The sequence below is a fragment of the Dreissena polymorpha genome, chromosome 1 (assembly GCF_020536995.1).
Source record: "Dreissena polymorpha isolate Duluth1 chromosome 1, UMN_Dpol_1.0, whole genome shotgun sequence".
In the NCBI taxonomy this organism is placed as follows: Eukaryota; Metazoa; Mollusca; class Bivalvia; order Myida; family Dreissenidae; genus Dreissena; species Dreissena polymorpha.
This window is the reverse complement of record NC_068355.1, coordinates 23,389,005-23,461,093: the sequence shown is the minus strand read 5'-3', so window position 1 is coordinate 23,461,093 and position 72,089 is coordinate 23,389,005. Positions and strand designations below refer to the sequence as shown.

The window sequence follows — 72,089 nt, the reverse complement described above, 5'->3', positions numbered from 1 at the left end:
ACTGTATATATAGTGCAATTCTTGTCCGGGCTATTTCTCAGCAACTAATAACCGGAATTCAATGAAACTTTATGGGAAGCTTCACAACCAAGAGAAGATGTGCATATTATCAGCGGGTTCTGGTCCGATGATTTTTCGCAGAGTTATGGCCCTTTGAAATTTTCCATTAACTTTACATATAATGCAATTTTTTTCCGGGCTATTTTTCAGCAACTAATGACCGGAATTCAATGAAACTTTATGGGAAGCTTCACTACCAAGAAGAGATGTGCTTATTATTAGCGGGTTCTGGTCGGATGATTTTTCACATAGTTATGGCCCTTTGAAATTTTTTATAAAACAATTATTGTCCCCCCAACTGCTGTGCCCTCAAGTCATTTCCTTTTATCTGAATATATAGTGCAATATTGTGACAAAAAAACCTTTGGGGAGCATTGATCACCGGTCTTCGATGGTTTCTTGTTTTATTATGTTTCCTTTAAGCTGAATAATGTTCAATATGATATTTAAGCAAATTAGCCAATGGTTTATTTAACCCATTCCAAGAATTGGAAACTTATCAACATTTTATTTGTATAACTTTATGTGCAATTTGCATGTCAGATTTGTGTGAAATAGTAGCTTTGATATTGCAATTGTTTAATTACTGTAATTTAAATCACTTACAAAACCTTTAAAATCAATACTCTTAAGTTTCTATATATGAAGAAGACGACGCAGAAGAAGAGGAGAAGGATGCATTCTACGACGCCCTTCAAAGAGTTTTAGAGGACATCCCCCAACAGGAAGTGCTGATGTTGCTCGGCGACTTCAATGCTAAGGTTTGCTGCGACAACAAAGACAAAAAGAGGACCATGGGAAGACATGGAGTGGATGTGATCACCAACAACGGGGAGACACTAGTCAACTTCTGCCAACAAAACAACTTGGTCATAGGAGGGACCCTGTTCGCGCACAAGGAGATCCACAAACTTACATGGACATCACCAGACGGCAGGACCCAGAACCAGATCGACCACATCATCAACACCTACACAAGGTCGATATATCGTATTAAATATATCATGCGTTGCCGCGACTGTCAAGAAAAATATTGTGCGTCGCCCCCACTTATAAGAAAAAAATCAAGTATCACTTTGTGTGTCTAGTTTTGCGCTTGATGAAAGAAGTGCAAGATTATATATGGCACTATCAGGATTCCTTATGTTTTAGTATTTGCTCCTCGTTGTCCTGGGTATTGTACCCTTAGGGCAGGCAAGTCCACATGGCGTATAGTGGTTATGTTTTAGTATTTGCTTCTTTTTGTCCTGGGTTTTGAACCCCCAGTGCAGGCAAGCCTTCATGTAGCATAATGGTAATGTTTTACTTTACCTGTCACTTTCCTAATGATTTTAGTAATTTGGTAATAATTCATCAAAAGTGATGTACATAATACAGTTAGTATGACTTACTATTTTTATTAAAGATCTTTGCTAAAAGAATATGAAAACAACACTTAATATCTCGATCAATATTACTGATTAATATGGTTATCATGATAGTATACAGATATTACATATGGATATCCAGATACAAATTCTGGCATTCATTTACATTGCAACTAAAAAATATCTTGTATGCTCAATTACTCGATTTCAACAAATTGAGCAACTTTATTCATTGAAATTTTGTATTATGATCATGCTTATGAATTCATGTTGGGTAGGTGGCTGAATTCATGGTGAATTTAAAGAGTATAACTCAAAGTACACAAATGTTTTGCTTTCTATAAATTAAGATTGATATATGCATGCTATCGTAATGTCACTGTGCATTGAACATTTTGTTTGGGTCTGGCCAAAGCGCAAGTCAAGTTTACTGATGTAGAAATATTTGTTCACTCAATACCTTAAACATGTGCAATCTGTACGATCCATTTAAGATGGCGTCATAGTGATAATATATAATAGCTTTTGAACATTATAATTTCACATTTGCAGATATATAATTAATTTGTATTACTAATAGATTTTAACTTGCATACAACTGTCGTGTGTTGAAGGGAGCTCCCAAAAGTATGAAAAGTATCAGGATAGTGTTCTCCATTCCTCCATTACATGATGCGAGTAAGAAAAAAGCTGTAAACAAAATCTGGCTAAAAAATAACAACATTTAGGACTTTCTCAACGCTTTTTAAGTTTTTAATACAAGCTGCATTGAATTTATAGACATATGCAGGGCTTTTTTTCCTGATTTTGTGAAGCGGCCCTGGCCGCCTCACTTTGTGAAAAATTGAGTCGCAAACTTTTCAAAATTGTAAAAGAATGAGACGCAAACTTGTGAAAATTGTGAAAAAACAAGTTGTGAACTTGTACACATTGTGAAATTCAGTTAATTAAGAATAAGTATAGTAAAAGCATGTTTAATACATGTACTTGCCTAATATTGAAATGTCTTAAAGTATAAATGCATTAATCATATGTTCATTGTCTTGACACTTTCTTTTAACAAATAACCACTTATAATTAGATCAACAATAGATCTTAAACCAAAGAAAAGCCTGACCCCTGTCAATAACTTGACTTGTACAAACAACTTGTGTAAGAAATGTCAACCATTTATTATATTTTTTTCAGATTTTACAAAGCATAAACACATACACTGTTTGAACATTTCTTCGCACCATGAAAATGCATTAAAATCAATGTTCATATAAATGGACAACATTTATACTTAAGTTTAACCAATATTAACAATTGTAAATGGATAATATACAGAATAACAAGTCTCGCTCTCCGTTATCAATACATAAATCATGTGCTTTCATCAAAATTTCAAATGAATTTTCTTATAATTTAATCCACGTTCGTTTTAAAAGTGCATTGTAAAAAAAAACCTTCTGTAGAAATCGTTTGTTTCTTTAAATCCCAAATTGCAATAAATCGGGAATATTTGATGTTTTTAAAAATCTGTTCAACATAGCATCACGATTATTGTTTAATTGTGAGGTAGTGTGTTGTGTGTCGTGCGGCCTCAACATTTGCATTGTTAACACACTAGAGGCCACATTTATTGCTTGATCTCCATTAAATTTGGTTAGAAGATTTGTCCTAATGGTATCTTGGACGAGTTTGAAAATGGTTCTGGTTGGTTAAAAAACATGGCCGCCATGGGGCAGGGCATTTTACCTTATATGGCTTTATTAAAACCTCGTTAACACTCTAGACGTGACATTAATTGTCTTTAAATCGTGTATAGTATATGTGATATAGTCCTGAAAAGTAACATCAGACATGTACATATGTACTAGTTTTATGTTTCTTGTGCATGGCACTTATTCTCATGGACAATTTATACACCCATGAAATTTCATGTTGAAATCTTGTATTTATAGTTTCTGAGATACAGCCCTGAAAAGTTACATCATACAAAAACAACAAAGGGCAATAACTCTTACTTAAGAAAGTGAAGGGTTATGGTTCTTATGCATGGTTCTATAAATGAGATATAGCCCTGAAAAGTTACATCATAAAATAACAATAACAAAAAAGGGCAATAACCGTTATGTAAGAAAGTATACGGTTATAGTTCTTGTGCATTGATAATTATACACCAATGAAGTTTCATGTTAAAATCTTGTATAGTATCTGAGATATAGCCCTAGTTACATCATACAAAAACAACAAAGAGCAATAACTCTGATTTCAGAAAGCGACGGGTTATGGTTCTTGTGCATGGCACCTCTCCTCAGCTATATTTATACACCCATAAAGTTTCATGTTGAATACTTATATTGAGTTTCTGAGATAAAGCCCTGAAAAGTTTGTGAGTGACTGCACTGACAGACAGACCAATGGTATGTTTAAGTATATTTAGCGTACCCGGGTTACATTAAAGTATACTTAATTAAGAGTACACGGGGTACTTTAAAGCATTACCCGAGCCAAACCGACAATTACCAATCGAGCTTATTGACAGATTAAATAAATGATGATAGTGGTAACTATGATTGTGTGAAATATAATACAATAGTTTTCCTGAATTGAGTGTACATGTGTATTATATATAGCAACATTTCTGGAACTGAATTTGGTTAATAATAAGTTTTAACTTTTTTAAGCTGAAATAATATATATTATATATGTATATTATCTGAAAATATTTTCTTAAATCAATGTTATATCTTTGTATTAAAACACTGCAGCACTCATGACTGTAAATAAGGCATTACCATATTTCTTTACAACGTTATGCATGTACATCATCGATATATATAACATTTAAAACGAAAATCGTTTTAAAATTCAAATGTTTGCATGGTGTTAGAACTACTGTTTTGATATCTTTGTTGCGAACAACGTGTTTAGGTTCAACGTCCTAAAAAAAGATGTCCGAAAATAACTGCAAGCTGTTAAAACGCGAAATTAAGTTGAATTGGAACAACATTGCGTTAAATATTAGTTTTCATTAATTTGACATTTTTCACGGCGACTGATCGGAGCAATCTCACTGGGGTACTGTGAAAATCGTCAAATTTCCGATTTATGTGACAGATCTCACGATCTGACAATATTCACGCTACACCGGTCTATTTCGTTTCGGTAGAGATAGCTTATGTCGTCCGTTTGTAAGCTTAAATTTGATTGGCTGACGGTTCAATGGCTTATTCTAAAAATAATGCTTCTCGAGCAGCATATTGCTGCGCGAGCAGGAATTTTGCTGCTGGAGCAGCATTTAAATGCTGCTCGACCAGTAAATTGCTGCTCGAGCAGCATTTTTTTCTGCTCGAGCAGAAGTTAAAGTTTCCACCCCTTTGGTGCGCCATAAAATAGAGTTTGGTACAGGTTTGTGCGTCTTCAGTGAGCATCATAATTACGCTTGTGTAGTTCGACAAACATAATAACACGGCACGCTACTTGCTTTCTATAGACAAAGAAGGAAATCAAGTGTGGGTTATTCTGCAATAAATTTTGGGCGGAGCTTAATGTTTTGAAAATAGTTCCGAATAAATAAAGAAAATATTGCAGTAAAATTCACGTGCTTTGACCGGCTCTAAAAGAAATGTAGCATGTATATGATTGTTATGAAACAACAAATTGTATATTTGGTGATAAGTGGCATAACCACGCCTGCAAAGAATGTTATTTGTAAAGAAACGTAATTAAGAAAACATTTATAGCACGTCAGCTTTTCAGTAGCATCATGCAATAAACGTGACGTCCTTTAGTTTCTACGATTGTTGTTCTCAATGAAAGTGACATCATTTGAAAAATATTTATGAATGAAAACAACGTCATGAAAAGTTATGTTTGTACAATTTAATGACATCACTAAATAGTGAACTTTGTACTAAGAAGGGCGGAGTATTGAAAAATATAGTTCACGTCCCAGGGTTATAGATAATTTTTTGGGTAATTGGGTTTTTCACCTCCTGTTTTGACAACAATAGGGCTTCTGTAAATTCAATTGTTTTAGCAAAAAAATTTACCCCCTACTTTTGAGCTTAATTGGGTTTTTCACCCCTGTTTTTTTTTTAACTCAATCGGGTAATTTAGGGAATGACATTTTTAACATAATAAAAATCTACTAAGATTACTTTATTATTATGTGCATGTGAAAAATAAATCAACATTTTTAGCAACATTGGTTAGTTTTAATTTACTTTTCATGTTTGTGCATAATGTACATTTCATAACTCCACTTTCCATATCCATCACCTGCCACGGGTGTTTGTTTCGCCACTCTATTCACGGGTGTTTGTTTTCGCCACTCTATTCACGGGTGTTTGTTTCGCCACTCTATTCACGGGTGTTTGTTTCGCCACTCTATTCATGGGTGTTTGTTTCCCCACTCTATTCACGGGTGTTTGTTTCGCCACTCTATTCACGGGTGTTTGTTTCGCCACTCTATTCATGGGTGTTTGTTTCATCACTCTATTCACGGGTGCTTGTTTCGCCACTCTATTCGCGGGTGTTTGTTTCGCCACTCTATTCACGGGTGTTTGTTTCGCCACTCTATTCACGGGTGTTTGTTTCGCCACTCTATTCACGGGTGTTTGTTTCGCCACTCTATTCACGGATGTTTGTTTCGCCACTCTATTCACGGGTGTTTGTTTTGCCACTCTATTCACGGGTGTTTGTTTCGCCACTCTATTCACGGGTGTTTGTTTCGCCACTCTATTCACGGGTGTTTGTTTCGCCACTCTATTCACGGGTGTTTGTTTCGCCACTCTATTCACGGGTGTTTGTTTCGCCACTCTATTAAAGCTTTTTCACTTACACTCCCCATAAGTTCATAACGTGTTTTTTGGGTTTGACAACCTCGTTCAAAATCTCCAATAATAACGGGCAAACTAAATTCTTAGGAGAAATTATCATATATTCCAACAGACATATATTCCAACAGATTGTTCAGCAAAGCAGCACAGAAGCTTTCGGTTTCCCCAATATTCTGGCGTAAATACCTGTCTAAAGTGTTTGTTTGTGCGAGGATTCTCTTTCTACAGCCACGAGTGGCCATTTTGATAGTTTAAGAAAATGAAAGTAGAAATCGGACGGGTCTACGAATAATTATGTAGTAATTTACCCCAAAGATTGATAACCGCTGGAAAGACTGCCTTCTTTTCTTCATAGGACATTATATAAACTATTCGGTACATTTTTGTACGGGAAATAACCAGTCTAAAAAAAATAAGCTCGGTGTTTGTAAGAATTGCGTTTCATGACGAAAGTTTTTTACGGGAATTACGTTATTTAATTTTTACTTGCGTTTTTGTATGCTTGATTTTGAATTTAATTACGTTTTTGGTTATTTTAATTGTGTAAAAACGCACATACGCTTGTTATCCCCCGCCAGAGGCGGAGGGATATTGTTTTGGCGTTGTCCGTCCGTCCGTTCGGCTGTCCGTCCGGCCGGCACTTTTGTGTCTGGAGCCATATCTTGGAAGTGCTTTGGCGGATTTCATTGAAACTTGGTATGAGTATATTTTTGCATTAAAGGATGATGCACGCCAAATGGCATTGTACACCATCTGTAAAAAACAGAGTTATGGCCCTTTGTATCTTGAAAAAATGCTTTTTACTATAAGCACTTTTGTGTCCGGAGCCATATCTTGGAAGTGCTTTGGCGGATTTCATTGAAACTTGGTATGAGTATATATATATGCATAAAAGGATGATGCACGCCAAATGGCATTGTACACCATCTGTTAAAAACAGAGTTATGGTCCTTTGCATCCTGAAAAAATGCTTTTTACTATAGGAACTTTTGTGTCCGAAGCCATATCTTGGAAGCGCTTTTGCGGATTTCATTGAAACTTGGTATGAGTATATATATGCATAAGAGGATGATGCACGCCAAATGGCATTGTACACCATCTGTTAATAACAGAGTTATGGCCCTTTGTATCTTGAACAATTGCTTTTTACTATAAGCACTTTTGAGTCCAGAGCCATATCTTGGAAGTGCTTTGGCGGATTTCATTGAAACTTGGTATGAGTATATATCCCCCGCCAGAGGCGGAGGGATATTGTTTTGGCACTGTCTGTCCGGCTGTCCGGCTGTCACTTTTGTTTTCGGAGCCATATCTTGGAAGTGCTTTGGCGTATTTCATTGAAACTTCTCAGAGTATATATATATATGCATAAGAGGATGATTCATGCCAAATTGCATTGTACACCATCTGTTAAAACCAGAGTTATGGCCCTTTGTATCTTGAAAAAATCCTTTTTCTTATAGGCACTTTTGTGTCCGGAGCCATATCTTGAAAGTGCTTTGGCGGATTTAATTGAAACTTAGTATGAGTATATATCCCCCGCCAGAGGCCAGAGGCGGAGGGATATTGTTTTGGCGTTGTCTGGCTGTCCGTCCGTCCCTTTTTCGTCCGGAGCCATATCTTGGAAGTGCTTTGGCGGATTTCATTGAAACTTGGTATGAGTATATATATGGATAAGAGGATGATGCCCACCAAATGGTATTGTACACCATCTGTGAATAATAGAGTTATGGCCCTTTGTATCTTGAAAAAATGCCTTTTTATATAATACTTTTTATATAATACTTTTGTGTCCAGAAGCATATAGGCGGGGGATATCAATTCAACGAATTTGCTTGTTATCTATAGCCCTGCGTCCAAAAGCTTGAACCAAATCATTCAGAATTGTGTTAGAATCGAAATAATATTTTCTATGATGGTTTGTTGTTGAATAACCCACAGTAAGGAGTATAGATGCATGTTATCAAATCACAGGTGCTTCGCACTCGTGATTTAATTCCTACGCATCTATACTCCTTACTGTGGGTTATTCGACAATAAACCATGATAGAAAAATGTTATTTCTTAAAAAACTCCACTTGCCTGCTTAAAGATTATCAGGTTCATTGCGCCTGTCACCCTTGACACCTGCTATGCCAGCTGTCTATCAAATTGTTCTGGATTATCATATCAGCCAATCATTGCTCAGGCAGCTGGATACACGCTCTCCACACAGAGGTGTATCCAATAAATGTGCATATCACATATCAATACCGACAGTAGGTACTGCTTAAACATTTTTTTTATTTATAGAAAAGGTTTCCACATTTCAAAATAATTCCCCACACATTAACAATAAGGTTTAAAAAAAAACAACATTAAGATTATTTCCCTATGCAGGAAAATTGAAAAAATGTTTTATGAAACTGATAATCCATTTATTTGGCATGGACCATGGTTTTAGACTTGATTCAGATAGAAAGTTGGTAAAAAGCATTATACTCACTTCATACGTTGTGGGGGTAAATTTATACTGTATAGGTTTAGTTATATACATTGAGACTTCACAGGATAAGGCTAGAGTATCATAATATTAACCATGTATTATGCAGTCTTTTAATATGGCATAAAAGTCTTACCGTATTTCTTTTTCTGTATTTCACATATAGAAACATTTGAATGCTTGTCATAAATGTACATCCACCTTTTTACATTCTTTCATATTTTCCAAATATGTGTGCACATGTTGCACATTTACTGCCATTCTGGACCTCTGGGGTAGTGTGGTTTATGTACACTATTTTGATGAAGTTAAAAATAGCCATGCTGAGAGATCATAATGTTTTCTATAAATAAAGAAGCGTCTTGAAGGCTGACATAGTAATAATATTTCAAAACATAAGTTCAGTCAAAACTGGTCAGTCTGGATTTCCCTGACGAAAATTATTCTATTATACACTTGAGAATAAAGGTCAATTGTCCAAAGCGGCCAATGGCTAGTATATTTCAATTCGAAAGTCATGTTTAAACTGAAAACAACATGCGACAGTCGTTTCCAGTCGTGAAAATAAAGAACACAAACGAAACAGGTGCAATAACAATAAAAATGTGTATAAGTAGCAATTATCGGCTGCATTCATAACACCAAAGCATTAGTGGGTGACATAGTCAATAGATCTTAATCGCCGATAAGGTGTTAAAGACAACACTAAGCTGGCGAGTGTTGATATAAGAAGACAATAAAAGGATTAGTGATTATTCAGGAAAATATCTATTAAATTGCAACTTTAATAACAAACTTAATATTTTTTAGTTGCACTGTATTTTTGTTTTATGACAGCAAATCGGCATTTATAATTGTTCGGACGTGACGTCCTGACATGTGTTAATTTTTATTTAAAAATACATCCCAATGAATGTAATTCGAACTGTCGGATTTACTGAATAAACGAGATGCATAAATAAACTACAATTCTATCTTGCATTAAGTCATAGATTTAGTTTAAAAATAGTAATGAAATTTAATAAATTTATAAGACATTATTCTGGATAATTTAATAGAAATTATTCATGTTATTATGCATAGTAATCGGCAATGAGCCTTTGTTTTACACTGTGTGGGAACCACTGGGTGGGGTAACGACGTAGCAATAGTTTTATTACTAACAACTGATCAACCATCTTAAAAGTGGTGATCCAAGAATAGCGATCACTTGTCAACAACGGTCATTTTGGTCATTTCCCTTAACTGACCGCTGTTCTCAGTTTTGACTGTACATTTTAAGAAGAATAAAAAAAAGAAATTAAATTAATTTACTTACAAGAAAATAATCTTGAATAATTGTAATAACTAGAAAAAAGATAAATTACAAAAAGTTGTTTTCAAACCCTATTTTATCAGGATTAAATTGGTTTGGGACTCAAGTTGGACAAAACATTAAAGCCAACGTTTTGATTTTTTTTCAAGCATATCATTTGACCATTTTAGCATCACAAACAAATGTTAATTGAGGAAATGTGCATGAATATCTTGATACTTCATTTAGAATTGCACAAACGCTGTCATATCGATACCTGTAAAAGCAGGTGATGTCAAAAGATGTTTGGTGTAGGATTCTATTAAGGCACAATGAATTGGTAGGATCGCGTGTTTAGATCTCTTTCATGTCAAGCATTTCGTAATCACATTAAAACCTTCCTGTTTTTTTGTAGTTGTTATTGAGGTTAATTTAACTCACCTGAATAGATGTTTACCACAAGTCTTGCAGTATCAGGTAAACGCATTTACCTTGACCATTGTACCATTTAGTTGTCTTTTATGTGAGGTGTAAACCAATCTGTTGATGAATTCCTTGTTTGATTGAAATAACAGATAAAATAAGACTGGCTAGCTTTGTTTAAATAGAGTATTTTGTCAAATTTTGGGCTGAAATTGGACCAAATTTCCTATGTCAAAAAGTATATAATCATCTCTCCTAAATGTTTCAGAACCTAAATTCCCAGATGAAAGTTTCCAAACATTTTTTTTTAATTGTTCATTTTGAAGGCTGACTGGAAAGTATATTAACATAATAATTTATTCACTCCCTGTGTGCTATACTTTACTATATTGTGTATTTTATTTGACTACAATATTGTGTAATTTCAAGAATCAAAAAGTTTATGTACATGGATTTAAAGCTATTTGATTGTATTGGACTATATTATTATGTTGTCCATGCGATTTACAAATCTGTTACCTATAAACATCAATCTTATTGTGTATTTATAAAGAAATGTTTAATTTTGACTAAAGTTCTTTCAATGTAGGCGCTAAATTACATTCGTGTGACATCTACTGTGTACAATCATCTGACGTCACAATATTTTCTAAAATTCAGCCTTTTTTGTTTCTAATTTAAAAAGCAAACATCCTTAGTAAAACATGTGAAAGTTACTTATTTTATCAATAAGCATCTGATGATGACAGCAAATGACTTGTGTAAAGTTTAGCGCTAGTTTATGTGTAAAAATGTACTATTTATGGCAATAATAATGGAAAATGTGTCAATTTAATTTAACATTTGTGTTTAAATCCAAATTTGTATGCCTCCGGTAGGGAGGCATATCAGTCGCTCTTTCTGTCCATTTGTCCGTCTGTTCATTAGGCCTTCTATTTTCCAGATGTTTTTTTACGCAACACTTTACGATATTGAGCTGATTTTTGGTGTGCAAGTCTACCTAGATGACCTTCAGATGAAGTTTGAAATGTGTTCCGGTCCATTGATTTTTGGCCAAGTTATTGGCCTAGGACTTACAAATTATCTGTATTATAACCTTTTTTTCCATAGTTTTTTTACACATGGCTTTCAGATATTGAGTTAATTTTTGGTATTTGAGTCTACCAACATTACTTACAGATGAAGTGCGAGTTTTGTTTTTGATTGACTTTTGGCTAAGTTATGGGCCTTGTTTTCTCTTAAAATAGCTGCTGTGGGACTTCAAATTGTACTAGAATTGTGTTTCACAAATGTAGCTCTTGTTTAAAGCTTGCTATTCTGATTCAAATATGTCAAAGTAGATGTATTCTAGTAGTGCTGCAACAATACGCCAAAAAGCGTATTGCGATATATTGTCAGTTCAAAAACCCGTATTGCAATATATCGCAATATATTGCTTACTTGTACCAGAATTATAACTCGCCAATTACCGGATAATCCCATATATTCCAGTTTTAAAGCAAATTCTGGTAAATGTTCACTATAAAAATGCTCAAAAATAACACAAAACACAAACATTCGCCAATTTTCTTAAATATCAAATACATTTTGGCATTTGTTACTATTTAAAGATGTGATGAAATAACTTCCAATCGGGCGTTTTTTTCCCACTGAGCACGCGTAAATCGCCTGACGTGATGTTCCCATTTTATACAACACAAATACACCCACACTTTCCACGCGACGTTCTACATGTCTGTATAATTTTCGCGCGCTTTTTATTGAGAAAAAGAATAAAGCACTTTTTTTATTGTTGCGTTAGCATTACATATCGGATGCGTGTTTCTGAAATTCGGATTACAAATTTTATAATGCTCATTTCAGAATCGAACGAAACATTTAGTTGTGCGTAATTAATTCAACGATAATTCGTTTAAAAGCATATAATAAATGCTCCCATGTAACAACGCTACTCTGTATAATAGACTTTTTAGAATGCCATTTTTACGTAACAATTTATTTTTACAAAATACCGCTTTGTTTTGTTTACCTTGATATCATTAGTTTGGATGGCTTTTCTGAACGAAATGTAGATGCATGTTTGTAAAATTTTCGTACCGGTATGACGAAAATCGTATCGCAATACAATATGCGTATTGCGATATATACCGATATACCGGTATATTGTTGCAGCACTATATGCTAGAGTTATTCTAAATTGGTTCATATTTACAATTATATCAGAGTCTGTGAGTGTGAATGACGTAAGGTGATAGCCCTTATGTGTATCTGTTTTCTGATTTTATTCGTAAAAGTTAATTGAATGTAAGAGGTTATAAAAAAGACAACACTTCAATTCTCATTTGTATTTTATATGTGAGCAAACAAACACAAATTCCATTTTCAGCTTTTATTTTAACAATATCGCTCTATTCTCAAAATAAGGATAAAAAACAAACATGTTATCAGCGCTCTCATTCCAGCACAGATGTACCTTACTTAAGTCCTTTGTAGCTCAAAAGGGGGATTTTGTCATCCGGCATGGGTTGTCTGTTGTTTTTAATTTTGATGCTGATACTCTAGAGGCTTGATTTCATGTCCAATTATAATTGGTCAGAACAATCGTATTAATGATATCTTTGCCATGTTTGAACATGGGTGTATTGGGGTAAACAAAACTATGTCATGAGGTCAAAATAAAGGAAAAGTTAATTTATGACCACTCCAGCGTTAACATGGTTTGCCTTATAATTCTCTTGAATCTTGCTCATACCATTATTCTGTTTAAATGCTAAATTTGAAAATGCTTCTGGTCTATTGGAAAACATTGCTGCCAGAGGGGTGGTCAGTTTTCCTTGTATAGCTTTCGCAAAACATTACAAACACTAGATAGAAGTCATACATGTATTTTCCCAAGTATCATGAAATATACTCTGAGGTTGTTCTTAGGATATCATGGCAAATTTGTTTAATGGATTAGCTCCATTTCAAGCTCACATTCATGAACATGAATCTACTCAAAGAAAGAGTTTACATGCTGCGTTTCAGTACCCTACTGCTAATTGGCTGTTTACCTTCGGTATTTTAATACACTGTTTCTGATTGGTCAAAGTTAAAAACCATCCTGGAAAGAACAATTAAAGGATACCAGTGTGTAAATTGTACACATTTATATTAGATTAAAAATAGTTTTGATATAGTATTGTTGCGTGAAAATTTTAATTAGAAAATCAAAGGTCAAATGCATATTAAAAAGTTGTGCAATAGAACAATCTTCAGACGAAATAACTCAGATATTGATAAACTGGAACTCTAATATTACGTGGTTGATGTGGTCCAAGCTGGGAACCCACGTTATAAACAAAACCGCAAAATGAGTATGGTACAGTACAGCCAAAGCGGAACAAACGTATTTCGCGATCTGCGGGGGCAAGCCGAAACGAGTCGATGCCGCGTCAGTCGTTAAAGCCATGTCAGTATGCGGCGTCAAGTCGCATTTCGCCTTGAAGCTTCGCATCTGTCTGCCGAGGCATGCCGCGATCCGCGACATGATGCCAAGTCGATGCGCATCATGAAATAAAAAATCTTTTTAAAATTATTAGTTACATGTAGTTAACAAATTTTGAAAGAACAATTATAATAATAATTAAAATCATAATAAATTAATTGTGCGCGGATTGTATTAGCATATACATGTAAGCAAAGTTAATGTGTCTGGCCAATTAAGTTTGTTTCCCGCCTTTAGTGTATGTATTTCACACATAAACAAGGTCACGTAATTTTGTTTTCGCACATACAAGTGGTCAAGGCTCCAGCATATGGTGGATTTATAAATTAATTGCATGTTGATTTTATATTTAAGCTGAGAAAATTAGCAGTTTGAAGACACATCAAAAATCAAGACGGTGAAGACGTATTTGTTGTTTTGTTAATTATCAGCTTATTTTAACTATTGTTTGAATATGCGTATATAAACATGTTTTATTTTGTTCATATTATACAGTTAATATCCCTACTAATTACCCGATAATCCCGTATATTCCAGTTTTAAAGCAAATGCTGGTAAATATTTACGATACACAAACATTCTCCATATTTCCTTAAGTATCAAATACATTTTGGCATTTGTTACTATTTAAAGAGATGATGAAATAACGTCTAATCGGGGCGTTTTTTTTCCACTGAACACGCGATTTACGCCTGACGTGATGTTCATGTATTTATACAACACAAAATACACCCAAACTTTCCAAACAACGGTCTACATGTCTGCATAATTTTCGTGCGCTTTTTATGAAACAAAGGATATTTTAGCACTGTTTATTTGACGCTAGAATTTGCCAAAGGTCGCGTTAGCATTAAAATTCGGAAGTGTGTTTCAGATTACAAATTTAATAATGATAATTTGATAATCGAACGAAACATTAACAGTTGCGCATAATTAATTCAACGATAATTTGTTAAAGCGCATAACGTGTCATCTCGCTTATTAAAACTTGAAAATAATAATTATGAAACCAGCGTAAATCTTGGTTTCTACGCTACACATACATGTATGTACATGTAGGTGGATATCTTTGCACTCGATCCGCCGTGTACGTATGCGGCGGATTTACTCCGCGAAAGTACGCGAGGTTAATACAGACTAGGTGTCGTTGCGCGGATCGATGCCGAGTGCCACGGCGATACGCCGCGTCAACACACGATTCGGCCGCCGCGTACTAATAATCTGGCCGTGGCGTAGCTTCGGATTATGTTTGTGCCGCGTTGGCTGTACTGTAGTTACTTGGATGGAACTTAAGGATGTTTATAAACATTAAGGTCAAAGGGATTTGATATGTATTTTCGGCGATCGTATTATAATTGTAGTTTGGTTGTAAATGTGAAGAGAAGGGCAATCCAGGTTCGAACTTTTTAATAACTTTCAAATGTATAACTGACAATAATAAAAAACAATAATAATGATGACATCTACTTAATTTCACTATTTATGGCGATGTGGCAGTATGTTCTGCCAAGATCACAACATGTAGAGATGCTTTGACATATGATTTAGTGGTCGGCATGACACATTATTAGTCAAAGAGCTGTTTTATAACTATATAATTAAGTTTGCATGTTGGGACAAATTGGGACATGGACTGTTAAAATGATCTCATAACAGAACTTGAAGACTTGACTAACTGTCAGTTTATGTCAAACATTTTGTATAGGCCATGTCGCAGTGGAGTTATGGAGTTTTTATCCCAAAAAAGTATATGTTTCTAGATGTCAATCCAAGTATAATACTCCATATATTTTTGTACAGTCAACAAAATGTACAACATACTTGTAGAGAAAAACCTGAAAAACAAGGGCTGTTTGTAAAACATGCATGGCCCCCATATGGGCTCTCCGTTGAAGTGACAGCCGTTTTGTGAATATGTTTTTGTCACTGTGACCTTGACCTTTGACCTAGTGACCTGAAAATCAATAGGGGTCATCTGCCAGTCATGATCAATGTACCTATGAAGTTTCATGATCCTAGTCATAAGCGTTCTTGAGTTATCATCCGGAAACCATTTTACTATTTTGGGTCACCATGACCTTGACCTTTGACCTAGTGACCTGAAAATCAATAGGGGTCATCTGCGAGTCATGATCAATCTACCTATCAAGTTTCATGATCCTAGGAATAAGCGTTCTTTAGTTATCATCCGGAAACCATTTTACTAATACGGGTCACCGTGAACTTGACTTTTGACCTAGTGACCTCAAAATCGATAGGGGTCATCTGCGAGTTATGATCAATGTACCTATGTAGTTTCATGATCCTAGGCATAAGCGTTCTTGAGTTATCATCAGAAAACTATTTTACTATTTCGGGTCACCATGACCTTGACCTTTGACCTAGTGACCTCAAAATCAATAGGGGTCATCTGGGAGTCATGATCAATGTACCTATGAAGTTTCATGATCGTAGCCATTAGCGTTCTTGAGTTATCATCCGGAAACCATTTTACAATTTCGGGTCACGGTGACCTTGACCTTTGACCTAGTGACCTCAAAATCATTAGGGGTCATCTGCAAGTCATGATCAATGTACCTATAAAGTTTCATGATCCTAGACCCAAGCGTTTTTGAGTTATCATCCAGAAACCACCTGGTGGACGGACCGACCGTCAGACCGACAGACAGACCGACATGTGCAAAGCAATATGCTCTTCGAAGGGGGGCATAATATCTTAAAAACCAAAAAGGGTAACACTCAGATATTTGGCATGAAATACTTGCTTTTGTTCAGGGAACTATACAAAAAGTAATCAATAAATGGTATACAGTTACGAAGTGTTTAAAAAGAATAGACCATATTCCATGAAACTGTTATAATGATTTTATTGTGGAATGTGAAACCAGTTGTAAGCTAACAATACTGTTATAATGATTTTATTGTGGAATGTGAAACCGAAACCAGTTGTAAGCTAACAAAAGCACCCCCAGAGGTCTATTAACATACTTCTCTTTGATATATCTTTGGCACACAGTTGCAGAAAACTGTTGCACTTTGACCATTTCTTTTGAAACAATTGAAGCAGTACAAATGGTACGCCATGAGCAAGTTCTTAAGTATGACAACCAATTACGCTAATAGAAACAAATATGTAGACCTCAATAGGAACTGAAAGATTTGAGATAAAATAAATACCCTCTGCAGTGAATTTCATTGTGTAAAAAATGACCTCATAAAATACCCAAAAGCTTTATGGTAAAACAGATTTAATTAAGCACACGCTTTTTTGGGATACTATCGTTACAACAATTCAAAAGGCTGGTCAAGGGTTATCCCTATCCTAATTGGCATTGTTTGATTAAACATTTATTCACATAAAGGTAATGAATGGATTGGGTTGGAAGTTGATATAATTTAAAATGACCTGCTGCATAATTGGACTTGTTCATTAATGATCAACTAGATATTCTGACATAAATGTTGTGAATAATACTTGTGTGATTGCACGCCATATCATGTATGGCACATTGTCTGTGATTTGATAAGAAGCCAAATGCTCATTATACGGTGATTTTGAACATCTTGATAGATTTGGTGGTGCAAATCTTTATTGTGGAATGCAAAGTTGTATGATATTTCAAACTGATAGAAGATAGACAATCAAATAAAACATTCACACATTTAATTATTTGATTTAAGACAATTTTAATTGTTATTGTTAAAGATCATAAGGATACCCCCACTTTCAGAAGGTAGGGTTGAATATAAGAATCACTATGTCCATCTGTCATTGATTTAGTCCATTCATGCACTGAAATCATTGGGAAATATGTAAACCTTAATAAGACGGCATGTTTTACCCAAGAACCACTATCAGTTTGCATGAGTACTCTTAGAAAACAACATCAGCAGTGATATAGAAAACTGTATATTAGCCCCTTGCAATGTGTATTTCACACCTATTTGAAGAACAATTGCATTTGTTTGCAGGATAAGTGAAAATTGTAAGGCACTCATCCTGCAGGACAAGTGCATTCTTGAAGTATGTTTGTCCTATGCACATGGCTAATTTTTAGTCAATGTTAAATACTGAAGTAAAAGTTCAAAATGCATGAATTGTTGTGAAAATATGGAATTGCTTCCAATGACTTTACCTTTCAATGAGCAATTTTAAAAAACAATTGCTTTGCCTAATGGTAATAAGAAGGCGGCTGGCTATGTTTAAGGAAAAGGAAATGCTCGGAGGTCAAACCTCAAAAGTTCAAAACATATGCAGCCTGGGATGTGGCATGCAGTGAATTATTCTGGATTGTCTCAAAATTAAATTTTAATTTAAAGCTGGTCAATTAAAGATGTAGTTGAAAATTTTATTTGTTCACAGTCCTAACTGACTGCAGTCACCTGAGTATAGTGGCCATGTGGCTATAGCCCTTAGTCTAGATTGGTTTTGGTCTCCCTCAGGCCCTCAGTCCCCCAACACAAATAATTACATATAACATCTGAGTGTAACAGTCACCTGGTAATAGGGGCCAACAACTGCTAACTAGAACTTAAATTTGCATAAAATAGAGGATATTTTTTGGATTTGGTGGAATATCGATTTTAATTCACGAGTGATCATAGAAAATGATATTTTCACTGGTGGCCCAGCCACGAGTGAAAATATATTTTTTCTGTGATCACAAAAAAAAACTGGGTACGAAAAAAATTCTGTACGAAAAATTTTGGGTATGATTTTTTTATTAGGAAAGATGGGGTACCTGTAAGTATGCAGGGGTACCTAAAAGTATCATTTGAAAATCGGTGTACTGTGATGTATACTTCAAAGTACCCAGGGTAAGGGGAATTAGTACCCGTGGGAAACTTGACCCATTCAGCAATACTTGCATCATATTGAAATGTCTGTTGTAAATTATCGGCCATGTTAGATTTGTGATTGTCCGTGACAAAATTGTGAAATGTCCGTCCACGGACTGTCTCAAAGAAGGAAAAAAAGTCCTGGTTTTATTCACGTTGGTGACATCTTAATTGAGTTGATCACTTATATATTTAAACAAGAGCACCGCAAAACGGGTGCCAATGCTCGGCTGCGGTCGCAGTTTTGAATAAATGAAAGCTTGTCAGAAGATTTTTTTTAGAGGTCACATTGACCTTGACCCTTGACCTAGTGACCCAAAAATGGGTGTGGCGTGTAGAAATCATCAAGGTGCAGCTACATATGAAGTTTCAAAGTTGTAGGTGGAAGCACTTTCATTTTAGAGGCCAATGTTAAGGTTTGAGCACGACGCCTACGGCGGAACGACACAACGAGCTGGCTATGACAATACCTCGGGTTTCCTCCCAAAACAACCGAGCTAAATACTACATATTATTTATTATAGAATGTATTTATGTTCTGTAAAGTTTTGATCCTTCGTTTGAACGTTGAAAAAAAATTAAATATAACAAAATACATTATCTATCAAATGTACGGCATGTGATTATGTCGTTGTGATACGACTGTAAATTGATACATCCTGCATTGGCGCCACCTCCTATCATTAGGGCTTTGGAAATTTTCTTGTCACACAGGAAAAACTCATCAAAATGCTTTTTAAAACTCCACCATGACACAACTTATAAAGGTTCTCATGTTTTTAAATGGGTTGAGAATGTTTGTTTCTGTACAGTTTTGGCTGAATTAATCTTTGCTGATGTTTATCTATTAAAAATGTTATATTAATGAACTTGTTAAGAAAAATTATTAATCACATGCCATACCCTGTTCCCCATGTAATATAACCATTAGGAATATTTTTATCTTACAAATGTATACATACTTTTTGTGGCACTTCTGTGGTACTTCTGTCCTTATGTTATCTATTGGTTCTTAAAGTTCGTTTTAAGTCCCGTTGTATAATTTTTTGTTTTGACTTAAATGTCCCAGGTTGGTAAATTACTCATCAGTTTGCAAAATAAGGCAACAAGTCTTTTTCTAGCATATAACAACTTTTATTCAATTTCAATGTTCGTGTATATATTGTACTGTAAACCTATTTTATTCTTATTAGTATATAATTCTTCTTTAAGAAATCGAGACAAGAAATAATCAGTAAAGAAATAAACGAGATACTCCAACACAAAATATAATCTGTCCAGAAAAACAAATGTCTGTCTCAAGCACTTTCCCGTGAAGCCATAAATTGGGAAGTATACTGTGCGCTACCACAAAGGCTCGGCTCGGTCCGTTTTATACAAAAATGGTAACCTTGGCGTTGACCCACTTGTTTTAGGGAGTAAACAGCGTTATCCATCACTTTGACATAAACTCATAACCATAAAAAATATAAATATAAACGGGTTATAACAATGTCTATCACTTTCTGGTCGTTCAATTATTTCTTACTATTTAGGCTTATTTAACCTGTTTATATAAAGTTTTTTTATAAGCAGTTCGTGTATAATTAACGCTATCTTGACCGCCAGATATGGTCGAATGTACGCCATTGTTGTCTTAAATGTATTTCGCCCGTGACCATGCATCTGGCGTTACTAGGACAGTGATGACTATAAACAGAAAAAGTGTCACATTTTTAAGCGTTTTCATTGGCTAAGTTTTCGTTCGATTGACCAATCGCCTTTTGTTATTTTGCTGAAATGACATTGCAACGTCAAATGACGTCACGAAATGTAAACAACATTCTGGATTCATCATTATGTTTGCGTAAATATTTATTTAATTTCCTCATTTTAAAGCATGTGATAAAAAAGATCTGACACTCTTTGTCATTTCATACCATGTTTTATTTAACTCATCCAGGATATTTGTTAGTAAGCTCGCCAAAGGCTCGCCAAAGGCTCATTACTAACAAAATTCCTGAACTTGTTTAATAAAATATGGTATGTATATTGTCCCAAACAAAATTGATCTTACACACGGGACTCTAACTCAATTATACAAAGATAGCTTTCTTCAATAAGACTTTTACTACCCTTAAGTTCTGTTGTTGATATGCATACTGTAAGCAAAGCTTTATTCATATTTCATTACTGCCTTGGATTTTCCTGCTGCTATTTAGTGTTCCTGGGATAATGTTTTAGTTTGATAAAAATCAATGTTATATAAGCAATAACAAAAACAAGACATTCAGTGTCAATTAAGCAACAATTTAATGCATACTTTATCAAAGATGGACTTATTTTATAAAGTAATGTACCACATTAAGTGTCAATAAGTGTCAATTAAGTTCCCCTTTGAATTCTGTGATCAATTGTGAATTAAATTTGCAAACTATTTAACCAAAGAACATGCATGAAATGTTATTCAATGTAAAATAGTCTGTGTGACAGTACAGTTTTAGGAAACCTAACACCTCCCCAATGCCCACGTGATAGTTCAGTGAATATTGATTGGCTATTTACTGGTTTCATAATCATGTGGTAGTCAGTTAAAATAGTTACACTGTTTACTGGTAACACAAAATTGGGCTGCACATTAGTACAGAGATCATAGCACTCTTAGCTGTTTATCGGATTTGTTCCTGTTAAGTTAAACACCTTTTTAAAAAAGGTAAACTTTAAATCAACCTCTGTGTTTGTGGAATAGGTTGCTATATTGACAGAGATACATTGAGTATTTTTACTTGCAAATACAAATTGCAGTTTGCGTTTTACTAATACACTACAAAATGGCATCATTTTCTCAGTCTTCTATTGAGGAGGGTTCTGATTTCGTTCCTGAATATTTATGTAATGGTAGTGCCTGCAAAGACAAGAGCACTGTGATGAATGCTGAGGTTTACTGTGAAACGTGTGACAAGTTCTTCTGTAAGAAGTGTTGTGGCTTACATGACCATTTGTTTACAGGTCATAATGTTCTTGGAAAGGAACATGAAAATAAATGGTCTGTATCCAATGAGAAAGACAGCACATCACAGAAATTGAAAGTGGACTCCAGGTATTTATAAAATGCCTTTGTTTGTAAAGTTTTATTATAAATCTCATTTTTAGCTCATCTATTTTTTTAAAAAAAAATTATGAGCTATTGTCATCACCTTGGCGTCGGCGTCAGCGTTGGCGTCGGCGTCCGGTTAAGTTTTGTGTTTAGGTCCACTTTTCTCATAAAGTATCAAAGCTATTGAATTCAAACTTTGTACACTTGCTTACTATCATGAGGGGACTGGGCAGGCAAAGTTAGATAACTCTGGCCTGCATTTTGACAGAATTATGTGCCCTTTTTATACTTAGAAAATTAAAAATTTGGTTAAGTTTTGTGTTTAGGTCCACTTTTCTCATAAAGCATCAAAGCTATTGAATTCAAACTTGGTACACTTACTTACTATCATGAGGGGAATGGGCAGGCAAAGTTAGATAACTCTGGCGTGCATTTTGACAGAATTATGTGCCCTTTTTATACTTGGAAAATTGCGGTGCTCTTGTTAAATACATGCAATATTTAAAAAATTGAAACTTTGACTAAGGACACAGTTACTCTACCAGAAAATTTGGATTATATGGTTTTAGGGCATTAATTCCCTTAAAATCTGATATTTCAGGAGGATAAACTCAAGAAAAGCTATGAGTAGTCTAATCATGTTAGTTCAGATATAGTTGAAACATTATAATTGAAACAGCTCAAATGAAAATATTGGTACACTCCATGATATGTTAATGTTGCTCCTTTTAGAACATGATTTCCTAAAAATGTTTTTGTCAATAACGGAAGAAAGCTTCACACCTATAAGTTAAACAAGAGCAAGAACAAGTGACCTTGACCTTTGACCTAGTGACCCAAAAATGGGTGTGGTGTGTAGAACTCATCAAGGTGCAGCTACATATGAAGTTTCAATGTTGTAGGTGGAAGCACTTTTAGTTTAGAAGCAATGTTCAAAACCTTAACAAAATGTTCAGGTTTTAGCGGACGACGACGGACACGACGGCGGACACGACGAGCTGGCTACGACAATACCTCGGGTTTTCTCCGAAAACAGTCGGGCTAATAAGATACAAAGTGTGTGTGGAGTTGGGAATTAGTGTATCTTATAAATAGGTTATGCAACAGTATCACTTTCAACTCAGTCATTACATGCCAAATTTGAATATTATTTTAGGGTGACAGATTTATGCACTCAATATAACTATCTTGTTAAAATAACTCATTTACCAAATGATACTTCATAACAAAATTAAAAAGTAAAATAAAAATGTTTTTCATGGAATTAATGGTATAGATGTTTTCACTGCCTAACAGTTGAACTATGTTCACAAAACTCTTTAAATTTTGTATGTCAGATAAGCAGCAAACTCTGAATTATATAAAATGAGCTGGTTTAACTGTTCCTCATTCTGAGTTGATTTTTTTAAATCTTTACCAATATTGTTGAGAATGTTAACTTATTATATGCTAGCCATGTGTGAAGGCTGATCTCATCAACACAGGGACTTTTATGCAGTGTTTTTTTCTTCACCTATATGGGAATGGTGGCGGGGCCCTTCCAAAAGGGAAAAACACGTCGTTTTTTAGGAAAAGGGGAAAATTACAAATTCACTCTTTTATATGTAATGATATTTATTATATGAATACACATGTATGTATGAATGCAATAGTCACAGCTGAATGTCTCTGTCCTTTTTCTTAAATATATATCAATGATTGTTTCAACATTAGTTTCAGACAGTTCAGCCGTCATGCACAGTCTCAGTTTTCCTAGCCAATTTGAGTCTAATTGGAATTTTTTTAATCGATAAAATGGCAAATTTGAGCATTTTTTATCAATAAAATGGAGCAAATTGGAATATTTTTATCAACAAATATCGACTCAATATAGGTACATCAGGCCTTTTCCTGGCCATTTTGGGGAAAAATGAAATTGATGTGAAAAGTGACCACTGATTTGGGAAAGACTAATTTAATTCTTTATGATAATTCAAAATCATATTAATATTATATTTATATACTTTGTTAGTTGTTTATGAAATAAATCCGAGATATATGTATCATTAGACAGTTCTTTCTAAAAAAAAAAAAAATTAAAAAATATTTATTTTTTTTGTTTTTTTTACTTCTGGAGGGGATTTTTTCTACAAAAAAGGGGAAAAATATATACTATTGTTTGAGGGGAATGGGGCCAAATATCGGCCCCAAAATTGCATTTAAAAAAAACACTGTTATGTAATGGTACTATTGCTTACATTGTTTTTTTTAAAGCAAAGTCATTTTGGCCAACAGTTTTCATCCAAACTTTATAAAGTCTGTTATCTAAAGATTGCTTTACACGTCAATGAGTGTTAATCAAACAAAAGAATGTAACATTGACACTGCTACTTTTCCTGGACATCCTCCAACTATTTTTTAAAATAAGGTTCAAATATAAATGCCATAATTATTGCAGGCCAAAACCAGACAATGCACTATTAGTCAGAATGTTTGCCTGTTGAGCGGGACACTTTAAGATTGCCAATACAATTGTTTTTCTGCCAAAAAAAGCAAAAACTTATAGATCTGGTAATTTAAATGGTAGACTTTTCATTAGAATTGCCAGTCAATTGCATTTTAAATTTTAATCAAAAGCATAAAAATACTTTATAAATAATTTTTATTTAAAAAAAAAATATTTGTGAAATATAAAATAATCAAGAAATCCAAGTAATATCACTAAATATACTGATATAAACACAGTTGTACGATTGCCAAACCCATTCACAAGGGAGAACACTCAATCACACCCTCTTTTGTGGGTTACATTACACAAAGGCAACTTAATGCCTTTATTACAGATGCGCATTGCATAAATCTGGAGCGCATTATAGTTGTATCTGATAAATAATGAATGTTTCGTTATTGCAAAAAGAACACTAGAAATGGCGCGGCAGAGGCCGACGCGTATCCCCACGCCGCATGTTTGACCCAAGGGCGCCCCAGGGTTGATCATGGGGCCATGCATAGTTGAGATTGACTGTATTGTCATAAGAGAAGTTCAGTATCAATAAGAAGTGAATGGGTGTAAAAATAAAGAAGTTATAGTAAAAGGCAATTTTGGGAGGGTGTGGCCTATGTGGGCGGGGTGCCCCAGGGTTGGTAATGGGGCCATGCATAGTTGAGATTGACCGTATTGTCATAAGAGAGGTTCAGTATCAATTTGAAGTGAATCAGTGTATTAATGAAGAAATTATAGTAAAAGTCAATTTTGGGCGGGTGTGGTCTATGTGGGCGTGGCGCCCCAGGGTTGGCAACGGGGCCATGCATAGTTGAGTTTGACCGTTTTGTCATAAGAGAGGTTCAGTATCAATTTGAAGTGAATCAGTGTAGAAATGAAGAAGTTAATGTAAAATAACCTAATTTTTTTTTATAGTAAATGGATTTTTTTGGTGGGTGTGGCCTATGTGGGCGGGCGCCCCAGGGTTGGGATTGGGGCCATGCATAGTTGAGATTGACCCTAATGTCATAACAAAAGTTCAGTATCAATTTGAAGTGAATCCGTGTAGAAATGAAAAAATTATAGTAAATGGAAATTTTTGGTGGGTGTGGCCTATGTGGGCGGGGCGCCCCAGGGTTGGGAATGGGGCCATGCATGGTTGAGATTGACCGTATTGTCATACGTGAGGTCCAGTATCAATTTGAAGTGAATCGGTGTAGAAATAAAGAAGTAAATGTAAAATAACCTAAAAAAATGAGTGATAATTTCTGACGCGGCCCCACCCCAACCCCTATAACTTTTGACCCAGGGGTCAGATCAAAATTCCAAATAGTGCACCGTCGCACATATGCTCATAGCTACCATGTGTGTAAATTTCAAGGTTCTAGTGCTTTTAGTGTAGGAGGAGATAGTGGCCAGGACGGACGGACAGACGGACGGACAGACGGACGGACAGACGGACGGACGGACGGACGGCGGAGATCACCACAATATCCCCACCTTTTTTTCAAAAAGCGTGGGGATAACAAAATGTGGAGTACACTTATAGGCAAAACAATTGCTTGCAGGGTATCATTTCAACTTGACTTTGACACATATTTAATGGGTATTATTTTAATTAGGACTGATACAGGTATTAACTGTACAGACTGCATTGTGTAATTATTTATTTATGTTGATACGGACAAATGGAATCTCAGAGGGATGCTGGGACAGAACTTGCAAAACCGAGGCAATCCTTTCGATACATATGCCATGTATGTTGAAAATGTCGCAAAAGTTTAGATTCTTGGAAAAGTAACTATAATGATGCTTAACGTATGTTGTTTCTTTGTAGTAGACCTCAACCAGGTAATAAGGACCCCTCAAAGAATCGTGTGTTGAAAAAAATTGCAGGTAACAGAATCTTTTTATATCTTCAATATGTCTTTTTACTGCCCAGCTAAGTTAATATTTGATGTTGATTCATGGCCAGTAGATAAATTGAATTTCTGGGAAAAAAATCACATTTTGTTGAAATTTTTCTGTATGACATCGTGAGGTTGAATTTTGTTTGAAAATGCAAACTATACTATTCACCTAGGCATCTGCATTGTAGAAAGTTGCTCTGTGATTCTAAATTATGACGTGGTTTCAAAAAGACTGTTTATTTAGCCCATACTTTCCACACCATTTAGTAAAAATAAAGTTAAACAAATTTAAAAAAACAACAGAACAATCAGAATTGGGTGTTGTCTCTGAAAATAATGTATTTCACATTCCTAAATCTTCTTTTAACTTCTTTAGCTTTTGCGCAGCGAGTTTCTAAGACTTTTAAAGCAGTAGAAATGCCTGCCAAGAAACCTTCCCAGGGTCAGGAGACCATCAGGCCAAGCAGGGACGCCTTCACAGCTGGTGCACAATGGCACGTATCCAGCGACAATGTGTCTGGTAGGAGGGCTGGCTGGAATGATGACAAGAAAAATCCAATGAGAGAAGGCACATTCACGGTACGGACTTTATATGGACGAAATGTTTGCTGTAATGATTGTTACTGTTACACGCTCTCTACAAAGGTGGTTTTCAAAGGGGTTATACTTGAATCAGCATGTTCATCTGTCTGTCAGTTTGTCAGCAGACACAGACTTCTCCGAAGATATTCATCTAAAATTTTAAACATACAGCATTTAAACTTTCATTCAATGGTTCTTATGTTTTGAGATTGTGCATGTTCAGATTTCATGCATTTTTAAGGTCACAAGGGCGTGAGGTACAGTTCTAATTAAATTATAACAACAAAGGAATAAGTGAATTTAAATATAGATTGAATGCAACATGCACAAAGTAAAAGTAAATTTCTATGTACAATAAACCTGCATTTGCATGTATCTTTATCTTATGACTTACTTATGTAATTTATCTTTACCTGTTATGCTTTCAATTGCATTTAAGAGTACAATATTTTTATAAAAGTCATCTGCAAATAATAATCAGATGAAACATTATTATGCCCCCCTTCGAAGAAGAGGGGGTATATTGCTTTGCTCATGTCAGTTGGTCTGTCGGTCGGTCTGTCCGTCCACCAGGTGGTTGTCAGACAATAACTCAAGAATGCTTGGGCCTAGGATCATGTAACTGTATAGGTACATTGATCATGACTGGCAGATGACCCCTATTGATTTTGAGGTCACTAGGTCAAAGGTCAAGGTCACGGTGACCAGAAATAGTAAAATGGTTTTTGAATGATAACTCAAGAACGCATACGCCTAGGATCATGAAACTTCATGGGTAGATTGATCATGACTCGCAGATGACCCCTATTGATTTTTAGGTCACTAGGTCAAAGGTCAAGGTCACGCTGACCCGAAATAGTAAAATGGTTTTCGGATGATAACTCAAGAACGCATACGCCTAGGATCATGAAACTTCATAAGTAGATTGATCATGACTTGCAGATTACCCCTATTTGATTTTGAGGTCACAAGGTCAAAGGTCAAGGTCACGGTGACCCGAAATAGTAAAATGATTTTCGGATGATAACTCAAGAACGCTTTTGCCTAGGATCATGACACTTCATAGGTACATTGATCGTGACCCGCAGATGTCCCCTATTGATTTTCAGGTCACTAGGTCAAAGGTCAAGGTCACAGTGACAAAAATCGTATTCACACAATGGCTGCCACTACAACGGACAGCCCATATTGGGGGCCTGCATGTTTTACAAACAGCCCTTGTTATAAAAGACATGATATTTATGGAATTATTGCTCTTTATATCTTTGCTCTTGTGTGAAATTTATGTTTGTCAATAAATAACTGAAACTTGTCTGTTTTTCCACCCAAAGGGGAATATATACTTTTGAGTCCAAACAGTTCTTGGGGTTTATGACTTAGATTGTGAACGCACTTCTTTGTCCTATTTTTATGGATTTCTACAATCATTGACTTAAAACTATTATTTAATTTACATAAATAGTCACTTTATTCAACCATTCAGCAACCAATAATACTTACGATCTAGTATGACTGTGTAACTGTTACTGATCATGATCCAAACATGGTACTTTAACTGCACTTGAACATCATGTCCTACCATTTTTGTATTAAGCCTCACATCTTTTTAATGACCAGTAATTGTCTTTATTACCACGTTTATATGACAATTACATGTATATGAGACTGTTTTGTTTAAATAAGTTAGTATTTTTGGGGGTGAGTATATTCTTTTATCTGTCTTTTTAACCTAGAGCTACATCTGTCTGTCTGTCGCCTTGTGTTGTCTGGTGGTTTGCCATAGCTACGAGCGGTTGTTGTTTTGCATGTTGTAGAGTCGACTTTCGTTGCCAGGGAATAAACGCCAAGCGCCATCTGTACCACTACAAAATTACAATAACATCGTAAGTTTTGATACATAGGCGTGGAGTTTCACTGATTGTTTTATTATAAACTCACTATTCCTTTGCTTTTTGATATTTATATATTTTTTTGAGTCTCTTAATTTACTGAACAATATAATTGTGAAAGTTTTATCGTAATTGTTTAATCCATTTATTGTTTTTAGCTCACCTGAGCGATAGCTCGGGGTGAGCTATTGTGATCACTCACCGTTCGGCGTCCGTCCGTCCGTCCGTCCGTCTGTCTGTCTGTCTGTCTGTCTGTCTGTAAACAACTTGTAAACATCTTCTTCTACTAAACCATTGAGCCAATTTCAACTTAATTTCATGAGGAGCATCCCTAGGTCATGGGACAAAAGAATTGTTAAAAAAAATTTGATCACATAACCAAGATGGCCGCCATGACCATATATGGTAAAAACCTTAAAAAATCTTCTTGTCAGAAATCGCTCATCAGATTTTGAAAAAAATTCACAGGGATGACCTTTGAAGGCTCCCCTGAAAAAGTTGTTCAAAGAAATTTGATTCGTCAGAAAACATGGCCGCAGGAGCTGGTTGAACTTTGCATGTTTATTCGTTTTTGCCTATTTTGTGAAAACTTTCAAAAATCTTCCACATTTTTTGTCCGATCCTTTCCAAATTTGCACAGTGTCTTTATATCAATGAGGACACGAACCCTACAAAAAATGAGCATTATTGGTCCATGAAGTACAGAATTACCTCCCCTTGAATTGAGAAAATGGTGTTTATGCAATAAAGTCCAAATTTTTTATCCAATTCTTTCCAAACTTGCTCAGTGTCTTCATATCAATGAAAACTTGAGCCCTGTCGAAAATGAGCAACATCGGAACATTAAGTCCAGAATTATCTCCTTGAGATGGCAGATTTAGAAATAATTATAGTGTACTCTTTTTTCCAATTAATAGTGCTATTAGAGTAAAGGATTTGCTGGCTACAGGCCAGGTTTCTCTGACACGATTCTCTTCTGATGGCTTTGCTGCAGACCACATAAACCCTTAACCCAGAACAGTTAATTCTTTCTGCAAATGTTTGTGACTGTGGAAATCATTGAAATAAAAGGAGAAATTGCTGAAATTAGCATTTTCTCCTTTCATCACAATGCTTCCTACCCTATTAAATCAGTTTCTTCTTATTCCATTATAATTTAATTTGTCGTCTGCAACCTCTTTCAATTTGAAAAGGGTTAACTGCCAGAAATCAATTAATGCTGTAGTTTTGTTGATGATAAATTATTTTTCCTTTAAAATGGGAGGTGATTATTGCTTAGGAAATTGCTCTGGTAGGGTTGAATCATCGTGGGAAATTGAGAAATTGTTCAGTCCAAAATATGTTGATTGGTAAAAGGATTTATCCTTATGCAAACATGGGTTGCCTGTTTAGTCGATGATATCTTGTCAATTTTGAGAAAAAGGAGGAATCTCTTCAAAACAAGCAAAAATTCCTTTTATCTCAATGTTTAAGTTTTTAGGGTACCTGAGCAGATCATATTCTCCTAAACCATTGAGCCAATTTCAACCAAATTTCATGTGGAGCATTCCTACGTCACGAAAAAAAAATATTGTTAAAAATAAATTTGGTCACATAACCAAGCTGGCCGCCATGCCCATATATGGTCAATACCTTAAAAAATCTTCTTGTCAGAAAGGGCTCGTCGGATTTTCAATTTTTTTTACAAGGCTGATCCATAAAGGCTCCCCTAAAAATTTGTTCAAGAAAATTTGTTTCTTGTCAATTACCATTGGGCCTAAGGCTATTAAATTTGTTCAGGTGAGCGATTCAGGGCCAATGTGGCCCTTGTTTATATGTGGATTTTATGTTTTTTCTGGTGAAATATGTGCAATTTGGGAAATATTCAGTTACATGGCAGTGGTTTTAATTTAATGATCATGAATACTTTTTTTAAGGAAAAAACATTTACATATATATTTAAAAATAGTGTGATGTTATTTTTGGAATTTCTGTTTTTCAACTGATTTTTTATTTAACAGATTTGCTTTAGCATTGTTAAAAGTCTCAATTGTTTTCCTATAAAAATATTTTTTTAATCTGTTGATATACTTAAGACAATAAAAATGTTTTTGAATTAACTTGATTTAACCAAATTAACCTTAAATGGAGTTGATTACAGATTGAAGCCTTTATTTAAGTATGTCAGTAAATGCTATGTATTAATCAGGGAATTGTAGAGCCCCATTATAATGACAAAAATAGAATTAAAGAAAGAAAGTTTATCTCCGCTGTAGACTTGAACCTTTGTCCTTCAATAAAATAGCTATTTCCTAAACAAGTCAGCCATCAGGACTGTTATGAACGTGCAGTCATTAACCAGGTTTTCCGAAGGAAAAAACTGGTTATTAGATTGGCGAATGCGGGCGGGCTGGCTGGCTGGCGGGCTGGCTGGCTGGCGGGCTGGCGGGCTGGCGGAATAAGCTTGTCCGGGCCATAACTATGTCGTTCATTGTCAGATTTTAAAATCATTTGGCACATTTGTTCACCATCATTGGACGGTGTGTCGCGCGAAATAATTACGTCGATATCTCCAAGGTCAAGGTCACACTTTGAGTTCAAAGGTCAAAAATGGCCATAAATGAGCTTGTCCGAGCCATAACTATGTCGTTCATCGTCAGATTTTAAAATCATTTGGCACATTTGTTCACCATCATTGGACGGTGTGTCGCGCGAAATAATTACGTCGATATCTCCAAGGTCAAGGTCACACTTTGAGTTCAAAGGTCAAAAATGGCCATAAATGAGCTTGTCCTGGCCATAACTATGTCATTCATTGTGAGATTTTAAAATCATTTGGCACATTTGTTCACCATCATGGGACGGTGTGTCCCACAAAAGAATCACGTCAATATCTCCAATGTCAAGGTCGCCACGACTAAAAATAGATTTAAAAAAAAAAAATTACAAAGGGGGTTAATTTTTTTTGGTCATTTCAAAAGTTCAGTTTGAGTTTTCTCCCTTTATCATATTTTTTTTTCACAATGAAAACCTGGTTTTGTGACAATTTTGTCCCTTGTTTTATACTTTATACTAGTGATCAAAGTGTAACAATATGAATGAAAATAGCAGAATCCTTTGAAATTATGCAATCATTTCGCGTTTGTAGCGCTTTGCATTTGTTTTCTTATTCATATGTTGATACATGTTATTAATGAACACAACTGAATTTCAAGTATGAGTTAACATCCTTAGTGTTATTTCGCTCCCTGATTGTTATCGTTATTCAATTAGAAAGTTGCCATTTTGACACATCCTGTATACATGTCCCTTTAAAACCTTTTGATAAACATTTGAAGTTTATGAACACAACATTTATTAGAAATTGATTGATACATTTCGATACATTTTTGTTTGGTGATGGGTAAAAGTTCACAAATGGGATGTTTTATCTTAGATGTTGTACATTAAGCTAACAGTACTAGTAAGATTTGCACTTAACTAATGGTGCGGCACAGCAGTATATAATTTGCATATGTTTTCGCTTGTTATTTGTTTTTGGAAAGAACTATGTGGTAGGCAAAACATGTCTGTTTGTGGTTTATATGCCTCTAAAAGTTTCACCCTAAGTTATATCTAAATTTGGGTGTTGGGATGTAATTCCTGTCCAGATTTACATACTTTGCTCGGGCCTTGCTCTGTGAAAAAGAGTATAATGCATGTGTGTAAAGTGTCATCCCAGATTAGCCTGTTCATTCCGCAAAGGCTAATCAGGGACGACACTTTCCGCTTTTATGGTATTTTTCGTTTAAAGAAAGTCTCTCTTAGCAAAAAATCAAGTTTACACAGACAGTGTTGTCCCTGAGTAGCCTGTGCAGACTGCACAGGCTAATTTGCTAAAAACACTTTACGCACATGCATTAAACGCCCTTTTTACTTAGAATGGCCCATATAAATATACAAGACTGCTCCGCAAAAAATGTGTGTCAGTCATAGGTATATCAATTACATTGTAAAACTTTATTCAATGTTGTACATTCTTCTGATATGAAACTGCATTCGGTCTGTGATACTGTATTGATTCTGAACATTTTGTATTCCCTACTTACTTGTATAGCATGTTACCTGCTCTATCCCAGGACTTTCAAGCACTGTTTAGACATTTTGAAGAAAGGTCTTGACTGACTACTGCATTTGAGCCTCGCTCTGTGAAAACTGTTTTTAATGCATGTGCATCAAGTGTTGTCCCAGATTAGCCTGTGAAGTCTGCAGCTGACTGCACAGGCTTATCTTGGACAACACTTTACACACATGCATTAAGACCTGTTTTCCCAGAGCATGGCTGAGTTTTTTTTTTTAAGTCCTCATTTATAAAGGAAACATTAAATGTTCTAAGACCAGTTTCCAAAACATGGATTATCCATATTAAAATATATAAAAGGTGTACATTAAAAAAAATGCAGTGCCTGGATGTTGACCAGGGAGAGATTGGAAGCTCTGAAAAGCCTGAATGCATCTACTAACTCCCGCCTGTGTCATGTGACCTGTTACAGCATGCTGCCACTCAGCCATCTCAGGTCATGCCTTCTCAGCCCCGCCCCACTGGGGACCCCTTTGGGGCTCGTATTCCAAACAGTAGCTACGGCAATCCGGGGCAGCAACCATACCAGTCGTCCAGTGATGTGAGGGTACCCCAGCAGACTCAGCCGTATAACCCTGTACGTCTACTTCTCATGTACTCAACTGAGTTTATGATAAAAAAGACGTGTTCTGGCAAAACTGGGCTTAATGCATTTGTGTAAAGTGTCGTCCCTATATTAGCGTGAACAATGCATAGGCTTATCAGGATTGACACTTTATGTCTAGACTAGATAGTCATTTAGAAGAGATTTCTTTTAATGAAAAATCTGTGCAATCGGAAAATGTTGTATCTGATTAGCCTGTGCAGACTGCACAGACAAATATGTGACTGCACTTTAAGCCCAGTTTTCCAAGAACAGGGCTCATTTATCATGTAAATGTTTTTGGTGGAGTTCCTTGCAATCACCATTTAATGCTAAGAGTCAGGCATAAGAATCTTCATGTTTTCAGAAGATTTTCTTGTTATTTTCAGGGCTCGACATTAACTTTTGAAGCCACTTGTACGGTCGGTCAAGTTGACCAAAATTTCACTTGTCCTGATCAAAAAGCAACTTGTCCTGACCATTATATTTTATTCTGCTCAGTACTTTGCAAAATAATGACATAATACAAAATGCTCAAATCATAAAGACTTTAATCGTTCAAAAATACATGTTAAAATAATTGTAGGCAATTTCAATTGAAAAAGAACTGACTAGAATAACAGGAAAACTAAGGAATATTGATTTTTAAACATTATACAAAGCCATAATACCCAACAAAAACTTGTGTTTTGCCACCATAAAGCAGAAAATGTTCAAGTGATGTATATGTACAGGTAATTGTCTGTAAGATCGGTGTGTACCAGTGTGGTAAAATGCATATTCTTTACAAGGGAGAATATTCTTGTTATCTTGGCAAAGACAAATGTTCAGGGTTGCTTCCCTTGTGAACAGTACGGTGTAGTATCACATGGAACTATCGGAATATCTTGGGGGCTTTGTCGTTTAAAGGTGAACAACATAAAACAAAAAAGTTTTGTGGTAACTCCACAGAAATAACGGATTTAAAGGCATTTTTTCTAAGTAATTAAATTCTAAGGAGCACTTGTCCCTTCGGACTAGCAAATTCTTTATTAACTTGTCCAGACCAACAATTTGGTTGTCCCGGACAGTTGGACTACCGTTAATGTTGAGCCCTGATTTTGTATAAATCTTATGATAAGTTGTTGAACTTTGTAAGTTTAGTTTAAAAAAATTTAAGATTTACAAGGGGAATGTGTTAGGGTTCAGATTTTGTTCAAAATATGTATTCTCATGCCAGTTATGAAATCCCCGTTCAGTTCATTATTGTGTTTAGGGATCTTTTGTTTGCTGCCCAAGGAAAGCGGTTTAAAACATGACTGATAATTGCACAATTGAAGTGTTTTGCTTGTTTACTGTGAGAATTTTATGCAGCTGATGCATTTGTTCTAACCCACTGGTGACTAGTTAAGCAATATAGATTATTTAAGATATTGAGTGGTCTAAACTGGGACTAACATAATCAAGTTTGCAGTGGTATTGTTTGATAATAGGTGTGTACCTTAGAATGCTACAAATGGCAGTTTTAAGAATATGACATCATTTCACCAATGTTTCATTTAACTGATATTCCATACATTTTCCCATTGACAAAGCTTGACCATCAACTGAAGAAACCATATTGCTGGTCTAATGATTAGAGTTTTTAATATAACAGGAATATTAATTGCCTGATATTTGTCGAGTAAAAAGCGAAGAAATATCATCCTGGAAGTCTACAAGGGCATTGGAACGAAAAAAATGAAAATTTGTTTTGAAATTTAATTTAATTTTCAAGTATACTGTAACACTATATATATTCCTTTAAATGTTCAATGTTTAATTCCTATAATATCCCCCCCGAAGAAGAGGGGGTATATTATTTGCACGTCGGTCCGTCTGTCGGTCGGTCCACCGAATGGTTTCCGGATGATAACTCAAGAACGCTTACGCCTAGGATCATGAAACTTCATAGGTACATTGATCATGACTCGCAGATGACCCCTATTGATTTTCAGGTCACTAGGTCAAAGGTCAAGGTCATGATGACTCGAACCAGTAAAATAGTTTCCGGATGATAACTCAAGAACGCTAACGCCTAGGATCATGAAGTTTCATAGGTACATTGATCATGACTTGCAGATGACCCCTATTGATTTTCAAGTCTCTAGGTCAAAGGTCAAGGTCACGGTGACTCAACACAGAAAAATGGTTTCAGGATAATAACTCGAGAACGCTTACGCCTAGGATCATGAAACTTCATAGGTACATTGATCATGACTGGCAGATGAACTCTATTGATTTTCAGGTCACTAGGTCAAAGGTCAAGGTCACAGTGACTCGAAACAGGAAAATGGTTTCCGGATGATAACTCAAGAATGCTTACGCCTAGGATCATAAAACTTCATAGGAACATTGATCATGACTCGCAGATGACCCCTATAGATTTTCAGGTCACTTGGTCAAAGGTCAAGGTCACGGTGACTGGACACAGTAAAATGGTTTCCGGATGATAATTCAAGAAATCTTACGCCTAGGATCATGAAACTTCATAGGTACATGGATGATGACTCGCAGATGACCCCTATTGATTTTCAGGTCACTAGGTCAAAAGGTCAAGGTCACAGTGACTCCACACAATAAATGGTTTCCGGATGATAACTCAAGAAAGCTTATGCCCAGGATCATGAAACTTCATAGGTACATTGATCATAACTGGCAGATGACCCCTATTGATTTTCAGGTCACAAGGTCAAAGGTCAAGGTCACAGTGACAAAAAAGTATTCACACAATGGCTGCCACTACAACTGACAGCCCATATGGGGGGCATGCATGTTTTACAAACAGCTCTTGTTTAATAAACTAGTTTAAATGTTAAAGGTGTCAATGATTCAAAAGATCTATTGCACATAAATCAGCATCATCATTCCCTAATCCTTTGGGAGGAAATGAGCCACAACCACACAGAGCTCCTCAGCTAGGAAGATCTGTTGTGGGCTTCTGGGAGTAGCTGATCCATGGTAGGGACGTCCACCCTTTCACATTGTCCATCCAGCTTTTTTGCTGACCTCCTTGTGTGTGACCTCCCTATGCCAAAATGGAGGAATTAAAGATATCTTATAAAGAAAACTTGCAAAGTGGACTTGAAATCAGTTGATCTTGTGACTAAAACGTTGACCAGTGTCACTTAATGGATAACTGTTACTTCATATTCAAAACATGAAGCCTTTTTATGATCATGAGCATAGGTTATGTGGCACTGTACAGTTGACACATTTTTTGAAAATTCTCTCGAGAATATTCAAGTTCCTGTAAAGGGTAGTTTTTTTCAGTAAGTTTATGTGTATTTCGTCACAGTGGTCCCTATTTGATGTCTTAAGCATCCAGACAAAAGAAATCTCCATAATCGTCACTCTTAAAATTACAATTTATAAAATAACACTTACTGATCAGCAGGGATCATATTTTTTTCGGTTTTGTCGGTCCTAGACCGATTGGGGTCATGAAAGACCGATTGAAAATCCCAAAGAGTCGGTCCGATTCTGTTTGCTAAAATTCCCATGTCATGAAATAGATTACGCAGTGCACATGCTAGCATACCCTAATTTCATTCTTATCTCGAAGGTGTGATAAACCATTCACTGCAGTCTCTAAACCGTTCAGGACCAGTATATTGCTCGTCAGCCGACTAGTATCAGCGTATGACCCCAAACAACAAACGCGGTTGTGTATTAGTCAAGCGTGAATAACCCGGTGTCAATATCAATCAATAATTTCACTGGCTTATACCTAGCACACTAATCGGTCTGTAATGTGTGCTCGTCCACGATAAAATCGTTGACAGTTACTTCGGAGATTAAAACCTCGATGTTATCCTCATGGAAATTTCATGCATGATACAGTCAGTAAACTTTCATATAAACAAAGAAGAAAATTGGATATTCTGCAATAATTGTGGGCGGACCTTATACCCTGAAAGCATGCGCTGTAACTAAACTAAACATGCCGATACATTTTCCACCAGCGTAATAATCCGGCAATAAATGAATGAAAGTTGCGGTTTTAATTGACAGAACAGCCGAAAGTTATTTTTATGGGCGGAACTTCACATAAAATAGTACACAAGAAAAATAATATACATTGTATTAGTAAAAATCGTATTAGAATCGGAATAATTTGTATACTTTATTGTTTGTTGTTGAATAACCCACGACCGGAAGTTAAGATGCGTGGTTTCTAATCACTTGTGCTTCGCACTCGTGATTTAATCCTTACGCATCTTAACTTTGGGCCGTGGTTTATTGGACAACAAACTATAACGTACACAAATTGTTTTTCAACTATTTGGTTTTATTATTGCCAGTAGCCAACCTACGCACAGACATTTGTTTGGTTCAGTGCATGTTTGTAAGCTAGTATCGAGTCGACAACGATTTAAAACATCAGTATAGACTTACACAGATTAATAATATTGACAACGATGAAAAGTCAGATAAAACAGTTACCGAAACAACAATGAAAAAGCTAATGATAAAACCAATTGAGAAGTTCCGTTTAAAAAAATGCTTAAGGCAATTTAACTTGAACATTATTATACCCTCTTCATGAATGGCAAAATCAATGGTATATATTTTAACGTAACTTGTCATAATTTCGGATAAAAATTTTCGGACACTTTTTCCACATTTAAATCGAGACAGATTGATGTTGCTGGAAAATATGATCCCTGCTGATCAGGGTATTTTACTTTAAAAACCATTGCGTGAACAGATTAACAACCCCGCTTTTATGGGGATTTTAATAATACTTTGATTGCTGTGCAGATTCTAACCCAACACTATTCAACCTTCAATATTTTCACACGCTAATCAATGTGATCATTAATTTCATATTCTCAAGTGTCACTTTCCGTCTCAAATTACTCCACAAGTGTTGTCTATTACAAAGTGAAACTCAAATGAAAACATGTTTTTCATATCTATTCAAATAGTTTTATTGCTATACAAACTGCTTCAACCTCATTCACACCTACAGTTACCCGCTGTTTGGTATGTCAACAACAGCCCTTTCAACCAGCAAGATAATAGGGTGAAGTATTCTGGAAAAAAACATGGTGTTTATTATGAATAAATACGCTTGCAAAATGAATTTTTCACTCATAAGCAGTGTTGTATAATATTGAAATTAGGGGTTACCACACTGTGCGTAATACACGTTAAAGTACAGTAGTGAAACGAAAGTAACCATGACAATATGTACATGTACGATGGCAATTATTTGTAAAGATAAATGATATGGTAAGTTATTGTTTAGTCGTGCGTTCTTTTTGAGTTGTGGGTATAGAGATTGTGTGAAATCCCTTGATAGATAGAACGTTTGCATATGATGAAGTTCGTTACAGAAAGAAGTTTTGACACAGTCACCATCGTTTTGCTGATAAAAAATGTGACAAAATCAGGTGAATTTTGTGATACATCATAACTCCATACGTTCTTATCAAATATTGCCTCCTTAATTTGTTGTCCATATAGTGTTTTAAAGTAACAAAAAATAGTTTATTTATGAGTATTTCCATGCAACATCGTCTGTTGAAATCTGTTTTTCGCAAGAAATTAACCTCTCACCTTCAATGTCAGTTTAAACTTTAAAGGCTATTTATAGCATGCAAATCTGGAAATTGGGACATCCATTCAGAATCCACATCTTAAGAAGAACCATTATTTTCAATATGGCGGTTGGACACAATCAACATAATCGATTATTTTGATGTTAACAGAAAAACAAAATTTGACAACAAATATAACGACCAAAGTTTGATATTTTATTTCCTATGATTCATGGTCATATATTTATAAAATAGTATATAAAAAAATTGTGGTGTAACATTTTATGAAAATTACCCACAAATCAACTAGAATATTGCATACTAATAATATTTATAGAAAGTGCATTTCAAAATTTTGTGAACAAAATATATCCATAACTGCAGTAAATTTAATACACATACGCTATAAAAGGTTACACATATACTGGGCAAGCTTTGTAGAATGAAGTTAAGCCCATAAGATTGTTATTGCAGACGGATGCTGAGAAAGACCAGTCAGAATTATTAAAGAAAGACGAGCTTCGAAATCAGGTATAAAACTTTTCATTTTCTGACTTGTTGAATAAATTCAATTTAAGTTGTACTTTTATTTATCTTAATCTGTTTATTTAAAGCTCATGTAAGCACATATACTGCTGATAAGGAGATTTAACCCTTTGCATGCTGGGAAATTTGTCGTCTGCTAAAATGTCGTCTGCTGAATTTCTAAAATTAGCATTTTCTTCGATTTTCTTTCAAAGAATATTATCAGAATAGCAAACAGTTTGGATCCTGATGAGACGCCCTGTTCTGTGGCGTCTCATCTGGATTCAAACTGTTTGCAAAGGCCTTCAAAATTCGGTTCCCGCACTGAGAGATTTAAGGACTCTGTTATTCGTCAGTCTGCACCCATTAACTTTTTTCAACGCAACGCCTCTCCTTAACTGCTCTGCAGATCTATACCAAACTTCACAGGAATCATCCTTGGTTGAATCTCTTTGCAATTTGTTCAAATTATTTTGGAAATTGAGCTCAAAGGTGCAAAAGAATATTTAGAAAAACAATACTTTGACAATCTTATAAGGGTCAGTGATTTAATATTTGATGTCTGACTTTGTATGGTGGTCCTAAATTAAGTGTGTTCAAATACTGTTTTTGGGATCAAAACTGGCTATCCCCAGGGGTTACATTTCAAAGGGGTAAATAACTTTTAAAATCCTTTTCTCAAAAAGTCAAATGGCAAGAGCTTGTGTATTTGGCATATAACATTGTATAGTTGTTCTAGCTACCAAGGATGTTCAACTCATTCCCCTGGACTCATAACTGGCCGCATCGAATGGTCACAAGATTTATGTAGACTTATATCGTAAATTACAAAAAAAATCTCTGAAACCGCAATGGTCAGGTGTTCAATATTTGGTGTGTAACCCTTATAGGTTGGTCATCAAATCATTCCATTGAGTTCAAAATTGGGCTTGCCTTAGGGTTTTCTTGTTTTATTTATTTGTATTTTAAACTTAAAATTTAAAGTGTTATAACACAAACATTATTAAGTCTGCACATTACAGTTTTAAAGCAAACATCATAAAGTCTGCACATAACAGTTTTTAGGCCAACATCATTAAGTCTGCACATAACAGTTTTTAGACCAACATCATTAAGTCTGCACATTACAGTTTTTTAAGCTAACATCATAAAGTCTGCCCTTAACAGTTTATACGCTTACATCATTAAGTCTGCACATAACAGTTTTTAGGCCAACATCATAAAGTCTGCACTTACCAGTTTTAAGGTCAACTTCATTAAGTCTGCACATACCAGTTATGACGCTAACATCATTAAGTCTGCACATAATAGTTTTTACTCAAACATCATTAAGTCTGCACATAACAGTTTCAAGGCCAACATCATAAAGTCTGCACATAACAGTTTCTATGCTAATATCATAAAGCCTGCACATAACAGTTTTTAGGCTAACATCATCAAGTCTGCACATAAACAGTTTTTATGCTAATTATGATAAAGCCTGCAGATAACACTTTTTTGGCAAACATCATTAAGTCTGCAAATAACAGTTTTTACGCTAACATCATTAAGTCTGCACATAACAGTTTTTAGGCCAACATCATAAAGCCTGCACATAACAGTTTTTAAGCAAACATTATACATCTTGCACATAACAGTTTTTAGGCCAACACCATAAAGACTGCAGATAACAGTTTTTAGGCAAACATCATACATTCTGCACATATCAGTTTTTCTGGTAATATCATAAAGCCTGCACATAACATTTTTCAGGCAAACAAAGTCTGCACATCCAGTTTTTAGGCCAAAATCATAAAGCCTGCAGACAACAGTTTTTATGCAAACATCATAAAGTCAGCACATAACAGTTTTTAAGCAAACACCATAAAGTCTGCACATAATAGTTTTTAGGCAAACATCATAAAGTCTGCACATAACAGTTTTTATGCTAATATCATAAAGTCTGCACATAACATTTTTCTGCTAATATCATAAAGTCTGCACATAACAGTTTTTAGGTCAACATCATAAAGTCTGCACATAGCAGTTTTTGCGCTAACATCATAAAGTCTGCACATAACAGTTTTTATGCTAATATTATGAAGTCTGCACATAACAGTTTTTATGCTAATATCATAAAGTCTGCACATAACAGTTTTTATGCTAATATCATAAAGCCTGCAGACAACAGTTTTTATGTACATGACTTAGGTGAGCAACCTAGAGCGTCGTCTGCAGCAGTTGGAGGTTGAACAGGTTAGGAATGAGAAAGAGCAAGAGAACCGTCGTCTGGAGGAGCAGCGAGTGCGAATGCAGCTTGAGTATGAGGAGGAGAAGAAGAAGATTAAGGCTAGAGAGGAGGAGGTAGGCAGAAGGAGGAAGGTGGTACAGGATAGGTATAGGCAGTAAGTGTGTATGCAGTGTGAATATGGGCAGGCGCAGAAGAAGTGACGCTCTATCAAATATGTTCAAATTATTCCAATTTGATGAATAAGAAGTTCAGTGGAGCTTGAAAAATAAAAAAAAGAAAAGAAAACTTTGAAAGTCTAGAAAACCACAAGGGTCAGGGGCTCAATATTTGGGGTGTAATTTTTCTTGTGGTCCTATATTAAGTTTGTTTAAATCATGTTTCTTGGGTCAAAACTGACCCCGCTCCAGGGGTCACCAGATTGTCTTAGATTTTTCAAGAAAATAACTTTAAATGTTCTTCTCTGAAACACCAAGGGTGATAGGTTTGGTATTTGACATGTGACATCGTGTAGTTGTTCTCTACCAAGTTTGTTCAAATCATGCCCCTGGGGGTCAAAACTTTTCAAGGGTCACAAGCTTTATATGGACTTTTATTAAGTAACTTTATAATATTAGACGAGAAGTTGTTCAATTTGATTGCCCCATACAAGTTGACCCTCGCCAATAAAACTCAAAACTCGCCTTATACGAGAAAAAGGCGGCCAATATGGAAAAACACGGCCAATACTGAAAAAGGTCGAGATTCAGCCAATCAGAAACCAGGAAAAACTCTGCCTTATATGAGAATCAAAAATTTCGACAATTGTGGACGCCATTTTGAAGTTGTATGCTTAGTTTTGGTGCAAATGTTTTAATCTTTAAAAATATAATATTGCAGTTTACTTAAAGCACTCGGCCCCTTATATATTTAGCTCCCTTTTTCGACAAAAACAATTGTGCAGTGTAACCACAACAGTAAGGTTCAATATCTGAGCATATGTACATAAATAACAACTTTATATATTTTCAAGCTACAATGAGCTCCGAAAGCAAAACTAATTCAAAATCATGGAGGACTTACAGATTATAAATGCAATTCCTTATGGCAATAAGTAAGTTTTCAATCCTTAATGTCTTTCTGAGTTGTATTAAAAACAATGGTAGTGAATCCAGTGTGGCTGGAATGTTATTCAGGTAAATTTTGCATAATTTTGCGACCTGACAAATTGTGTTCTTCCATTATGTAATGTCTCGAAAGCATCTTTCGTCATATACTAAGTTTAAATGGTATTGTTCCTATGCTTTATCAGTAATATCGCCTTCATATTACAATATTAATGAAATAATAATTATTCTTCTGCAATTAAATGCATGGAACATATGTTTCCTCTTGCAACAATATTCAATATTCGTTTTAAATTAACGAGATATCTCTTAAAAGGTATTTTGGTGTACATTACATTTTCAAAGCATTTTGCATGGGAATATAAACAGGGAAAAAGTTGTATAGAACAGAATTTTTGCTACTTTTCAAAACTTCATACTTGATTCAGTGTTTTTTTCAACGTTTTGGGAATGGGCCCGGGTCCCTTTGGATTGAGATAATTTTGCGGCGTTTTGACTAAAATTGGGAAAATTAGTGTTGTTGTTGTTTTGCTAAAAAATGCTTCAAAAATGAGGGTTCAAGTGTGCGCAGTATTATATTAATTAAGGTTGACCTTATATGGATGGGAGATGAACAAAATATTGAGATTTAAAAAAAAAAGGAGACATTCCATTGGGATTTTTTAGCTCCCATTTGGGAAAAATATATACTTTTTGACGATGCTGCGAAGCAACAAGGGTTGGTAATGGGGCCATGCATAGTTTAGATTGACTGTATTGTCTTAAGAGAGGTTCAGTATCAATTTGAAGTGAATCGGTGAAGAAATGAAAAAATTAAAGTAAAAGGCAATTTTGGATGGGTGTGGTCTATGTGGGTGGGGCGCCCCAGGGTTGGTAATGGGGCCATGCATAGTTGAGATTGACCATATTGTCATAAGAGAGGTTCAGTATCAATTTGAAGTGAATCGGTGTAGAAATGAAGAAATTATAGTAAAAGGCAATTTTGGGTTGACGTGGTCTATGTGGGCGGGGCGCCCCAGGGTTGGTAATGGGGCCATGCATAGTTGAGAATGACCGTATTGTCATTAGAGAGGTTCAGTATCAATTTGAAGTGAATCGGTGTAGAAATGAAGAAGTTAATGTAAAATAACCTAAAGAAATTAGTGAAAATCTCTGACCCGGCCCCACCCCAACCCCCATAACTTTTGACCCAGGGGTCAGATCAAAATTACATATAGTGCAGGGTTGCACATATGCTCATAGCTACCATGTGTGTAAGTTTCAAGGTTGTAGTGAAAATAGTGTAGGAGGAGATAGTGGCCAGGACAGACAGACAGACAGACAGAGAGACGGCGGCGGAGATAACCACAATATCCCTACGCTTTTCAAAATAATAATAATAACATTATAGTATAAATTATATAAATTATTGTTTTTCATTTGAAACCACAAGGGTCAAGTGTTCAATATTTGGTGTGTACGATCATAGGTTGGTTCTCAAATCATTCCTTTGGGTTCAAAGTTGACCCTGCCGTAGGGTTTATTTGTTCCTTCCATATTTGTATATTATACTTTTATTACGCAAACTTAACAGTTTGTACTTCCATGTCTTAGTTGAACAACCGAGAACGTCATCTAGAAGAGCAGCGAGTGAGTATGCAGCTCAAGTATGAAGAGGCACAGAAGAAGATTAAGGCTAGAGAGGCAGAGGTAGGCAGAGGGGAGGAAGAGGGGGGGGGGGGGGGGGTTAAGGGTAGGTAGGGGCAGCGAGTATGTATGCAGTGTGAGTATTAAGAGGAGCAGAAGAAGATTAAGGCATATAGATCAGTTTTTACAAAATGCTAAAAATATCTAGGTTCAGCATTTATTGTTTTTTTTATGTTGTTAATTGAAGTCAGTGTAGATGTGAGATAAATTGAGCTTAACTTCCACACACAAACATTATGAAAAAGGTTCAGGTTGTTGATGAACATATTTCTGGCAAAATATTATTAGAAGTATCAATATTTTGTCATTTATATGGACTTGATGAATTAAAAAATAATAGAAAAAGTCTGCAATTGATTGTCATATTGTTATGATCAGCACACTGTTCTGGATGGTATATGCTGGCTCGTTGTATGAACCAGGTACTAAAGCGTCAAGCAGACGAAATGAAGAAGGAAGCAAAACAGAAGCGGCGAGAAGCAGATGACGAGAAATTGAGAAAGCAGCAGGAACAGATAGAGCGGAAAAGAAGGGAGCTGAAACAGGTACACATGCCATTGAATAACCTTAACTAAAGGGTTAGCATGCTTGCTGTTTGCCCTTTTTAGCCTGAGAAAATGGCAAAGGATGTAGTAAAATCTCCCCCAGTACCAGCTATGCAAGGAAAGGTAGATAACTTGTAACTGTGTTCCGTACAGTGTACCTGACCTTGCCACAGATACAAGTTGTGTATTACTCATCTTTAAATGTGTTGGGTGTTGTAAACTAGTCCTCTTGTTGCTGGAAACCCATGGAGGCTCTATGCATCTACTATGGGTGATTTCATTCTCTACTTTGTGATTATAAAACATTTTGCAATATTGAAGATAGCAACTTGATATTTGGCATGCATGTATATCTCATAGAGCTGCAAGTTTTGAGTGGTGGAAGGTCAAGGTCATCCTTCAAGGTCAAAGGTCAAATATATGGCTTCAAAGCGGCGCAGAAGGGGGCATTGTGTTTCTGACAAACACATCTCTTGTTTTTATTGGGGATAACAGTGGTTATAGAAAGGTTATTGTTATTTTTTTTTACAATAATATAATTTATACAAATAAAGGTGGTTTCAACATTGATTTGAAGGGTTTTTAGTGACCTAAATAGAAACAGAAAAAGGCAGAGGCAGAGGTATTAAAATGTATGTTAAATGAAATATTTATTTTAAGGATTTTGATTGAAATCTTACACTTAGATAGTATCATATTAACATAGCAACTACAGAAATATTAAATCAAAGTGAAAGCATTATTATGACAGGAAAAATTGACACCTTGTACTGACCTCTCAATAATACTTAGACATGTTCATTATAGGCCAAATGATGTATAGGTTCATTATAGGCCAAATGATGTATAGGTTCATTATAGGCCAAATGATGTATAGGTTCATTATAGGCCAAATGATGTATAGGTTCATTATAGGCCAAATGATGTATAGAAGTTTATTTCAGGGCCTCAAACCATATACTGCATCCAGTGTGGGGGCAAGCTGGAATCCAGCAGGCAACCTGCATTCCAGGGAGTCCACTGAGAAACAGTATGTGCATTCTACAAATTTGTTTAAACAATTCATAACCCTAGGGGCACACCTTGGGTGATGCCACTTGATTTATGTAGCTAAATAACTTTTAAAAATATGTTATGAATGATAAAGACCTGATGAGTAATCCTTTGTATGTAACATAGTAAGATATGTATAGTGGACCCCTACAACTTTTGTTAAATTCCTGTCCCTGGGGTCAAACCTGCTCCCGGGTCAAATGGGTAATACTAGCATATACTTTATAAGAAAAATAACATCTTTTTTTATGAAACCACAAGGACCGGAATAACCAAAATTGGTTCTTTAAACTTTAAGCTTTTGTTTCAAATCATGCCACTAGGGTTTCAAATGGTGTAAAATATTTGTATTAATTTAAATTACAAAATAACTAAAAAAAAATCTGAAACCACATGTAAACATGACTCATGTTAATGAGCAAGAAACCTGTTGTTCTGATAAAATAATAGATTTACTGGATAGAATATGGTCTGGTAAGGCTTTCAATTATCTGCTGACATTTACTTAATTGATATCATGTCTATAAAAACGTGTTATAAATTAAGAATAACTTGGTACATCAGTAAAGTCCATCTGCAAAGGTTTGTACATGTACAATGTCATTGCTTGTGAAATACAAAGCATTTGACTGTTTCGTTGAGCATATACGGTTTAGCATATATAGTATAATACTACATAAAATTTTTGTGCTTAATTTTTACAATTCTATGTATGTTTAGGTGGGTACACATTTTTAGCTCACCTGATTGCTCAGGTGAGCTTTTGTGACCGGTCTTTGTCCGTCGTATGTCCGTCCGTCTGTCAGTCCATCTGTTAATATTTGCTTGTAAACACTCTAGAGGCCACATTTCTTGTCCCATCTTCATGAAACTTGGTCAGAAGCTTTGTCCCAATAAAATCTTGGCCGAGTTCGAAACTGGGATGTGCAGGGTCAAAAACTAGGTCACTAGGTCAAACAAAAGAAAAACTTTGTAAACACTGTAGAAGTCACATTTCATGCCCAATCTTCATGTAACTTTGTCAAAATGTTTGTCTGAATGATATCTTGGTTTAGTTACAAACGTGGTTCCGATCCGTTGAAAAACATGGCCGCCAGTGGGTGGGGCAGTTTTCCTTATTTGGCAATAGAGAAACCTTGTAAACACTCTAGAAGTCACAATTTTTGCCCAATCATCATGAAAGTTGGTAAAAACATTGGTTCAATTGATGTCTCGGACGAGTTCAAAAATGGTCGACATCTGTGAAAAAACATGGCCGCCAGTGGGCGGGGCATTTTTCTCTATATGTATATAGTGGCAGTTTTCCCTATTTGGCTATAGAGAAACCTTGTAAACACTCTAGAAGTCACAATTTTTGCCCAATCATCATACAAGTTGGTCAAAACATTTGCGTTAATGATATCTCTGATTAGTTTGGAAATGGTCGGGATCAGTGAAAAAACATGGCCTTCAGTGGGCGGGGCATTTTTCTCTATATGTTTATAGTGAAAACATGTGAACACAGGAGAAGTCACATTTTTGGCCCAATTTTCATGAAATTTGGTCAGAACATTTGTTTCCTTGATACGAGAGTTGAGTTAAAAAATGGTTCCGGTTAGTTGAATAACATGGCTGATGGGTAGGGGGAAGTTTTCTCATTATGCCCCCCCCCCTTTCGAAGAACAGGGGTATATTGTTTTGCTCATTTGGGTCCGTCCGTCCACCAGATGGTTTCCCGATAACTCAGGAGCGCTTATGCCAAGGATGATGAAACTTCATAGGTACATTGATCATGACTCGCAGATGACCTCTATTGATTTTCAGGTCACTAGGTCAAAGGTCAAGGTCACGATGACCCGAAATAGTAAAATGGTTTCCGATGATAACTCAAGAACACTTATGCCTAATATCATGAAACTTCATAGATACATTGATCATGACTCGCAGATGACCACTATTGATTTTCAGGTCACTAGGTCAAATGTCAATGTCTCGGTTACCAAAAGCGTAAATGGTTTCCAGATGATAACTCAAGAACGCTTATGCCTAGGATCATGAAACTTCATAGATATATTGATCATGACTCGCAGATAAACCCTATTGATTTTCAGGTTACTAGGTTAAAGGTCAAGGTCACGATGACCCGAAATAGTAAAATGGTTTATGGATGATAACTCAAGAACGCTTAGGCCTAGGATCATGAAACTTCATAGGTACATTGATCATAACTCGTAGATGACCCCTATTGATTTTCAGGTCACTTGGTCAAAGGTAAAGGTCATGATGACCCGAAATAGTAAAATGGTTTCCGGATGATAACTCAAGAATGTTTAGGCTTAGGATCATGAAACTTCATAGGTACATTGATCATGACTATTAGATGACCCCTATTGATTTTCAGTTCACTAGATCAAAGGTTAAGGTCACGATGACCCGAAATAGTAAAATTGTTTCCAGATGATAACTCAAGAACGCTTATGTCTAGGATCATGAAACTTCTTCGGTACAATGTTAATGACTCGCAGATGACACCTAATGATTATCAGGTCACTAGGTCAAAGGTCAAGGTCATGGTGACCTGAAATGGAAAAATGGTTTCTGGATGATAATTCAAGAACGCTTATGCCTAGGTTCATGAAACTTCATAGGTATATTGATCATGACTCGCAGATGACCCCTATTGATTATCAGGTCACTAGGTCAAAGGTCAAGGTCACAGTGCCAAAAAACGTATTCACACAATGGCTGTCAAGGTCACGGTGACTCAACTTAGAAAAATGGTTTCCGGATGATAACTCAAGAATGCTTACGCCTAGGATCATGAAACTTCATAGGTACATTGATCATGACTCGCAGATGAAATAATGATGAAACTTGACCAGGATGTTTGTCTGGACAATATCTAGGTCAGGTTTGACATTTGGTAAAGATGGAATGAACCGACTCCTCTCAGGTGAGCGAACTAGGGCCATCTTGGCCCTCTTGTTGTTAAAACACTTAACATATATGTGTGGCAGTTCATTCAAAAAAACTCTTTATCTCTTTTTATCTGGATACTATGATCAAAACTTTACATACATTTTACAAATGTTTTTTCTTGTTTGATTTATATGTTAATATGATCCTTTCAGAGACTACCATAATGAGAAACCTTGGTGGTTAAAACTGCAGTTCACAAGGTCTGTGCAGGGGAATCCAGACAAGGTATTCACTGTCCAGTGGAAGTCTACCCACAATGTGAGAATACAAAGTGATACATGCAATTGTGAAATCAGAGCCATCTGTGTCCTCCCAGATGGAAAGGTCCTGGTTGCAGACCGCAGTAATAAGAAAGTCAAGCTGCTGGACCAGCAGTACCAGGTGTTTAGTCACTGTGGTGTGACTGACCCTGTAGAGGACATGTGTCTCATCACACCCAAAAAGGTTGCAGTGGCTGTGTCTGGTGATAGTAAAAAACATGAGGTCCAGTTTATCACAGTCACACAGAGCAAGCTAGTTTCTGGCAGGAAGTTTGGGTTACAACATGAATGTATGGGTATTGCGCACTACAAGGGTGACCTGTTTATCTGCTCTGGTGAAGCACTGTTCAAGTACACACTGAGTGGCAAACAGGTCTGCAGACTTTATGAGGATCAATCAGATAGATTGAGAGGTAAGAATTATGGTGGATTCATCCTGATATCATTTGGAATATGTATTAAAAATTATTTTGAAACTTCAAATTTTTAAAAAAATTATGTGTCAATATATTGTTACAACAGCAAGAAAATTATTCGTTATTATTGATTTATTAACATGAGTAATGCAGTATTTTGAGTGTCACTACATGACATGTCTATAAATAGAAACTGAGTTCCTGGGAGAGAGACACTTTCTGAACTGGTCTTAATGTTTTTGTGGTTGTCAATTACTGCACATGTATAATATGTTTTCTCAATTAAAAATACATAATATAAAATAGATACTGTTTAAATTGTTCTAGTTGGATTATAAGAAGTATTCAAACGTATGTATGTCGATAATTAAATATTATTTTTTAACAACTTGCTTCTGTAAGTGGTTTAGTGAAAAACAATATAAAGGAAAAGTTCCAAATTGGTTGTTTGAAACATTAGTGTTCTTTTTACAAACACTTGACAAACACAACTACAGTCGTAACACTGCACATCTATTCAGTATGTCTGCCTGTGTCAATTTCACTTATGTGAGTACACTGTTATCATATTTGTACATGTGTAGGAAATCTATTATTAGTGCATATAGTATCATTCATAATATACACATTGTGATTGAACTGTGTACTTGTTTTCATCTGTGTAATTTTTTCCATGTTTGTAATTGTACATAACATTTCATTTCTAACTCATTAGTCCCATTTCAACATGTCAAACCTTTACACAAAAAAAACTTACAGAACCTTCATGCTACACAAAACTATTTATTATTAATCAATTTGATGCATACATGTAACAACACATGTGTACTACAATATCAATGCAGTATGTTTAATAAGATTATTTAACATTTACAGTAATTCAATATCTTGATGTTACTCTGTTTTGCAGTATACAAGTGTGCTGTGAGTCCCACAGGAGACAGGCTGTACATCATCAACCTCTACAGTGACAAGCTTCTCACCCTGGCCAGGGATGGCACACTCCTGGCTACATACACAGACCCAGCACTACGTGGCCCACATGGTCTACATGTGACCCCTGCAGGCCAGGTGCTGGTCTGTGGAGCCTGGTCCCACACTGTACAACAGGTGGGCTGGGAGGGAGAGAGTAAGCTGGCTAATCTTGCTACTCAGGAGGATGGAGTGTTGTACCCATGGTCAGTCTGCTACAGCAGCACCACATCCTCCATCATTGTGGGACTGATGGGGAGTGACAACATCCTGGTGTTCAGAGTGGAATAGTGTGTACATGTATGTATTAGTTGTTGTAATTAGTGATTAGTATTTCAATGACAATGTGTTGTTTAGCATACGAACATAGTAGTGTGTGATGTTACAATACAACATTGTTTGTGTAGTTAAAGATACAAATAATTTATGTACACATATTCTTAGCTGATTACACATTGTGAGGGGTTTTGTTTGAACATAAGATATTTTGCATATTATGTTATGTTGGCATAACATTTTTGTCATTATGGTCTAAAATTTAAGTTCTTGTAAACTTTCCATGAAAAAAACAAAGCATTTCACATGAAAATTTTATATATAGATGCACCTGTACATAGCAACTAGGGCTATTTTTAGACTTTCATTTCTATAAATACCATGCCATGTAACAAATGTAAATTGATGAATACTTTTATTTATAAAATATGAAATTGTTTAAGTAATCTTTCGAGTAGTATATATTGATACTTTTCGCAATATTTACAGAAAGGTAACACTTTTTTATGAGGGGGTATATTGTTTTGCACATATGTCCGTATGTCCGTCCGTACACCAGATGGTTTCCGGATGATTACTCAAGAACGCTTAGGTCTAGGATCATGAAACTTAATAGGTACATTAATCATGACTTGCAGATGACCCCTATTGATTTTCAGGTCACTAGGTCAAAGGTCACGGTGACTGAACTTAGAAAAATGGTGTCCGGATGATAACTCAAGAACGCTTATGCCTAGGATCATGAAACTTCATAGGTACATTGATCATGACTCGCAGATGACCCCTATTGACTTTCAGGTCACTTGGTCAAAGGTCAAGGTGACTTGACACAGTAAAATGGTTTCCAGATGATAACTCAAGAAAGCTTATGCCTAGGATCATGAATTTTCATAGGTACATTGATCATGACTTGCAGATGACCCCTATTGATTTTCAGGTCACTAGGTTAAAGGTTACAGTGCCAAAAAATATATTCACATGATGGCTGCCACCGCAGCTGACAGTCCGTATCGGGGCATGCATGTTTTACAAACAGACCTTGTTAAATGTGAGATTTATTAATTTGTCGTATTTGATGCTGTTGAACATTTGTTATTTATTTTCATTACATTTATAAAAATATATGTGAGTCCTAAATATAAATACAATAAATACATCAATCTATTCTGCTTCTCCAGTGGCTGCTGAGTCAGGACAACAATGATGAGGATGTGGTGGACAAGAATGGCCTGAGAACGCAGAAGGTAAAATAGACGTTTCAATTGTCAGGCCTTTTCTTGGCCACTTTGGGAAAAAAATGCAATTTTGGGATTTTGACATTTTTTGTGTGAAAAGTCCATTGATTTCAGCAAAACTAATATAATATAACTCTTTGTAATACTTCAAATTATAAAAATCAATTCATAGTATGATAGTAATATACTTTTCTAGATTTAATTGAAATATAATTGAGATATATTAATCATAAGGCACTTATTAAAAAAATAAAAACGCTATTCGTATGGGTCCGTTTCACTTACCCATAAATATACAAGGAAAAGGCATGCTTGTTTATTTCCTATGTATTAAGAATGCAAAACAGATGAGGTAGAAAAGAACAGTATGAATTTACATAAGGTAAACTATCCTCTTTAATTGTTTGTAAACTGTAAACCATTCATATTTGTCTGCATGAAATTTTCTGGTTGAAAAGACTTTCGTGGACACAGTAGTTAAGCGTGGATTGCTCAGTTTGGACAAATAAATGAGGAATTTGTGTCAGTGTGTTTGTGTTAAATTTGTGGATCTGTAAAGCCTTACAATCAATACACAATAATGTCCCAATAATAATAAAGATTTGACTGTGTACCTCCTATTAAGAATAATAAAGATGAATTGGACAATACTGATACGATTTCACAAAAGGTAAAATGACCATAACGCAAACCCTTCTTCAGATTGGGGCTTTCCAAACCTGAGTAACAGAGAATTTCAAAATGGAATTTAAATTAAGCATCGTTTTGGGAAGAGGGGGGCTTAATGCATTCAAATTAATTCAGGGACAATATTTTCTGCTTGTGAGGAATTTTTGTTTAAAGGAAATTTCTTCTAAACAAAAATCAAATCTAGGCGGAAATTGTCGTCTCAGGTTAGCCTGTGAGGACAGCACAGGCTTATATGGGACGACACTATATGCACATGCATTAAGCCCAATTTTCCCAGAACAAGGCTCGAGTTCTTAAGTCGAAATTTATTTGAAAAAAATGCAATAATACATGTACAATAAAAAATGTATGAAGAGAACCTATTCATGTTTTAGGACTTGTTCACAGATTAGTAGAATGGCAATTTTTTACTAAATATAATATTCAGCAATATATATTTAGATTGTATTAAAACTAAGACTAAGAAACGATATATATATATATATATATATATATATATATATATATATATATATATATATATATATATATATATATACATATATATATATAAATTAAAAATAAATAAAATAAAGCATTACAAACACTTTTTGCAGAAAATGTTATATATGAATTTTAAAATCGCTTTTATTTGTGGGACATTAATAAATGTTGATTTCATGGATTTACTGATACACAAATTAAATTCACAAACATAACAAAAAATCAAGTACAAATTCCTTTGTTTTACAAAATAAAAAATCCACAAATTTACATTAAGACGTTTGTAACAGAATTTTACTCCCAGGTGAATGTGGACAGCCATTTATTTCCTTCTGTACAAAGTACAGGTTCAAGGCATTTGCTTATACGCTTGCGGGCTAATTGGCACTGACACTGCAAATTGGCAAAAACGCATATAAAATAATAATTTGATGGGTTTGTGCAATTAAGTTTTATGCAATGAAAACAACCCATAATTTCCAAATTAAAAAAAAAATCTAAGAATTTTGCAAATGTCATTAATAATCACAGTAATTACAGTAATTATTCCTAATTGATGTCATAAGGGGACTTTAGCCAATTTGACCCAAAACATTCGCTGGCTTTTTACTTACGTACTACATGTAGTTCAAAAGGCTGACAAGGCCAACATATTTCATATTGGTTTCCTCCAAATTACAGCAACTGCTCAGCACAGAAGATGACTGTCTGACGAAAGGCTCAGCCGTATCACAGTCCAGTGATGTGGGGGGATGATGCGGTCGTTTCATGTCTTAAGATCGCATCATGAAAGACATTTTAGCTGACACTTGCAAGGGAGAGAACTGAAGATCTGCAACAGCAGTGAGTTGTTTACCTGAAGTTACTGTTTAATTAATTAAGCTGACATTAACAAGGGAGAGAACTTTTGATCTGCACCAACAATTAGTTGTTGCCCTTGTTGCTGTTAAGTTTATGAAGCTAACACTAACAAGGGATATAACTGTAGATCTGCACAAGCAGTGAGTTGTCGCCCTTTAGTTGCCTTCTAATTATGTCTGCCACCGTTTGTTGATTTACTTTTGAATGTTTGTCTATTGAAACATATATCTACAAAAAAACACATTTGGGGAATTTTAAAAGCTAAGTGATTAATTGAATAAGTACCATTAGAAAACATTACATTTTCCATTATGTTTGTGTTGTTATGCAGGACAGAACTGGCAAATAAAAATAAATGAGCCGTGCTGTGGGAAAATGGGGCTTAATGCATGTACTTGAAATGTTATTCCATATTCGTCTGCACAGTGCGCACAGACTAATAGGGACAACACTTTCCTCTTCAAAGGTATTTTTCGTTGAAAGGAATTGTCCTTTTTATAAAAATCCAGTCTAGTCGGAAAGTGTCCTACCTAATTATCTTATGTGGACTTGACATGCTTATCTGAGACGACAATAATTAATATTAATGAGCTGCATATTGGTTTTCGAAATTACATCTCTTCAAGTTGTGAAAGAAATCGTTATTATGAATTTGCAGGTTAATATAACATTGACCAACACTTTTAATGTTTTAATACGAAATGGTTTGATTGAATAAATTGTCATGCTTATTTGGGCAAGGAACCAATGAAATGCCTGATTAAAAATTGATAAGAATGAAATGTATCTATTGAAAACCTTCACATCCTATCCAATAAAGAGGCATAGCTTGTTATAGAGTGTTATATGAACTTTTTTGTTAATGCTTCATATCACCCATGGTGCTGTTGATTTCAGGTGAGCATAAGCATTGTTATCGAGTTGACGTGGCAACAGCACCAGTCGGACACCCCAGGAGCCTCAGTCCAGGACAACCCTTCCCCTCCCATGACCCATAGCTCCACCCCTTTGACCTCCTGCCTCAAAGCTTCGTTGAACAATACCATTCTGCTGGAATGTCTGAGCATGTTGAGTTTTCACAACTGCCATCTCCGTGTCGATCGTTAAGCACTCGAGCCTGAGTAGTTTGTTAAGCTCCAGTGCCGAAAAATAAAAAGTTGGATAACTTGTTACATGCTTTGTGGGACTAACAGAGCAACAGCGAATAATGGGAGAAAATCAAGAAACAGTTAAAGAGTGAAAATTGGAAGCATAAGCTATCCACGGGGGCTACTTCTGATTTCAATAGTAGAAGCATAATGGACCATCCTGATTTGTCCTCTAATGCGTCCAAAATGTTCAAAACGAACGTGCTTTCTACGCAGTTGCTGACAAAACAAACTTTGTTATGAACACTCATAGCATGATGAATACATCAGGCATGGTTCAGGCGCTAATTCTGCCCATCATCGTTAACAAGGTGCTTAAGGTGCACCCATCGGGGTTTGTTACGAGCACTTCACACTCCAAGACAAAACGGCCTCGCATTGAATAGACACTAGATAAAGCGTTGAAAAATGACAGCAGTTTTGTTGTGTGGTCAAGTATGCCATTTGACTTTCAACCCGACATTAGGTATAACTCAAACTCGGCCCTCAGCAATATCAGTGAGGCCAGCAGTTTTGTTGTTTGGTCCAGTATGCCCTTTGACTCTCAACCCGACATAAGGTAGAACTCAAACTCTGCCCTCAGCAATATCAGCGAGGCTAGCAGTTTTGTTGTGTGTTCCAGTATGCCCTTTGACTCTCAACCCGACATTAGGTAGAACTCAAACTAAATCCTCAGCAATATCAGCGAGGCCAGCGTGTCATCTCGCCTTCTTCAGCCTCAGGTGAGACCTTACAGTTTTACTTATTTTGACAAGTAGGGCTGATAATTCATTCCCATTTCTAATCTCAAAACGTCTATATTTTAACATAATTACTGGCTAAAATTCCCAATTGACAGTTTGCCATAGAAAAGGACACTTTTCACAGAGCTAGCCCCTAGTTCTAGCACATGTCTAAGTCTTTTAGAAGAATTACTGGCTTAATATTCTTATTTCACAAAGTTATTACTATTTTGAAGTTATAGATGTTATATAGATGTTATAAAAATCCTTTATGTTGTTTATTTCCCATAAAACTGAGAAAACCATTTATTTTCGTCAGCTCGAAATTGTGTGTTGAAGAAAAATGACTATTTCATCAGCACTTCAATTAATTAATTTGTGATTAAACAAAATTAACAAAATTGTGTCAGTAAATACCCGGTTTGTTTGTAGTACATTTCCGCGATAAATTGCGGTGGAAACAATGGGAAAACCCTTTAGAGTAACTTGCAGGAGGTAGACCATGTTTAGCACATGTAAATTAACTAGTCTTTTATAATGAGGTTAATTTTTTTTTTGTTATTGGTCACTGTGGTTACTGGCCCTTCCTTACTGTATGCCATTAACAAGTTCATTGTTATGAATTAAGCTGATTAGTGGGACTGAATAACTGTTTACATACCTTTTTATCTAATATTAATATATATCCTATAATCGAATATAATTTATGGCAATTTATGACAGAATGTTTAACTACATGTATATCAGACAATAATGTCAATAAATTAAAAAAAATTGAATTGATACACAAACATTAGATAATAGTTAATGTAGGTAAACACAAACAATCAAACACACATTAATACGTGTTTTATTTCTTTGTTATTAAAATTCAGAATGTTAATCAGTCAGTTGTTGATCATAAAGCGTTATTGTCTTTGATCCAGATCCCCCGTTTGCCTGCAATACCCCTGAAAAACACACCACGGATAATACAGTTGTAAACAATTAGCGCTAATCATTACTATTCTACCTTAGTGAAGTCAATGTTTTCGATACAGCTTTTGGATTGTAATTGGATTTGATTATAGTTTAAATCAGAGCCCAGATGTTTGCGAGAAACAATGGCGCTATATTGCTTTTATATCCCAATGCACACAATTTCAACACTAGAAGTGAAACTTTAAATCTAAGGTGTGTCCTACAAAAAGATGCCATATAATGTAGATACACTGTATAACTACATGTTGTATCTTTACAATATCACTTAGATTGCATAGTTTTAACCAGAATAGGCAATAATGACTATTAAAAGTATAAAAGTCCCCTGTAGCAAGGTAGCAAGATAGACTGTGGTACACTGAATTCACCACAGACATCCATCTGTATTTCTGTGTCTGTGTCTAATCCATAGCCAAACGTGTATGATCAAGTACACATCCACTTACAGTATTCAACTCACATCTATTTGTTTCATAAGATATGCTTTACAGTTGTATAGTCTCACATTTAAAGTTGAAAAAAGTATCACATTTAACATTGTAGTCTCACATTTAAACTTGTATAGTTTCACCTTTAAAGGTGTACAGTGTAACATTTTAATTTGTTTAGTCACACATTTAAAGTTGTTATAGTCTCAAATGTAAAGTTGTATATGTTCACTTTTAAAGGGGTACAGTCTCACATTTTAAGTTGTGTAGTGTCACATTTAAAGTTGTATTGCTCAATCTCATATTAAAGGGGTCATCCAACAGATTTTGGCATGTATTGAATGAAGCATGTCATTAAATGCTTTATGTTGATAAATTTAAACATTTGACCCAAATATCTCCAGAAAAAGCACACAAGAATACAACTTTAAAAAAGAAAAACATGTCCCCATATATATGACCTTTGACCTTGAAGGATGACCTTGACCTTTCACCACTCAAAATGTGCAGCTCAATGAGATACACATGCATGTCAAGTATCAAGTTGCTAGCTTCAATATTTCAAAAGTGTCATATATTTGACCTTTGACCTTGAAGGATGACCTTGATCTTGATCTTTTACAACTCAAAATGTGCAGCTCTCTGTGATACACATGCAGGCCAAATATGAAGTTGATATCTTTAATATTGCAAAAGTTATGGCAAATGTTAAAGTTGGAGCAAACCAACAGACCAACAGACAGACCAACAGACAGGGCAAAGACAATATGTCCTCCACTATATAGGTGGGGCAAAAAAAAATAACCCTCAACAGGGCTCCAACAACTGACCCCTGGAGTCCTGGAGTTAAAAGTCTCCCGCCTAGACCACTCGACCATCCATGTTTATGCTTAGAGCTGATGTATATTTAACTATATAAGCAATCCTCGTAGTTTCCCAAAATAAAACTACAACAACTGTTACAGAACTTAACAAATTATTCAACCGTTTCGCGTCGCACGACGCTTTATAAGTCGTCTTCAAATAGTCAAAAGATGCATATAATGGACATTTAAAAGCATTGTTAATTGTCAGTATTACTATTTCCTCCAAAAATATCATGAAAAAAGAAAATATGTGAATCTGAAACAACTTTTTTAATTATGTCAATGTACCAATCTGTTGGACTGCCCCTTTAAAAGTAATGCAGTCTCACATTTGAAGTTTTTTTGTCTCACATGTTAAGTTTTCCTTTTCAGCAAACAGTATTAGCCAACAAGACAAACATCGTTGAAGTAAATGTCGATGGCAATCCGCACCTCCTTCTTTAACAAATACTACAACTCGCTCAAGAAATTTAGTACGAAGACGTCTTGCATCAGCCTAGCACGCCACATCTTCTCCAATGTTGGCAACAGCAACACTTCAAACACAGAGCCTTGATGAGTCCGACTTTTGTCCCATCGTCGATGTTGCTTAGCAACGATTCAATGCTGGACATGGCAAACTTGTTCCAGACGAGTTGCTGAAGTGGAAAAGATTTGTACATTATACAGCGGATAGAGCAGGCGTTAAGTGAGTTTCTGTAAATGTGACTGACCTCCATATGTTGATGTGAAATAATGTGAACCTGACGCCTGAGGAGCAGTCTGTGATTGACGCCATTTAGCAGCAGCTGTTTACTGACATGCCCGGTTTTGGGTTTGTTGACTTTGGCATCTGGACTTGCACCATCTCTGTCTGTATCCCATTCAAAGCAGCAGCAACATTAACAACAACAACAGGTAGCATTTCAGCCTCATTCTGGCCAAACAGGGCTTAATGCATTTGGATGGTGTTGTCCCAGAAAAGCATGTGAAGTTTGCTCAGGCAAATCAGAGACAACACTTTGTGAATAAACCTTTAAACTAAATATTCCATAAAAGCAGAAAATGGCATAACTGATAAGATGTACAGACTGCACATGCTAATCTGGGACAACACAAGTCACATGCATTATGCACCGTTTTTACATTTTGCGTGAATTGGTAAATAACTGTGTTTACCTGTAATTGAAAATGTCTTCACCGAACAGCCTTTTAACTGATATCGTATGAAGTAAGCAGTATGTTTAGTGTTTTTACTTTTTGTTCTATATCATTCTAGGTTAAGGGTTAAGTTAGCATAGCTTTGGCGTAGTATTAAACAATCATGTTGTATTAGTCATTGATACATAGGTCGCTTTATATATTGCATTATATTATCTGATTGTCCATGCAATATTTTAAGTTTCTCTAAATTTTCGCCACATTATTTTTTGTTTCTATATTTTCGGACACCTGCAGTTTTGGAATATGTTTGGTATCAAAATTTTTGGACAAACATTTTTGTTTATTTTTCAAAACTTTCTTAAAACTTAGATTAATTACGGTAGTATAGATCAATATCACTTACAGCGAATAGTTTTAAGCAGAATATGCAATATTAACATGTACAATTATGAAGGCCCTGTTAGCAAGATAGAGTATCGTATACAGAATTAACCATAGACATCCATCTGTATTTCTGCATTTCTATCTAATCCATAGAAAACAATGTGTGTGATCAGGTACTCATACACTGACAGTATTAAACTTATATCTATTGATTCTTATGATATGCCATACAGTTGATAATCTTACATTTAAACTTTAAAGTTAGAAAATGTTTTACATTTAAAGTTGTAGAGTTTCACATTTAAAGTTGCTTGACTCATGTTAAACATGGTATACTCTAACATAGTGTCACATTAAAAATTAGATTGTCTGAAATTAAAAATTGTACAGTTTCACATTAAAAATTGTATAGTATCAAACGTAAATTTTTCCTTCTTTGCAAATATTATTAGCCAACAAGATGAACATTAATGAATTTTAGAGGTGCATATCTTCATGAAACATATATTATATACTTTAAAAATTGTCTTAAACAAAAGAAACGTACGATAGGGAGATTTTAGGTCAAATTTGGGAAAATATTTACTTTTTATACGCCCGTCTATGACGGGACGTATTATGGTATACCCCGCGTCCGTCTGTCCGTCCGTCCGTCTGTCCGTCCGTATGTCTGTTAATGTCGTACGCTACGTCAAATATCCTTCGATGGATTTTTTTCAAATTTCAACACAATCTTAATATTGATAAACCCTGATCCCCTTTCGTTTTTGACGGAATTCTGAATTGTCGTTCCAGAGTTATGGGACTTTGTTCGTCAAAATTTCGTTATTTCATTGAATGTCCTACTGTAGCTATATAAAAATGTTAAAGTTGTTATAACTTTGGTATGCTTGGACCTAGAGTCTTGAAACTTGACATGAAGGTTGGCCAGAACTAGTAAGTAACCCCTGGACATTTCAAGGTCATTCATTTGAAGGTCAAGGTCACTGTGACCTTGAATGTAAAAATGTTAAAGTTCTTATTTCATGTTATAACTTTGGTATGCTTGTACCTAGAGTCTTCAAACTTGAAATAAAGATTGGCCAGTACTAGAAGATGACCACTGGTCATTTCAATGTCATTCATTTGAAGGTCAAGGTCACTGTGACCTTAAATGTTAAAATGTTAAAATTGTTATAACTTTGGTATGCTTGGACATAGAGTCTTCAAACTTGACATGAAGGTTTGCAAGCACACTTAGATGACCACTGGTCATTTCAAGGTCATTCATTCTAAGGTCAAGGTCACACAAGGTCACTGTGACCTTAAATGTTAAAATGTTAAAATTGTTATAACTTTGGTATGCTTGGACATAGAGTCTTCAAACTTGACATGAAGGTTTGCAAGCACACTTAGATGACCACTGGTCATTTCAAGGTCATTCATTCTAAGGTCAAGGTCACTGTGACCTTAAATGTTATTGTTGTTCATGTATCCTACCGTAGCTCAAATATCCCCCGATGGATTTTTTATACGCCCGTCTATGACGGGACGTATTATGGTATACCCCGCGTCCGTCTCTCCGTCCGTCCGTCCGTCCGTCCGTCCGTCTGTTAATGTCGTACGCTACGTCAAATATCCTTTGACAGATTTTCTTCAAATTTTAACACAATCTTAATATTGATAAACCCTGATCCCCTTTCGTTTTTGACGGAATTCTGAATTGTCGTTCCAGAGTTATGGGACTTTGTTCGTCAAAATTTCGTGATTTCATTGAATGTCCTACTGTAGCTCAAATATCCTTCGATGGATTTTTTTCAAATTTCAACACAATCTTAATATTGATAAACCCTGATCCCCTTTCGTTTTTGACGGAATTCTGAATTGTCGTTCCAGAGTTATGGGACTTTGTTCGTCAAAATTTCGTGATTTCCATGCTCATGTACTTATAAAATAAACCATGTATTCAAATACAAATAAACTGAAGTAAAAAAATGATTCAAAGGGTTATTTATTACCTTACTACTTCATTGGCGAACGACGGGCGTATCATGCGCTCATGGCGCAGCTTTTATTTCTATTAGGAATGGGTCCCTTTAAGGCTCTACATTTGAATGGAAAAAAAAACTACAGTATACTTTTTGAGATTGGAAATCTGCCCCAAAAGTGAGCAAAAAATCCAATGGTATCAATCCCAACTTACATTTTAAAGGGAGCACTGCTGAAAAAATATAATATGCCCTCGGGGCATAGATATACCACCTTATAGTCATTTTTGTAAATCGGAAATTCCAAAACCAAACAGTGCAAATAAAGCAGAGAGGAAAATGACAAAAAAAATATACTACACATCTGTGTTATATTTATATAAAATTTGTTAAAATTTTAAATAATGCCATCCCAGCATCGATTTTACTTAGCAACAATTTAATGCTGTGAATCGACAAATTGTTCCAGACGTGTCGCTTAAACAGAAACTATCTGATCCAACAGATAGAGCAGGCGTTGCGTGACTTGTTATCCCGCGCCAGAGGCGGAGGGATATTGTTTTGGCGTCCGTCCGGCGGGCACTTTTGTGTCCGGAGCCATATCTTGGAAGTTCTTTGGTGGATTTCATTTTAAACTTGGTATGAGTATATATATGCATAAGAGGATGATGCACGCCAAATGGCATTGTACACCATCTGTAAAAAACAGACTTATGGCCCTTTGTATCTTGAAAAAATGCTTTTTACTATAGGCACTTTTGTGTCCGGAGCCATATCTTGGAAGTGCTTTGGCGGATTTCATTTAAACTTGGTATGAGTATATATATGCATAAGAGGATGATGCACGCCAAATGGCATTGTACACCATCTGTTAAAAACAGACTTATGGCCCTTTGTATCTTGAAAAAATGCTTTTTACTATAGGCATTTTTGTGTCCGGAGCCATATCTTGGAAGCGCTTTGGCGGATTTCTTTGAAACTTGGTATGAATATATTCCCGCGCCAGAGGCGGAGGGATATTGTTTTGGTGTTGTCCGTCCGTCCGGCTGTCCGTCCGGCACTTTTGTGTCCGTAGCCATATCTTGGAAGTGCTTTGGCGGAGGAATGTTTTTGTGGAAAACGCACGACTTATTAATTCACCTAAATAAATTGTGAAGGCTTAAGAACCTTTCTTTGTCTTAGTTTTGTGTTATTGTCCTCCGTCCGTCCATCTATCATTATGTTCATCCGTCCAATTTGCACCCATCCTCAAACAAAACATATGTTGCGGGGGATACCTTGGGCCTTTCAGGCCCTCTTGTTCCTTATTGCGACTGACCTCGATAAGTTGCTCTCGAATAATGTGAACCTTATGCCAGTATGCGATTGACACCATTTAACAGCAGTTGTTGTTGAGAATTCCCGGGTTTGAGGAGACAACTTTGGCGTCGGGACTTGCTCCATCTCTGTCTATGGCCCGGTCAAAGCAGCAGCAGCAGCAATAAGAACAACAAGTAGTATCTGAGCAGTGCTCTGGGATACAGGGCTTCATGTATGTGCTTAAAGTGTCATCCCAGAATATCCTGTGCAGATTGCATTAACATCAAGTCCTATTAAAGTGTCATCCCAGAATATCCTGTGCAGACTGCACATACATTAAGTCCTATTAAAGTGTCATCCCAGAATATCCTGTGCAGACTGCACATACATCAAGTCCTATTAAAGTGTCATCCCAGATTAGCCTGTGCAGACTGCACATACATTAAGTCCTATTAAAGTGTCATCCCATATTAGCCTGTGCAGGCTGCACATACATTAAGTCCTATTAAAGTGTCATCCCAGATTAGCCTGTGCAGACTGCACATACATCAAGTCCTATTAAAGTGTCATCCCAGATTAGCCTGTGCAGACTGCACATACATCAAGTCCTATTAAAGTGTCATCCCAGAATATCCTGTGCAGACTGCACATACATTAAGTCCTATTAAAGTGTCATCCCATATTAGCCTGTGCAGACTGCACATACATTAAGTCCTATTAAAGTGTCATCCCAGATTAGCCTGTGCAGACTGCACATACATCAAGTCCTATTAAAGTGTCATCCCAGAATATCCTGTGCAGACTGCACATACATCAAGTCCTATTAAAGTGTCATCCCAGATTAGCCTGTGCAGACTGCACATACATCAAGTCCTATTAAAGTGTCATCCCAGATTAGCCTGTGCAGATTGCACATACATTAAGTCCTATTAAAGTGTCATCCAAGATAATCCTGTGCAGACTGCACATACATTAAGTCCTATTAAAGTGTCATCCCATATTAGCCTGTGCAGACTGCACATACATTAAGTCCTATTAAAGTGTCATCCCAGATTAGCCTGTGCAGACTGCACATACATCAAGTCCTATTAAAGTGTCATCCCAGAATATCCTGTGCAGACTGCACATACATCAAGTCCTATTAAAGTGTCATCCCAGATTAGCCTGTGCAGACTGCACATACATCAAGTCATATTAAAGTGTCATCCCAGAATATCCTGTGCAGATTGCACATACATTAAGCCCTATTAAAGTGTCATCCCAGATTAGCCTGTGCAGACTGCACATACATTAAGTCCTATTAAATTGTCATCCAAGATTAGCCTGTGCATACTGCACATACATTAAGCCCTATTAAAGTGTCATTACAGATTAGCCTGTGCAGACTGCACATACATCAAGTCCTATTAAAGTGTCATCCCAGATTAGCCTGTGCAGACTGCACATACATTAATTTCCATTAAAGTGTCATCCCAGATTAGCCTGTGCAGACTGCACATACATTTAGTCCTATTAAAGTGTCATCTCAGATTAGCCTGTGCAGACTGCACATACATCAAGTCCTATTAAAGTGTCATCCCAGATTAGCCTGTGCAGATTGCACATACATCAAGTCCTATTTTCCAAGAATGAGGCTCATATAGTTGACTTAACATCAGTCCTTTTTGTGCCTGATTGAAGAAAAGCTCCTAACATCAAATGTGAATTATTCATTATTAAATTGATCAAACTTGGTAAATAAATAATAAATTAAAGTTGATCTGATATCAGTTTTAGTCATAGAAGGTCAGGGAATAGTTTTGTCTATTTTTTGACCAAAATTCAAACCCTTAACCAAAAGTTTCTCCTTGCATAATTAAAATATCTGCTTTAATCGAATTGTTGAATTCTCTTTAATTTGAGTAAAAAGTATTTAAATGCCTTCAGCACATTTAAAAATTATTTTCTTCATTTATTTTCAATATGTATTTAAATTCCTGCATTTTGTTTTAAGAGCCTGTTCCTACAGGAACCTATGCAATCATAGATATGTACCTAGCTGAACAACATGCTCTCTGGTCAGCTGGGCCCAGGGACACCTCCTGGCCCAGGACCTTGGGACAAATGTTCAAATAGTACTACCCGCAGGATGCAGCCACTCTGAATCCGGGGCTCCATACTTTCTTGGCCAGGGGCCAAGACTACCTCGTCAATGAGGTACGTTGGTAATGTAATTTACCATGTATAGTGTGTAGTGTTTTACTCCAAATGTCAATGAAAATAGTTTGTGTGTGTTTAATATTGATAAAACTCTATCCTGGCTGCTAACTAAAACAAATCATTTATGTAATTGTAAACTATTTATAATAGCTGCCATTTGTATTGCCTTGAAAGGGCTCGGTGGGGGTGGGAGCATACAAATTTGTCCTTGTCTGTTATTCTCCCTGTCCTTCCTTTCATGCTTCCTTATGTCCCAAAGGGATATAAAATGTTTGTATCAAGTGTTTAGTGTATATCTCATTTGTATCAAGATCCATCAAACATACTTTATTTCTTAAACATTGTTTTCACTCAAACAACATTGATTGACTTCTTATATAACTGAAGCCATTTCAGAATGCAATTAAATTATTTTGTTTACAGGGACACATTTCTGGGATGCGCTTTGATCTTTTTTTCTGTTCACAGAGGCCTTATACTCACAAGTTCAAGCCCAGTGAGCGATGTTCACCAAATCCAACTCTACATCTCAATAGGTAAGTCACCTTGCCGTTGCAAAAGAGTTCACTGTGACAAAGCATTCAGGAGACCCAGACATAAAAGCCTTAAACTTTTGATGCAATTAAGCTTTCACAAATACTCAATAGGTAAAACCCAATGAAACTGGCAAACTGGGTTTCTGCTCTTCAATAAATTGACCAGTTTATCTAATCTAAGTTTAAGAGTTCAGGCACAAACTACTTTATCTTATATAAAAATGTGAAGAAAATGCAAAAGTTTAAAGCTAAACCCTCAAATTTGCATTTTAAATTTAACATCTAGAGTTATATTAAAACTCATAACCACAACAGTAACATGAAACAATTTATCAGCAGGTACCAACATATTTGACTCTTTAAATCTTGACAAAATCAGGTTCCATATTAACTGTAAGTATGGTTTTTAAACTAACATTTAATTACGAACAGGGATCAGTGATGTTTTGTAGCTTTTAGTTTAGGGGGTTATATAGGAGTGAACTTGTCTGTCGGTCTGTATGTCTGTCTGTCGGTCGGTCCGTATTAAGTGATTAAATATGGGTCATGCTGGGTCAAAACATAGATCACAGTGTCACTTAGTGCATTTTAAACATTCAGAATGTTGTCAGCTCTTTAATTCAAGTAATTTTCATCTAATCTTCACCAAACTTAGTCAGACGTTTTATCTAGATGATCTCTAAGCCAAGTTTGAACATGGGCCATGCCGGGCCAAAACCTAGGTCACGGGGTCACTTAGTGCATTTAATGCATTGAGCATGGTGCCCGCTCTCGCTCTCTTATTGACGAAGTTTACTTCCGATCTTCACCAAACTTGGCCAGAAGTTTTATATAGATGATCTCTAGGCCATGATTGAACACTGGCCATTCCAGGGAAAACAAACTAGGTCATGGGATCACTTAATGCGTTTTACACATTCAGTATGGTGTCCGCTCTCTTTTTTAAATACTTATCATCCACTCTTCAACAAACTTGGTCGGAAACTTAATTTAGATGACCTTCAGGCCATGTTCGAATATGGGCTATTCCAGGCCAAAAACTAGGTCAAGGGGTCACGGGTGCGTTTTACACATTTAGCATGGTTTTCCCTATTTCAAGTACCTTTCATCCCCTCTTCATGTGGAGGTAATGGTCAAGTCTGTGACAAAGCTCTAGTTTGTTTGTTTTTAAGTTAATGAATGGCTTTTTGAGAGAGTATCAAGTGTGTTGCCAGGGTTAAACCCGTATTTTGATACTTGACAATTTTAATGAAATGCTTATTATAAAGTCTTAAAAAATTATTGTCTTAATTTATACATGACATACTAAATTGCAGAAACCCGGATAGCAAGGCGTTGAGTTTGTTCTTGAAGCATTTGCACCAGAAGCAGTCATCATCTTGATATTCTGGAATCTCCATGGTGAAGGACCCTCAATCTGTGAACAAAATGCAGAGCTAACCTCAGGTGAGTGTTCAAGTCATGTGCATGTTTTTTTTACGCCCCCAAGTTCATAGATGTGTGGGTGAATGTAGATTTACCTTTGTCCCTCCATACGTGCATCCTGCTGTTGGATTTTTATGCATAGTCTTAACTCAAAAGTAGTCTTTCTAGTGTGATTAAACTAAACATATTTTCCAAACCATACTGTGATCTTGCCTACTTGTGTATTTTGATTTCGTTTTCTTTGACATATGTGGAATTTTGAGACAAAAGCAAAATGTGGGTGAATGGTGGCAAACCCTTTCACTACTTCAAAACAAAACATTTGATTCCGATGGCAAAATGTATATTCATCAAATCACAATCCAAATGGTTTGGTAATAAAAAGAATTAAATCATTTATTATTAATTATTAACCAGGTTTTCCGAAGGAAAAAACTGGTTATTAGATTGGCGAATGCGGGCGGGCTGGCGGGCTGGCTGGCTGGCGGGCTGGCTGGCTGGCTGGCGGGCTGGCGGGCTGGCGGAATAAGCTTGTCCGGGCCATAACTATGTCGTTCATTGTCAGATTTTAAAATCATTTGGCACATTTGTTCACCATCATTGGACGGTGTGTCGCGCGAAATAATTACGTCGATATCTCCAAGGTCAAGGTCATACTTTGAGTTCAAAGGTCAAAAATGGCCATAAATGAGCTTGTCCGAGCCATAACTATGTCGTTCATCGTCAGATTTTAAAATCATTTGGCACATTTGTTCACCATCATTGGACGGTGTGTCGCGCGAAATAATTACGTCGATATCTCCAAGGTCAAGGTCACACTTTGAGTTCAAAGGTCAAAAATGGCCATAAATGAGCTTGTCCTGGCCATAACTATGTCATTCATTGTGAGATTTTAAAATCATTTGGCACATTTGTTCACCATCATGGGACGGTGTGTCCCACGAAAGATTCACGTCAATATCTCCAATGTCAAGGTCGCCACGACTAAAAATAGATTTAAAAAAAAAAAAAAAACTTGCAAAGGGGGTTAATTTTTTTTGGTCATATCAAAAGTTCAGTTTGAGTTTTCTCCCTTTATCAGATTTTTTTTTCACAATGAAAACCTGGTTTTGTGACAATTTTGTCCCTTGTTATTTTATGAATAGTCTCAGGACCATTATTTTCTCGATGGATTCAAATCAGATTAGTTGTATCATTCTGAAATACCAAGTGCTCCGCGTGTTCTTTTTTTCCATCGGTATCAAAGATAAAATGAAAAACTGACATTTACAGTAACAAGTCTTTTTTTCAGATGCCTTTTGACGAAATCAAACCATCCAATCAGAAACACAGACTGTTGCAGCAGTTGTTACCATATTGACCGCAGTCAAACCTAAGAAGCTCAGAGATAAATACTGATTTAGTTCTGCTAGTCTCTACATACCGCCTGGTTTGGTCAGCACTTACTCTGACTCTTTGAATATTATGACGGATGGAAATGAATGACCTTGTTCTGATCGAAATGGCAGAATGACACATCACAAAAATTCAAGCGGAAAGCCAGAAATCATGTCAACAGCCTTATTTTGTATGTCACCAGCCAAGTTGTATTCAAAGACAATCAATAGTTTATGCTCTATTGTGTATGTGACCAGCCAAGTTGTATTCAACAAAAAACAATAGTTTACGTTTTATTTTTTATGTGACCTACCAAGTTGTTTGTATAGGTCCCTGGTTTAGCCAAGCATTTAAAGTATTTTTAAAAGCACACATGTTGCATGTCAATTCAATGTCTTTGCCTGTATTATGAAACTTTCACTACAGATGTTGATCCTGATGACGGTAAATAAATGGGAAATACAATGTTATCAAAGATTTGTTAAGATTGCCAAAGCTGTTTAAATGATGCTGGTAACTTGAACAAGATTGAAAAAAATATTGGAGTGTTTTCATGTTATAAGACATGTTTCAGTTGTCTGTTTTTAACCCGTTAATATAGATTAGCTAATGAAAAATATCTGTTCAGAAAGGTGTAAAATGTTTACGCTTCAGATTTTTGTCAATCAACCTTATGAAAACAATACTAGTCAATGGGCTCATTCGGGTCGGTATTCGATCATGAATCTTTTTAGTAGCATACTATGTATTTCATGGGAATATAAATAAATTCAGGGCAAAATTATTTAATCTACCTGAAATAATCGATTCTGTATTTACTACCAGTACTTTGTTGATTTCAATGGATATTGTTTGTTAAATGAGTAGAGTATGACTCTTGTTGAAAAGCTTTAAATGAAACTGTGAATTAAAAAATAAATATTAAATTTGTTTTACAGTTTTATGAAAAATGGCAAAATATTGTTAAGTTGTGTTGTTTTATCATATACTAACATGGTCATAAGTGTTAAAATTTGTTTTCGGACATAATAGTTTATTATGCTTTATATTTGTATATGTACATAACGATGACAAGATTGTATCCTCTTTAATCAGTGAGCAACTTAATCAAGATTTCTTGATCACTGTAGCAAGTGTATATTTTGCCATTTATACATAGAGCAACTGTAAAACAATTGTATTTTAAATGTAATGTATCCAAGTATTGTTGCCATTTTTATTAGATAAACTCACTGTTAACATTAATTTGTACAAACTATTGTTATAAAAAACATTTCTTGTTTCAACGCTAAAATATGAATTAAACTGTTAAAATAATGCACAGTAACAACTTCTGTAGAGAAAAATATACTTTAGGCAATAGAAACACATTGTTATATGAAATGCTTTTTATTAAGAACACCTACTTAAAATTTGTTTAACTTTGTTTAACATTATCTGAAGAAAAAATAGTACCTTGTAATTTGAAGTCAGTCAATGAAAAAAAAGGGAGTGTTGCCATATGCTAACAATAGTCAAGAAATGCAAATGCCTTTATGGGTAATACAACAGAGCAATACAATTTGCTTAAACTAGAGCACCGCATAAAGCGTGCCATGCTCGGCTACGGGTGCAGTTTTGAATAAATGAAAGCTTGACATAATTTATTTGAGAGGTCACAGTGACTTGACCATTGACCTAGTGACCCCAAAATGGGTGTGGTGTGTAGAACTCATCAATGTGCATCTACATATGAAGTTTGAAAGTTGTAGTTGGAAGCACTTTGATTTTAGAGCTAATGTTAAGGTTTAAGCACGACGCGGACGGCGGACGACACAACGAACTGGCTATGACAATACCTCAGGTTTTCTCCGAAAATACCCAGCTAAAAATAAAAACAAAGATGTCTGTTTTGCAAATTTTTTTAACACTTATGAATGTGCTTATATTAAACGTGAACAGTATTGACATATTGCTTACGATAAAGTTTGACATTTTATTAGTTTTGTAACAGAGTGTTTGACCTTTCAAATTGACCCTCCCACAATCCCTTATTCGCTTTCAGTGGGGCCAGTTTCTGTAAATCTTCCACTACAAGTTCAGCAAATGTTTTATGACCAGATTTCCTCATATTTGGGAATGTTTATATTTAACTTTTATTGAATGCATGAAACATGTTTGTTCTGTTTTTGAATAGCTGAAAATAGCTTGATGTTTGTAAATTGTGTGACATGTTAGATCAAATTGATATATAGAAAAAAACAAATTTTGCATTAACTTGTATTGGTAGCTAAACAACACATGTTTCCAAATACAAATTTAAGTATTTGGTATAAATATAATTGTGCTATATTTGTCATATCGGATGAAATGCAATTTTAATTATAATGTGTTTAGATGTTCGTATACTCCAAATAATCATTTTAAATAAGTTAATATAGGGTAATAATGTCTATGGAAAGTACCCTTAGGCACGTTTCAATTGCTTGTGTACCTCATATGGATCAGGGTCTTTCTAAATTATTGCATGATTGTTAATGCCTATGTCTGATTGTGTAAATATCTTCAAAGATACTTGTTAAGAGGATTTTAATATTAAAAGATAAACTAGCATCTTAACTATAACCGGGCATCTTTTGCATTTATTTTAACGTGTTTATATTGTTTGGCTTACCGAGTTTAATATTGTCTATATTCGTGCGTATTTTTATTGTGGTTGTTTTGTTAAGACAAAGCGCATATCACTAATGCTGTTGTTTTTGTTTTATGATATATGTAAATAATTAAACATGTTTATTTTGGTGATATGTATTTCCCAATCTAAGTGTAATGTTGCATTCTCAATAAAGTACATTGTTATACACGTGGAATTATAGTATTGCTAAGTGACAATTTGTTGTCTTTACAAATAAAAACCGCAAGGATTGTCGTATCAATTTTATAGCTTTCCCCTATTGAACTGGTGTAAAAACGTGACCGTGAGCTCATTTTGTTTAATGCTAACTGCCAATATATATATATATATATATATATATATATATATATATATATATATATATATATATATATATATTTATATATATATATATATATATATATATAGAAAGAAATTGTTCAAACAGTATAAAAAATGTGTATCTTATACCCTAGCGCTTTCGACTACACGTCTTCTTCAGGGGTGTATACAGATATGAGTTAACGATTCCCCAGTGCGAATGCACAATAGAGGTTAACTTATTGGCTTTCAGTCTTGTTTTTTTTAGTTATATGTCGTTTCATATTTTTATTTATTTATTTATGCATATTAAAATTGTGTTATAGACTGACGCCCGTAATATAATTTATATCGATGTTATAATGAAAAATATTATAATTTGCAGTGAACGTTTTGCATTCAGTA

At 35.5% G+C, this 72,089-nt stretch overlaps 1 protein-coding gene and 2 long non-coding RNA genes across 4 annotated transcripts; 2 read left to right on the top strand and 1 right to left on the bottom strand.

The window, feature by feature from the left end:
* Positions 1-21,068: 21,068 nt before the first annotated feature.
* LOC127844646 (mediator of RNA polymerase II transcription subunit 12-like) lies at positions 21,069-50,056 on the top strand. Its single transcript, XM_052375425.1, has 12 exons — positions 21,069-21,857; positions 26,153-26,211; positions 26,602-26,804; positions 28,622-28,690; positions 33,208-33,372; positions 39,417-39,473; positions 41,658-41,810; positions 44,394-44,489; positions 44,909-45,031; positions 45,976-46,061; positions 49,195-49,715; positions 50,046-50,056. Exons 1-12 carry the CDS (start codon positions 21,589-21,591, stop codon positions 50,054-50,056), a joined length of 1,812 nt encoding a protein of 603 aa, XP_052231385.1. The 5' UTR covers positions 21,069-21,588.
* LOC127874413 (uncharacterized) lies at positions 24,797-25,814 on the top strand. The gene is made up of 2 exons (XR_008046880.1): positions 24,797-25,025; positions 25,177-25,814. It is a non-coding gene; the product is annotated as an uncharacterized LOC127874413 (long non-coding RNA).
* Positions 50,057-56,939: 6,883 nt separating the features above from the next.
* LOC127874399 (uncharacterized) lies at positions 56,940-59,835 on the bottom strand. Of its 2 annotated transcripts, none has more exons than XR_008046863.1 (2): positions 58,710-59,835; positions 56,940-57,055 (listed from the first exon to the last, which is right to left on the bottom strand). It is a non-coding gene; the product is annotated as an uncharacterized LOC127874399 (long non-coding RNA). The 2 variants fall into 2 exon arrangements; XR_008046860.1 differs by having other exon boundaries at positions 58,732-59,835.
* Positions 59,836-72,089: the final 12,254 nt, after the last annotated feature.

Coding starts and splice junctions, on each gene's coding strand:
- LOC127844646 (XM_052375425.1), top strand. CDS start 21,589: ATGGCATCATTTTCTCAGTCTTCTATTGAGGAGGGTTCTGATTTCGTT. Junction 21,858..26,152: donor AAATTGAAAGTGGACTCCAG/GTATTTATAAAA, acceptor GTTTCTTTGTAG/TAGACCTCAACCAGGTAATA. Junction 26,212..26,601: donor TGTGTTGAAAAAAATTGCAG/GTAACAGAATCT, acceptor TAACTTCTTTAG/CTTTTGCGCAGCGAGTTTCT.